Here is a 55,013-nt window from a genome sequence, read left to right on the forward strand (position 1 = left end):
CAATTTTCATATTTTGGCCTCTATTCACCACCACAATGGCTTTGAAATGAAACAAACTTTAACTGCAGACTTTAACTGCAGACTTTCAGATTTAATTTGAGGGTAATTACTTCCAAATCAGGTGAACGGTGTAGGAATTACAACGGTTTCTATATGTGCCTCCCACTTTTTAAGGTGCCAAAAGTAATGGGACAAACTAAACAATCCCAAATCTAACTTTCACTTTTTAATACTGTGTTGCAAATCCTTAGCAGGCAATTACAGCCTGAAGTCTGGAACGCATAGACATCACCAGACGCTGGGTTTCATCCCTGGTGATGCTCTGCCAGGCCTCTACTGCAAATGTCTTCAGTTCCTGCTTGTTCTTGGGGCATTTTCCCTTCAGTTTTGTCTTCATCAAGTGAAATGCATGCTCAACCAGATTCAGGTCAGGGGATTGACTTGGCCATTGCATAACATTCCACTTTTTAGCCTTAAAAAACTCTTTGGTTGCTTTCGCAGTATGCTTCGGGTCATTGTCCATCTGCACTGTGAAGCGCCGTCCAATGAGTTCTGAAGCATTTGACTGCATATGAGCATATAATATTGCCCAAAACACTTCAGAATTCATTTTGCTGCTTTTGTCAGCAGTCACATCATTAATAAATACAAGGGAACCAGTTCCATTGGCAACCATACATGCCCACGCCATGACACTACTACCACCATGCTTCACTGATGAGGTGGTATGTTTTGGATCATGAGCAGTTCCTTTCCTTCTCCATACTCTTCTCTTCCCATCACTCTGGTACAAGTTGATCTTTGTCTCATCTGTCCATAGGATGTTGTTCCAGAACTGTAATGGCTTTTTTAGATGTTGTTTGGCAAACTCTAATCTGGTCTTCCTGTTTTTGAGGCTCACCAATGGTTTACATCTTGTGGTGTACCCTCTATATTCACTCTTGTGAAAGTCTTCTCTTGATTGTTGACTTTGACACATATACACCTACCTCCTGGAGAGTGTTCTTGATTTGGCCAACTGTTGTGAAGGGGTTTTTCTTCACCAGGGAAATAATTCTTCTGTCATCCACCACAGTTATTGTCCGTAGTCTTCCGGGTCTTTTGTTGCTAAGCTCTCCGGTGCATTCTTTCTTTTTAAGAATGTTCCAAACAGTTGATTTGGCCACACCTAATGTTTTTGCTATCTCTCTGATGGGTTTGTTTTGATTTTTCAGCCTAATGATGGCTTGCTTCACTGATAGTGACAGCTCTTTGAATCTCATATTGAGAGTCGACAGCAACTGATTCCAAATGCCCCCTTTCCCCCACTGGCGCGCAACTTTACCGCGCTCACTACATGCCCAGCTGTCCCTGCCCGAGCCGGGTATCTACTAGGGACGCCACTGGGATAAAGGGTGGATTTCAGTTTTCATGCAGTTTGTTAATGAGGGATAGGACAAATCAAATATCAGTAATGGTTCCTGGTAAATAATGTATTACTTATTTAAAAATATATTATGCATAGCTTTTCCTTATTTATATATTTAAATGTGTCTATTTGAGTACAGTTATTGGCATATTACAATCATATATTTAGTAAATTGGTTTCTTCATTAGATAATACTCGCTAATTTAAATTTAATTTATCTGTCTGCTCTATTTCTTGAATGTATTCATTTATTTTACTTCAGCAGACTAATTTCTATTTCTTTCTTTCTTTTTGTGAAGTAAATCAAAAAAGTGATATGTGGTGGTAATTCTAACAAAATCACATTTAAAGTATTCCTCAATCATATTCAACATTGCCCTTGGGTCCGTAGACGACATCTGCCAGGTCTCTCCTCTTAGGGCTGTCAGCATGGCTGCAGGTGCATTTCTTGTTCTGGAGTTCCCTTTTATGAGCATGCAGTACTGCAGCTATTGTCATGATCTTGGGTCAGCTGGCTGGTGACTTTAGCTAAGCACCAGGATTTGATTGCACATCTTATTTAAACCCACACTATGCACCATATTGTCTGCTGCTTGAGCTCCAGTGTTACATCTGTTTTTGTATGATGCTTCCAGTGTACCAACCTGGCTTGTATCCTTGTTCTGCACCTCTGCCTGTGACCCCAACCTTGGCTTGTACCCTCATTTTGCACCTTCGCTTGTGGCCCTTACCTTCAGGGCCAGTGCAAGGTTTCCCAACACCCTAGGCAAAACTTCAGCCTACTGCCCCCCACCACCAATACCCAATTTCTAGCCCCTCAAGTGAAAGTGTGTATATCTGTATCCCCTACTGCCTCGCTGTACTACTATTGGTGCCCCCTTCTGCCTCTCTATGCCTCTATCTGTAGCCTTTGTTCCTCTCTCTTTTCCTCTATTTGTACCTCTTTTTGTCTCTATCTGTACCCCTTTAATCTGTAATCACTACTGCCTCTCTGTGCTTCCATTTGTACCCCCTTTCTGCCAGTTTTCCCTTTCTGCACTACCCTTTATTTTATTGCAGTCTCCGGTCAACAGGTCACATTTCCCTTAACTCTGCTCAGCTTACCTGCTCCAGTAGTGCAACATCAGCCACGACCTCCTCAGCGTTTCCTCAATCGGTCTGTGGTGCATTGGCTAGCACAATCCATTATCTCTCCACTGCTGAAGACTGAAGTCCCATTAGTCGGTTCTTCACTCCTCGAGTCCTTCCCCTCTGCGCCGCTGGGTCAGCCTGGATCTCAGACACCAGCACAACCCTCACTGGTATCTGGCGGCCAGCTTTCCTCCTACTCCCTGATGCTATTGGCGCCCAAAGAAACAACTCCGCCCACACTACTACTCCTACTAGAAAGGGTACCATTTGACTGACGGCGGAGTCTAACGTATGACTCTGCCAGGAGGCATCCATCACCACTGCTGGCATCCGGAGTACAAGCTCCAGTTGCTCCACCCTCCCTACAACCCTGCTGTGGGCTGTCTGGTCACAACAGCACTGACATGTCTGTTGTGATGCAGCACTTTTCCCCGTTCCTCCGCTCACCAGCTGTGCGATGCTGTCAGCACAGCCCTCCCCTTGTCTAGGGATCAGGCATCACTAGACAAGGGGTGGGCTGCGCTGGCATCGCACAGCTGGTGAGCCGAAGAGGCTGCATCACAATGCAACAGATTTGTCAATGTCAGCGCTGTTGTGATTGTGACCAGCCAGCCCAGAGCAGGGGAATAGAGTTAGCAGCGGCTGCGGCTAATAGTACCTGCGGCCAGGGCCGGCTTCAGGTCACCCTGTGCAAGAAATGGTGGAGCACCCCCACCCCTACCCGATCTAAATATAGTGCCACCCCCACAGTCACTGTTCAGCCCACCCCTACACACTCAGCAAATGCTCATTGTATTGTGCATCCAGCCCCCCTCCTGTCACCTTTCAGAAGAGGCCCACCTCCTCAGTCAGCAGTGTTTGTTAGCACCTGTAGCTCAAATTCATTCAATAAATACAATAATATTCAGTTTCAAACTCACCAACAACAAATTAAATTTTAGCCCCACTCCAGTTCTTGCAGCTTCGCTAGTCACTCTGCCCCTTTGAGCCCTGTCTGAGTTCTCCTCACATCAACACCACCTCAGGTCCCGGCCGCCGCCTGCCGGACTCTGAGTCACTCACTGCACTGTGACTGTTTCTGACCGCGCCCTGGCCCCTGCTGGCTGTCACTGCTTTGTCGTGGGCAGCATGGCATGTGTGCTTCTCTTCCTGTCCTCCTGTGTTGCAGCAGCCACAGCAGAGTGCATGGATAGGGACGCCGGCATGTGATGTCATATGCCAGCCAGAGACACACGGCCACCCGGCGCTGCCAGATCCAGGCGGAGTCTGTCACTCGGTGATTGTGACAGACTCACTGCCTGAGGGGTGGCAGAGGGGAATAAACTTGCCCAGAATGGGTGGCGCCCTTGCACGGTCGCTCGGGTGGAACGTGCCTAGAGCCGGCCCTGGCTGTGGCCTTCGCCAGGCTGGTCTTTTTTGCTCTCCCAGCCTCGGGTAGCCTCACAGGGCCGCCCCTCAGGTCCCGGCCCCCATAGGCAGCTGCCTAATGGAAGTGCCGGCCCTGCTTACCTTGGTTTGCCTGACCATTCTTCTGTTTGCTAATACTGTCCCTTGCCTGTACTCTCACACAGTCACCTTTGGGGGACAGTGAGTAAGCTGTAAAGTGTGGATTCCCAGCAGCAAAGCCCAGCCTGTCTTGTGGCAGTTCTTGGTGAAAACTGGGGGGGCCATTAGACTCCACACCTTGGGGTATATTTACTAAAGTGTGGGTTTTTAGAAGTGGAGATGTTGCCCATAGCAACCAATTAGATTCTACTTAACATTTATCTAGTACCTTCTAGAAGATAATAGCTAGAATCTGATTGGTCGCTATGGGCAACAACTCCAGTTCTAAAAACTCTCACTTTAGTAAATATACCCCCTTGACTCTGCCAGAGATAATCCTGATCTGACTGCATCCTACACCTTTAATGATTGACACTGACACATCTTTTCCTGTTATTTGCAGGGCGAGAGAGACGCATTCACAACCCACATTTGCAGGCAATTTTTCATAGATAGCTAAATGCTATTTTATTTTCCAGGCACATTTCATATTTGCACTCAGGCGCATATTGGTTTCAACTCTAAATCAGGCCCATTGTCCTTAAGGTGTGCAGAGGTTACATTTTTTTCCAAAGGATCTGTCCATTGCGATGACCACACCTCAAGACCCACTTCCTTATAAAAGTCTTCCAGCTCTCATCCTAAACCACCCTTCCATGGTGCTCGCTCAGTATCTCATCCCTCTGTGTCACCCCTGTCTGTCTGCCCTTCCCCTTTAGACTGTAAGTGCTCACGAGCAGGGCCCTCTTCCCACATGCGCTTTTTCTTCCCTCATCTCCTCCCCACTGCCAACGGCACCCAACCTATGAGATCAGCCACCCCGCTGCTTATTTTGGGATTATGACTGCTGATACAGCAATGTTTATAGACCGTGTCCATCTCTTGCAGTGTTTTGTGCTGTAAGTCTTTTTTTTCTTGCTTTGTTAATACCGTTTCGGTTTATGTACTTTGTAAGAACAAGAAGAATATATGACACTTTATCCTGGCATCATCATGGGTCCTGGATGTATTAGAATCCATACACAATATCTCAATTGAAGTCTAATGTTCATATTTTTATAACTTTTGTCTTTATGTGTCTACCCATTATATGATATATGTTACATGTGGCCACTTGTATTATAATTTTTAGACTTATTATTAAATTGTGATAAATGCTTATTTTTTTTCCCCTATGGGTTTATTAATTAATAGGTTTTTTTTATCAGCACCATATTACATTTTTATACATAGTTTGGGTTAGTCATACTTCTTTTTGTGTACTGCTGCATATAATAATCTTTACAGCCCAATTGGTTCAGGCGCTTAGTGTTTCCATATTTACTATTATGTAACTAATCTAATGTTGATCTAAGACTTTCCCATTAGATAGGCAATAAATAGGTATAACATATATAAAATTACAAATAGACTAGTGATGGGGATGCAGTTCCGATTTCATCATTAAAAATGTTGACAATCAGAATGGGGACACAGTTAGGTCAAACCCAGCATGTCCACATGCGAATAATTCAATTAAAAGCATTTAACAGTGTGGACTATACAACTTCAAACATGATATGTTTGAAGGTGTAAAGACAACACTATTGAAAATGATTTCATATTACACTGCACAACAATGAAAATGTTTCCGATGTGAAAACAGTTACTTCTAATTGATTTTAGCATGCAAAGAATGAGTATGACATTTAAAACTCTCAGTTAGCTCTGAGTTCCGAGATATAGCCCATTTATGACGATGTAGGGGTATTCCTAGTGAAGTGGGCAGAATGGAGAGAATCTTACCAGCAATCTCCGTTCCGCGCAGAGGGGGCGGGGCCTAATGACCCAATTAAATGAATCAGTTATTTGTCTCCTCCTCTATTCAAATATATGCAATTCACAGGATTACCCACACAAGTGTGGTGCACTGAGTGACAAGCATAGTGAACGATTCCACCAAGACATTTCAGCAATAGAACAAAGATATCAGGGCAGGTGAATCATTACTGTTGGACAGTGACAAGAGATGCCCCAGAAGAGTACAAGCGACAAGCAAAGAGAAAGCACGCCCATGAATATGCCACCATATTAGATAGTATTTTCGTATGCTGTATGTTTATTTCGTTTTGTGTTCTAATTTGTGATTGATAGAATTAAAACAACTGTTATTTATTTTCTATCAAGAAAATATAAATTATTTCAAAATAGCTTTTCACTAGGACTATATTACTAGTGTACATACAGTATAGTGCAAGTAGTGTAGCTCAAAATATAGAGCTAGTAAAAACATTCTGAAATCATTTTAGTTTTTCTTGACCTCAAATTAGTAACGTATAACTATTTTTAGAAAGGAAGCAAATTAAAAGTATTAATTTGTTGTACAGTGTTATTAGCATGTCGGCATGCCAAACTTGACTTAATGGTGTCCCCGTTGTGATTGTCGACATTTTGAATGTCAAAATCACATACCGAACCCTAATAATGTTGCCAACCCTGCAAATGGCAGCAATTACTTCTCTGGTATTTCCCTCAGCTCATATAATACTGTTTGTGAGACTCAGGACGGAGATGTGACATCACGCTAAACATCGACTGCCTCAAAATCTTTATCCTCCAGAGGCCTTCTTGACCACTGTGATGATGTAACACCAAGTTACTCGGTTTCTCATATGAGTCTAAAGGTGCCCATACATCTGCAACGGATTGTCGCGCTGTAGCAATGCGATCAGAAATGCCGATCTTCCGGGTGGAACCGCCGACCACTCACCATCGATGTTCAGCGATCTGTCTCAGGATCGCTACATTTTTACATGTTAAATGTCCCTGATTAGACAACCACGATAATTTTTTGATCGCGATCGTCAAATCGGGAAAATCCAACATGTTGGATTTCTGTGATCATGCGATGCCGGGTTGCAGCATCGCGGCAATCCGTCACTGATGTATGGGGCCCTTAAGGCAGAGATTCTCAATTCTCAGCCCTCATGGCACCCTAACAGTCCCGGTTTTAAGGATATCGATGTTGACCACAGGTGACTTAATTAGTACCTCAGTCATATTGATTTAACCACCTGTGCTCAACCATGGATATCTCTAAAACCTGAACTGTTGGGGAGCCTTGAGTACTGCGTTTGGGAACCTCTGGTATAAGGGGTAAATTTACTGATGGTTGATTTAGCAATTTTGTGTGATTTGCCATCTAGTTTGCAAATCGGAGATTTTCTAAAGTCAAAACTGACGCAAAACCATCTAAAAATCCAACTTTAGAACATCAGACAAACAATCAATTATTTCACGGACGACAGTACAAATCGGAGATTTCCGAACGGTTGGTTTGTAAAACAACACAAACAATGAACACAGTTTGGGAGAAGCGCTGCACAGATCTGTATGAATAAACTCAATTCATGTACTAGATAGAACTTTTACCAGCATTTGAAGTGAATGGTATAACAGACTCCGCTTGTTCATAACCCACTATGCACAGGATGGTTAGTTACTTTGAAACTTCACTGCAGGCTTTCTTTCTAAGTAAGGGTGTTTATTGTTTATAACACTGCATTTCACTTACTAGTGTGCCTTTATTTATTGCGCTGTCACAAAAATATTTATTTTCAAACTATGTTTATAAACTCAAATGTTAAAGCGATAAACGTGTAATTGAATGTATAGATTTACATCAGCAATACAATATTCACTTTTAATACTGGAAGCTGTGTGGCTTTTATTGTGCTGTATATGAAAAGATTATAATAATGGAATATTTAGCTCTTTTTTTGCTAAATGTAATATAAAAACAGATAAAGGGCTAAATGTAATAGCCTCCCAACTTCCAACGCTGCGGGGATTTATGTGAGCCTCCCCGTATTTCTAAAGTGACAATCATTTTAACGGCTAAACCAAGCTGTTTTACGCCAGGTTTTAGGGCTGGTACAAGTGCATGCTGACCGTGATGATGGCTACTCTCAGAGGAATGTACAGCCATGGCCAAAAGTTTTGAGAATGACACAAGTATTGGTTTTCACAAAGTTTGCTGCTTCAGTATTTTTAGACCTTTTTGTCAGATGTTACTATGGTATACTGAAGTAAAATTACAAGCATTTCGTAAGTGTCAGAGGCTTTTATTGACAATTACATTAAGTTTATGCAAAGTCAATATTTGCAGTGTTGACCCTTCTTTTTCAAGACCTCTGCAGTTCCCCCTGGCATGCTGTCAATCAACTTCTGGGCCACATACTGACTGATGGCCGCCCATTCTTGCCTAATCAATGCTTGGAATTTGTGGGTTTTTGTTTGTTCACTCGCCTCTTGAAGATTGACCACAAGCTCTCAATGGGATTAAGGTCTGGGGAGTTTCCTGGCCATGGACCCAAGATATAGATGTTTTGTTCCCCAGAGCCTCTTAGTTATCACTTTTGCCTAATGGCAAGATGCTCCATCATGCTGGAAAAAGCATTGTTAGTCACCAAACTGTTCTTGAATGGTTGGCAAAAGTTGCTCTTGGAGGATATTTTGGTACCATTCTTTATTCATGGCTGTTTTCTTAGGCAAAATTGTGAGTGAGCCCGTTCCCTTGGCTGAGAAGCAACCCCACACAAGAATGGTCTCAGGATGCTTTACTGTTGGCATGACACAGAACTGATGGTAGCACTCACCTTTCCTTCTCCGGACGAGCGTTATTCCAGATGCCCCAAATTTGAAAGGGGATTCATCAGAGAAAATAACCAGTCCTCAGCAGTCCAATCCCTGTACCTTTTGCAGAATATCAGTCTGTCCCTCATGTTTTCCTGCAGAGAAGTGGCTTCTTTGCTGCCCTTCTTGACACCAGACCATCCTCCAAAAGTCTCAAAAGCACTCACACCTGCCTGCTGCCATTCCTGAGCAAGCTCTGCACTGGTGGTGCCCCGATCCCGCAGCTGAATCACTTTTAGGAGACGGTCCTGTCGCTTGCTGGACATTCTTGGGCGCCCTGAAGCCTTCTTCACAACTATTGAGCCTCTCTCCTTATAGTTCTTGACGATCCGATAAATGGTTGATTTAGGTGCAGTCTTACTAGCAGCAATGTCCTGGTCGGTGAAGCCCTTTTTGTGCAAAGCAAGGATGACTGCACATGTTTCCTTGCAGGTAACCATGGTTAACAGAGGAAGAAGAATGATTTCAAGCTCCACCTTCCTTTTGAAGCTTTCGGTCTGTTATTCTAACTTAATCAGCATGACAGAGTGATCTAGAGCCTTGTCCTAGTCAACACTCTTACCTGTGTTAACGAGAGAATCACTGACATGATGTCAGCTGGTCCTCTTGTGGCAGGGCTAAAAATGCAGTGGAAATTTTGTTTTTGGGATTTAAGTTCCTTGTCATGGCAAAGAGGGGCCTTGCAATTAATTGCAATTCATCTGATCACTCTTCATGATATTCTGGAGTATATGCAAATTGCCATCATAAAAACTGAAGCAGCAGACTTTGTGCAAACCAATACTTGTGTCATTCTCAAAACCTTTGGTCATGGCTGTATAGGGGAAGTGCTGTCGCTAATGCTGACTATACACGCTACAATTATCGGGGCGATCCGCCCGTTATCCGCAGATCGCCCCGATAATTGTAGAGTATGTGCAGGCGACCGAGGGTTAAATATTTTGCTCGGTCGGGCATGCCGGATTGTCCAGCATGCCTGTCCGATACGATATTTATAAGTACAATGTCGGCCGCATCGTGCAGTATATGCCCTGCCGTGGCCAACAGACAGAAACAGGGAAAGGTTTCCTCCCCCGGCGGCGGAGCGCAGATATCGGGCTAATACACTGAGATATCTCACAGTGTATGCCACGGGCTGGCAGGCTGCCAGATAAAATGTCTGTTGGTCTGACAGACATTTTATCTGGAGATGTATGGCCAGCTTTAGACGTGAGCAGCTCTGATTACAGGCATGCAATGCAGCTGAATTGCATGTAACTCAATCAGAAAGGCAGCCACCATTTTCAGAAAACATTTATACTAATCACTACCACTATGTATGCTCCAGATATACCATTATATATATTACAGTTTCCTTAAGTGGAATAATCCCCATTGAATCCACTCATATGTGACTACTGTACTGAGAATCTCCTATCAATAAAGAATTCAAAGATTTACATTTGTCCTACACACTAAGATAATGAGAGATATGGTAAGAACTTACAGTGCCTCCAGAAAGTATTCACAGCGCTTCACTTTTTCCACATTTCGTTAAGTTACAGCCTTATTTTATTTTTGTCCTCAAAATTCTACACACAATACCCCATAATGACCACGTGTAAAGTTTTTTTGAGATTTTTGCAAATTTAATAAAAAAATAAAATAAGAAACTACATGTACATAAGTATACACAGCCTTTGCTCAATACTTTGTTGATGCACCTTTGGCAGCAATTACAGCCTCAAGTCTTTTTGAAAATTATGCCACAAGCTTAGCACACCTATCTCTGGGCAGTTTCGCCCATTCCTCTTTGCAGCACCACTCAAGCTCCATCAGGTTGGATGGGAAGGGTCGGTGCACAACCATTTTGAGATCTCTCCAGAGAGCCCCCAAGTCTGACACTCTTCTGGCGGAAGCAAAAGCCAAAAGAAAAACAAACAGTATTAGCAGTAAGCCATTCGAAATCCATTGAGCTCAGTGGTTCAAATGGAGTGCCCTAAGAACAGCAGCCAAATCCCAAGGAGCCACAGGAGGAACAAAGGGAGGCTGAATGCGAAGGACTCCCTGAAGGAAAGTGCGGATATCAGGAAGAGGAGCAATCCTACGCAGGAACCACACTGAAAGGGCAGATACATGCACCTTCAATGAGGCAAGGCGGAGACCAAGATCCAAATCCGCCTGCAGGAAAGCCAAAAAACTCTGGATATCCGAAACACCTGGGGGTCGTAAGCTCTGGGACAACACCATTAAAAGCAGGTATGCCACACCCTGTGATAAATCCTGGCAGAGGCAGGTTTTCTTGCTCTGAGCATTGTGTTAACCACAGAGCCGGAAAAATCCTTGGACCTTAGGAGGGATGTCTCAAGAGCCACGCCGTCAAAGACAGACGACCCAGATCCGGGTAAAGGCAAGGACCCTGAAACAACAGGTCCGGACGTTGAGGCAACAGCAAAGGAGTGCCGATGGAGAGACTCTGAAGATCTGAGTACCAGTGACGTCTGGGCCACGCTGGAGCCACCAGCAGGACCGTGCCTCCTTCTTGTTTGAACTTCCGAATGACTTGAGGAAGAGGGGAGATTGGAGGGAACAGGTACGCAAACTGAAAGGTCCACTTGACTGACAAAGCTTCTGCCAAAAGAACCCTGGCGTCTCTTGTCCTGGACCCATACAGTGGCAGTTTGTGATTGTGTAGAGAGGCCATGAGGTCTACGTCCAGAAGGCCCCACCTGTCCACTAGGAGCTGAAACACGTCTTGGTGAAGAGACCATTCCCCGGGATGCACGTCGTGACAGCTGAGGAAGTCCACTTCCCAATTGAGAACTCCTGGAATGAACAATGAATGCGTGACACCTCTGTCATTGCCGCCTGACACAGAGTTCATTCTTGATGGTTGATGTAACCCACGGTCGAGGCGTTGACTAACTGAACTTGCACAGGCTTTCCGTGAAGTAGGGGTCCGGCCTGTTGTAGGGCCCTGAAGACTGCCCGAAGTTCCAATATGTTGATTGGCAGAGCAGACTCTTCTGCTGTCCACCATCCCTGAAAGGATTGTGCACCTGTCACTGCGCCCCAACCCCAGAGACTGGGGTCCGTCGTCAGAAGGACCCAGTCTGGAATCCAAAAGGGGCGCCCCCTGGGGAGATGGTCCGTATGCAGCCACCAAGCCAGAGACAGACGAACCTCCGGGGAGAGCACCATCGTTTGTGTCCTTATCTGATGGGGTAATCCGTCCCACCTGGAAAGGATCAAATTTCTGCAGAGGCTGAGAACGAAACTGGGCATATTCCACCATGTCGAACGTCGATACCATGGATCCCAGTAACTGCATTGCCGAGTGGATGAACACTCGGCGACTGTGGAGGCATCTGCGTACTCGCGTCTGCAAAGTAGAGATCTTTTCCACAGTCAGAAAGATCCGCTGCTGTTGTGAATCCAACAGAGCACCCAGATGGAGCATCCTCTGTTCTGTTACAGAGTCAAGGATGACTTCTTCCAATTGATCAACCACCCGTGTATCTGCAGCACTGATATGGTCAGCTGCAGGTGGTGGTCAAGTACCTCTGGAGACTCTGCCAACAGTAAGAGGTAGTCCAGGTATGGTAACAGGCGGACCCCCTGCAGCCGCAGATGGGCTGCCATTACCGCCATAATTTTGGTAAACACCCGAGGTGCAGTAGAGAGGCCAAACGGCAGAGCCTGAAACTGGAAATGTTGTTGTGACACCACAAACCTGAGAAAACGCTGGTGAGCCGAAGCAATTGAAATATGCAGGTATTCATCCTGAATATCCAGTGACACCATAATATCCCCAGGTTCCATAGCCAGTATAATTGAGCGTAGGGTTTCCATCCTGAACCGAGGTACCCTGAGGAATTTGTTCAGGGACATGAGATGGAGGATAGGCCGGTGGGATCCATTCGGTTTTTGAACCAGAAAAAGGCTGGAATAATAACCCGGTCCCCTCTGTGATAACGGAACCGGTACAACGGACCCCTGCCTGAAGCAGGGACTGTACTGCCTATTGAATTGCCAAGGCCTTGTCCCTGTTTGACAGGAGACCTGTGCAGAAGAACTGATTGGGAGGCCTTCTGCAGAAGGAAAGAGCGTATTCGTGAGAGACCACTTCTCACCCAGGTGTCTGTGGTAGTCTGACACCAGTATTGGGCGAACTGAAGAAGTCGGCCTCCTACCCGGAGATCACCCAAGGGGAGGCCCGCCCACTCAGGCTGAGGGCTTGTCGTCGGGCTTGGCAGCCGGACGTCTCGCACTCCAAGCTTGCTTCTTAGGCTTGGCAGTTTTCTTGATGTTAGACGGCCTCGGTAAGGACTGAGTTTTAACCTTACCTGGGGCCCGATAGGTCCGAAAGGATGAGGTCCGAGACCCCAAGGGAGCAGGAGCAGAAGGTGAACAAGCAGACTTAGCCACTGCCAAGGTATCCACAATTTTATCCAAATCAGGGCAAAACAAAACTTTACCGTTATAAGGTAAACACTCCAAGCCCTTCTTGAAGTCCACATCTGCCCTCCAAGAGCGAAGTCACAGGGAGCGGTGAGCCACAATAGATGCAGTGGAAATCCTAGCATTCAATAAGCTGACATCCAAGGCAGCCTCGTTAATATAGGTAGCTGAATCTTGGAGGGTGCCCACTAGATTCAACTGCTCTCTGGCAGCATCCGAGGATAAGAACCTTTCAAGAGTGTTCGTCCAACATTCCATAGCTTGAGCCACCCAGCAGATAGCCATGGCTGGTCAGCACACAGCCCCTGAAACAGAGTAAATGGATTTCAGGCAAACCTCCACCTTCCTATCAGTAGTATCCTTTAAGGACAACATGAATGGCATAGGGAGGGTCGCGCTTGGTTAAAAGCGCGACCCTCCCTATGCCATGAGAGTCCACCGCTGGTGAAGTTTCCCATTTGGTAAACTAGTCCTCAGCAAAAGGGCAAGCATAAGTCAGACGTTTCTGCGGCTGGTACCGCTTTCCAGGTCTTTTCCATGCCACCTCCAGGTGGTCCACCAGCTGGTCAGACAACGAGAATATGGCAGCAGACACCTTCACGTCCCTTGAAAAAGGCATGTTTGGACTTAAATGCTGGAGGTTCGTCCTCCTATATGACCAAGGCTACACGGACACCTTGTATCTGACCCGGAATATAAATTTTTGACCTGGGCTCTGCCTCACGTCTAGAGTCAGAGTCATCCGGGAGCACCCCATCATTAGATGACATATCGTCATCATACAAAGTAGATTGAGACGACAGTAAAAATCTTTTAGCCGGTCTGCTCTGGGGTGCCTCCCCCTGTTGCACCTCAGCCATATTCTGCAACGTAGTGGGAATCGTATTAACCCACGGTGAAGATCCCACCTACATTGGCGTAGCCAGCTGATGCAGGTTCTGAGAGGGAATTAGCTGCTGCTGTGTGAATCCTAGTGGGGAAAACACAGGAGGGACTGCTAAATGTCCCAATGTCAGTTAGTGCTTGTGCAAAGCACACCCAAGGGGGCTCCTGCGGAATGGCTGAGACAGTAGAGGGACCTGGAGGAGCATAGCACTTACAACATAATCCCTCAAGGACCATGCCTCCCACCCCAAATCCCGCTGTACACTTTTTACATAACAGCGGGACGGGAGCCAAATTTGGCATCTCTCTCTCACTACCAGACATGGTGGATAGGATACTTGTAAACTGTATGTGACCCACCACACAGGATAACAAAACTGTGAGGCTGTACCCTGACAACACTTGTATTAGGGCTCAGTGAGAAAAGAGACACAGGGAAAGTAAAATGGCTGACAGAAGAAAGTTAAACTCAGACAGACAGCGCTAGCATGAAGTCACATGCAATGCAGAATATACAACACCTGCACTTAATGGCACTACTAATCAACTACACAGACAGCGTCTGGTAGGATATAGTGCTACATACACTGACCACTTTATGGAGGAGAGGTATGTAGGGGGACACGGGCTTCGCACCGCCTGTGTGATCTGCGACGCAGCCAAGGAGAAAATGGCCGCCGGAGACCTCCAAGGATTCGGAGGAGAGCTGCCACAGCCCAGCCAGACCGTGGTGGAAAGGTGCGCTGTGCAGCGGGGAGGAGCCTGCTGCTGAACAGGGAAGGTTGCCTCACGTGGCCAGCGTTTAACCCCTGGGATGCTGGAGTATTTCTGTTATCACTCTAGCCCGCTGTCCGTGGTGGTCTAGTGGAAGCGCAGGACTCAGTGCCTGGCTCCACATGCTGTCATCCCCAGGCAGTCCCCAGCCCTGGGGGAAAAGGACTGCGTCTTGTCATGTCACCACCGCGGTGACCCACCGCTTACCTTAGTCCTTGTAGCTCCCGGCCGCAGTCCAGGGATCCTCTGGGGTCCCTGCTAGCCACGACCCCGAAGGCCTGCCGAGATCCCCGGATCTGTACCGATGTCTCGGTGACGAAGCGGCAGCGCAGACATCCCTTAGACTGTCCACAGGTTGAAGTTAAAGTAATTCAAAAACAAACTCTTCAGGGGCTGTTAAACAGCCCCCCCGCATAGCCGTGACCAGATTACGGCCGGGCACCCAATGAAACTGAGGTGCCTCTGGCCGGGGTATAGAGGGAGTCCCAAGTGCATCCTGAGAGAAAAATTTACTGCGTACAGTGCTCGGATTACTCTGCATCACGTATACTCCAAGGTCACCCTGTGGACCCCTATGGACCCTGAAGTAGAAAATAGTGCTTTCAAAAGCACATTGCACTTTCTGAATGATACCAAAACAACAAGGCAGACAGCATGTACAGCACTCACTATATCAAGAGCCAATCCGACCATCAGGCCCTGGTGCTGTGTGCACAGTTATCAGCCCTATCTGACAGATAAAACAATGTCTGGCCCATAGTGTGTACGCAGCTTAAGAGGTAGAAGCAGCTAACGTTTCGGTTATGTGAACATACTTACAATGGCTGCATTGGGTAAATTCAGTTTTGTCGGAAACATCTAGACTAGTGGTACTGCAGGAACGCGCCCTGGTCACTAAAAACAAATCAAATTACACCAGATTTAACTATGATACATTCTGATTATCGGTAATACCCCAGTATGGACCTTATTCAGAGTCGGTCGCAAGCGCCGATGTGCTCGTAACCGACTCGATGGTTTGACCTGCGGCCGCGCTGCTCGTGCACAAGCCCCGGAGCGCCAGAGAAACTCTGTCGCTCCGGAGCTCGCTACCAAAGGGGCAGCTGTCGATGTTGATCGACAACTTGCCCCGTTTGGTAGGCGGGCCGGGGGGGGGGGGGGGGGTTTCCAACGCCTATCGTTTTATGGGCGGCCGCACTGACATCATCAGTGATGTCAGTTGGGAGCTTCCTGCTCCATCAGAGCAGAAAGCTCCCTGGGGCTTACGAGTGCCCAGACCCAACCCTAGGACATGGTCGTAAGCCCCGATGGTCGTGATGGCGATCACCATCGTGACCATCAACCTGGTCGGGCGTTAAGCTGTGGGTGGTAACCCACAGCTTAACGATCAACAAGGAGGCGGCCGTTCAGGATGCAAGCGGCCGCCCTGATTCAGTGCGACCACTTGCAACTAACGACCACCTCTGAATGAGGTCCTATATTTCTAAAATTATAATAGGGTACTTGCAGTGGTATCATCCAGCACATGGATACGAAAAGTGAACAGAAGAGGCAACACTCAAGCCCTTATGCAGTGTATGAGAAATTAATAATTAAAACAAATTTATGACTTTATCATACACTTCATAATACCTTATGTGCTTATCACATATTTTTAGATTTTTGCTAATGACCAGTGACCATATTCTTTATGTGGGTGACACGGTTTGCAGATAAGTTTTTTTATTCAACGTCCATTAAAAAAAAAAAAAAAAAAAAGACAGAAAGCCTTCACTGTAGCATGTGTATGCAATCTGAAGAGTACTTACTATAATATACAAATACAATGATGATCAGCATGACAACGTTTATGGCAATTCTTCACCATTTAATAGAACATACATCTGTTGTATCAATATTACAATTTGTGTAAAACAATAGTATAAATAGCCTAATGTAGAGAATATAATCCTGAATATAATCCTAAATATAATGCTAATTGAGTAAATAGAAATTATATAAAAAAAAAATATATATATATATGCATATATATATACACACATCATTATGCATGAAGTGCAAGCTGCAAACCAAAAAAGAAAGTCAACGTAAAGATACATTTACATTGTACCACCCCTTCGTTATAATGGTGCGCACTAATCTTTATCAGAGTCTTTAGTACCTGGAGGCCAGAGGTTTTTCAGAACAGTAACTAGAAACAATGCAGTAATATACACTGTGCACAAGGTGTTCCATAGAGTTTGGGGTTTAAAGGAGCAGAGATGTTTAATAAGAGGCGTTCTGTCAGTTGTAATGGGCGCCTTCTACATCCCCACTTGGAGTGCTGGTCTTTCCAGAGGAGAGTCTGTCCTTCTTTCCCTCTGCCAAAGCTTTAAAGTGCTGTAGAGAGATGAAGCTCCAGTTATTATTATGTCAGACAGAAACACAACTATTCTGTTTAAAGATTTAATCAATTAGAATGTCCCAATCATTATATAGATTATAACGGACTCAGAACACTACCCGTTGCCAGATTCAGACTCTCTCATTATTAATGCAATTTTTTCTCTTTTAATGTATTATTTATTTTTTAAGAAATGCATTCCTAGCTTGGATTTCATGCAGCCATGATATCGCTAACAGAACACTGGGGCTGATGATGAATATTACATATTTATAAATACACTAGTATATTTGCAGTCATGAATGCGCCTATTCTGAGAAAAACACACTGGGCCGGATTCTGAGTTGGACGCAGAGTCGGAGTTGTGATTGAGAAGGCATGGGAGACGCACGGTCTATGAAATATTTTGAAAATGTATTGGGCATTCCTGGGCGGTGACAGGGACGTGGCTTAGAGAATGAGCCCCATTATATTGTAAGGAATGGCACAGTATTAATTACCGCAACTGTCAGGGTGGTGCTACAATGGATCATGCAGCAGAAAAGCGATGTGGTATCACTACACATCAACATAGCATATTCACCATACTTTGTAGCTCATTTTAATGTAATCTCATGCTAGTATATCTGCCCATAATCTGATTAGCTGTTGCAGAAAATTGCATATGGGACACCATGATCCACTCAAGTCCAGGTCAATTGTCATCATTAACCACAGCAAATATTTTCTTATCCTGCAAGTAATCGAAGCACCATACAGAAGTAATATTTAGAGTTATGGTAGACTTACCTTTGTTAACTGTATTTCTTCAAAGTCCATAGGATCCACCAGGCACCAAACAGTTAAGCTTTAGCTCCCAGGATGCCCCAGCCCTCCACATATACCCCGCCCCCAGCCACAGGCAGACAGTTTTGTAAACAAGCCCAAGGCAGGAGCAGGAAAGAAGAGAAGGAAGAACATTACTCTCAAGAAACACTCCCAGAAGATGAAGGAATCAGTGATCAAGAGAGAAAATGCCCAATGAGGCCAGGTGCGTCAGGGTGGACACCCTGTGGATCCTATGTACTTCGAAGAAATAGAGATAACAAAGGTAAGTCTACCATAATTCTTAATTTCTTCCTTAGGGTCCATAGGGGATCCACATGAATACCATGTGGATGTCCCATAGCAGTTTCCCTAAGGGTGGGGAGCTACTGAGCAGAAAGGTGAATCCGAACCCCAAAGGAAGTATTCTGAGAGGAAAAGGTATCTATGGCGTAGAACCTGAGAAAGGTGTGGACGGAAGACCACATGGCCGCCTTGCACAATTGTTCAGCAGAAGCGCCAAGTCGAACCGCTCACGAGGCTCCCACAGACAGTAGAATGAGCTGTAACCCTGCTTGGAACAGGAAGATTAGCTTGCATATAGGCCTGAGAGATTGTCATGCTACAGATAGCATCAGGAAACACTACAACTCCACACATACAGCAATAAACACAGTTAACATTGAAGGCTGTGTGTAAACTGCAGCAATCAGTAACTTCTGATGTAATATACAACAAGGGAAAAGAAAAGACAGTAGGAAAGGGAAGGAAAAGGAGTGGAAGGTGGATCCATTTCGCTTATATGCACTTTATACCAATGTCAACAGTGCGAAAAGAAACGAGATGAGTGAGTGTATCAAAGAGTGTGTTATGAAGCGTTTGGGTTGTTCATGTGGTAAAGAGTGTCTACTCCACACAATTTACAGAGTAGAAGCTGACTAGAGCACCTCTGGCAAGGGAGCCACGACTGCCGAGGGAGAGCTCCATGTGGATCTTAAGATCATAACATTTATAGTGTCAGATTCTGCAAACCATAGCCAATTATACCTTGTTCCTACAAATTCCTGGTTTTCCACCCATAGCTGAAGCAGAGGTCCTACATGACCATCTAGAGATCAATTTTATGAGACCACAGAGAGATTGTGGGGAGAAATGGGGATTGCCATTACAAAGGAGAACTGCTCTAGTCTTTTTATTAAATGTCTTAGTAGCGATTTATTACATGTGTAGAGTGGCATATCCATTCAGAAGCCAGAACTCAGGAGTAAAGAGAATCAGGAAAACTGTTATTTCTACAAAAAGTTCCCACATATTTTGACAAAATGTTGCCAATTTGGGGCAGTGCCACTAAATGTGGAGAGTTGTGCCAATGTCTTGATACGATTGCCAGCAGAAATCTGTGAGACCAGACATCTGAAGAAGAAATTAGCAATTGTACAATCTAGTATGTATCCCTGTAGTCAATCACGTCCACTTCTCCAAATAGATAATCCACTTTGTGTTGCATCTATTTGCATCTGTTTGGCTGGTAAAGCCTTGGCTGGGTGCAGCTTTTCAAAGTGCAGTGTTTTTAAGTGCATAACTAGCGTTAGACCTGCGCTATTTTTATTAGTTAATTCTTCTGCTGATCTTGAATGAATTGACACCGCCTCTCTCCCTATCTACAGGTAACTGAAGTTGACTGTGACTGCAAAGTATTTCACCTCCTGTGCCTCCTTTATTAATTATAATCATAGGTAACTGAAGTTGACTGTGACTGCAAAGTATTTCACCTCCTGTGCCTCCTTTATTAATTATAATCATAGGTAACTAGCTTATTCTTTACTGAATCCTTATGCTATAGTTTCTAATGCCTTATGATTTGAAATAGTTAAATTGTATTAAGGATTCTCTCAGTCTATTGACTAAAGTGAATGCTTGATTTATTTGTAGCCTTAGATGTATGGTATGTGGTCATTGTTGACTTAAGCCATTTTTATTGCTAGCTTTCTCTGGCTGGCCAATTGGGGGTTTTCATTAATTAGTGTCCACACTTGCCTGCATCCCTGTATAAGTGTCAGTAGTTTGGCTGGTAAAGCCTTGGCTGGGTGCAGCTTTTCAAAGTGCAGTGTTTTTAAGTGCAAAACTAGCGTTAGACCTGCACTAAACCGAGGAGAAACAGAAGGAGAAAAAGGTCCATAAAGCAACAAACCTCAACAATCTAAAGTCTCAGACTACAACTGGACTCCCTGTACAATCATGGCAAGAACACTTCTTTTGCTATTAATAATGCTGGCCTTCTGATTCTCGCTTACAATTCAATGCTTATCGTACTTTTTCCCATGTCAGTTTACATCTATCTACTTTGAAACACTGTCCTTTATCTCAGCTCTCCTGCCTAGCCTCACATCCTCTATCTGCTTACAATCTGCATTATTTTTCATATTCCGCACACATTAGAACCCCACTTTTAATCCTCCCTATAACAATCTTGTTAATCTGCATACATATTAATACACTGTTTTTTGATACATCACTGTTTTTTTTTCACTTGCATTCCTACAAATCTCTTGCACTCATATCTCATTTACATTTCCTAATTTCATTCCTCTTGATTACTTATAAACACCATGACAAGGTTTTCGTCAACTCCCTCCTTCACTCAGTCTCTACCTCATCCTCTATTCTGCCCCCTGCTTCCACCTTTATCCTTTCCCCCTTATCTCTTCCACCTCCTCCTCCCCTTCTCCCCCCTCCTCTGTCTGCCTACTCTTCACTCCTCACCCATTACTCCACTTTCTTCCTGTTCTACCCCCCCTCTGTCCTACTACCCCACCACCAAACCCTCCTCCTACACTCCTCTCCCTGTCACTTCACCCCACTGCCATCCACATCTCCCTCCCTGCCCACCTCCTATAGGTTTCCTTTCTAGCTCAGGTGCCCGCACCATCACTAAACTCGCTTCATATCGGTCCCCCAAATTAAGCTTACCTCCACGTTACAGCAACCCGGATAATCTTATTCACATCTCCCCCACAAATGCCTCTGGAATGCCAGGTCAGTCTGTAATAAACTGGTCCCCACCCATGACCTTTTTATCTCCAACTCTCTGAATCTCCTAGCCATCACTGAAACTTGGATCTCACCCTCTGACACCACTTCTCCTGCTGCTCTATCCTCTGGGGGGCCTCGCCTTCTCCCACACCCCCCGGCCTGGGGGTCGCCACGGTGGTGGTGTTGGGGTCCTTCTATCCACCAGTTACTCCTACCAGCTAATACCCTCTGAACCATCCCTTACATTCCCCACATTTGAGGTTCATGCTATACGCCTCTTCCAACCAGTAAACCTCAGAGTAGCTGTCATTTACCGTCCCCCTGGCTCTCCCTCCAAATTCCTTGACAACTTCGCTTCCTGGCTCCCTCACTTTCTCTCCTCAGATCTTCCCTCCATTATCCTAGGTGATTTTAATATTCCTATTGACATTCCCACAGAATCCTCTGCAGCTAAACTCCTTACCCTCACCTCTTCATTTGGTCTCGCCCAATGGACCTCCTCACCCTCCCATGTGAGTGGGCACTCACTTGACTTGGTCTTTACGCACCGTTGTGATATTTCTGATTACTCCAATTGCCCATTCCCCCTCTCTGACCATCACCTTCTCTCTTTTAACCTATCCCTCTCTCCTTCCCCTCCTCTAACTCCTAAGGCTACCATTACTAAGCGTAATATTGAGGCTATTGACACTGTTGCTTTTTCCTCCCTGCTGGACTCTCTTTTCTCCCCTATCATTTCTCTCTCCTGTCCTGAACAAGCTACTTCCCTGTACAATTCCTCCCTTACTTCTGCTCTTGATTCTGTTGCTCCAGCAATAACCACTCACCCTCGCAGATCCACACCACAACCCTGGCATTCCAAATGCACCAGATACCTACAAAAGGGTTCAAGAATTGCAGAGCGTCAGTGGAGAAAGTCACGCTCTAAGGCTGACTTCCTCCATTTCAAATTTATTCTCTCTTCCTACAATGCTGCCCTGTCTCTCTCCAAACAAACATATTTCAAGAACCTCATCTCCTCCCAGTCCTCAAACCCCCGGCGTCTCTTTGCCACTTTCAACTCCCTACTCTGCCCTTCCCCTCCTTGCTCTCTGCCCTCGACTTTGCCACCTACTTTACATCTAAAATTGACTCCATACATGAGGACATCATATCCCATCAGATCCTCAGCACTCCTCCCCCTACTTGCCCTTACCACCCCTCCCCTTCTGTCTCACCAACTCTGACATCCTTCTCCCCTGCTTCTGGAGAGGAAGTCATGGCCCTCATCCGGTCCTACCCTCCTTCCACCTCCCCTCTTGACCCTATCCCTTCCCGTCTCCTCTCCCACCTGTCTCCTTCTGCCTGTTCCCATCTGGCTCACCTCCTTAATCTCTCCCTATCATCTGGCACTGTCCCTTCTGCATTCAAACATGCTCTTGTCTCCCCCATTCTTAAAAAACCTACCCTTGATCCTAACATACTTTCCAACTATCGACCCATCTCTCTTCTCCCTTTTGCTTCCAAACTCCTTGAGCGTATTAAATCAATGTTAAAAACGAGCGCTTGAACATGTACTGTGTATAGAAATAAATAAATAAACCACGATTTACTTAAATTAATAAATAAATTTCTCCTATACACACTCGTTGTTTATAGCTCTTTTTTGTGACAGAGTGGTATGGAGTAGAATGTCTCAAAGGTAATCCGGTGAATACGGGAACATGGGTGTTTGTAGAATAGCACACTGCCCCTACTCTTACCCTATAGTTGCCGTCCCTCCGGTATTCCTTTAGCTGTGCGGCGCGCGGTGTCTCCTCCGTCACTTTCGGCTTTGGCGTGCTGTGCCTCCTTGCACGGCGGTCAGCAGCGTCTTGCTTCTGGTGAAGTGGGGAGATTAAACGAGCAGCCTGCAAACTATGCCGTCTCCAACGCGTTTCGTACCTCACGTACTTTGTCAAGGATGACGTTCGCATCCCTGGGGGGCCCTTTTATTCCTCCTCCATGGTTTCCTTTTCTTTTTTCTTTCATAAAACTTTATTGATTAAACCGACACTTTGTGTCTTTTCTAAGTTAAATGGTCTCAGTAATCGTGGTTGCTATTGGTGTCAATAAAATGTAACTAAAATGTTCCAGAGGAATGATATATTAAAAATAGATACTTTATTCTAAAAAATATATATACTTCCCTATAAAAAAACATTCAATTCAATATCTATATTTAAGCCCTGCGGTTTTAGGGTTTTTAATACGAAAATCCACTTGCTTTCATGTTTTTTTAACTCTTTCACTATGTCACCTCCCCTCCAATTGATCTCAACTTTTTCTATTCCAAAGAATTTTAGTCCTGATGGATCTTTACCATGTACATCTGTGAAATGTTGAGAGACACTATGTGTGCTAAGTCCTTTTCTAATATTATTTATATGTTCTGCTATGCAGGTTTTTATTTTTCTCTTAGTTTGACCTATATAGTTTAATCCACATGGGCATATCAGAAGGTAGATTGCTCCTTCGGTGTTGCAGCTTATATGACTTGCAATGCGGAATTCCTGTCCATTCACAGTAAATGTCTCAATGACTGAAGTGGAGCGATCTTTTTTTAAATTTTTACAGCCTTTGCAGTCTAAACACCTGTGGAATCCCTTATTCAATATGGTGTTGCTTTCCTTTTCCAATGGAATAAAGCTTGATGTCAATTTTTGTTTCAGATTCTCTGCTCTCCGATATATAATCCTCGGTTTTTTGGGGAGGATGGTTTTAAGGTCTTCATCTAACTCCAACAAATGCCAATGCCTACATAACATCTTCTCAATGTGTTTGTTGTTGCCATTGTATTGTGTTAGAAATGCGAGTTCAAAATTGTTTGTGGTCTCATTCTTGTTTTTATATTCAATTAATTCTTCTCTTTCTATGGATTCAATTTTCTGTAAACTCTTCTTAAGTACTTCTGGTTCGTACCCTTTTTCCAAAAATTGCCCTGTTAGCTCCTCACTTTGTTTTTTGAAAACTTGTGCATCAGTGCAGTTCCGTTTTAATCTTCTGTACTGTCCACCAGGAATGTTATTGATCCATCTTTGGTGGTGATTACTATTTGCTGCCAGAATTGTATTACAGTCTACTTTCTTACGATGAGTGCATGTTTTAATCACTCCATCTTCCACATATATGACCAAGTCGAGGTATACTACCATGGTATTGCTGATCTCTATGGTGAATTCTAAATTCATGTTGTTGTTGTTAATATATCTGATAAATGCATTCAATTGGTCGTCCGGTCCATCCCATATGAACAGAAGATCGTCTATGTACCGGTGCCAGCATTTTATGAATCCTGCAAATGGGTTGTTGTTCCAAATGGTTTCATCTTCCCATTTTGCGACTACCAGATTCGCATAACTTGGTGTAAAATGGGTTCCCATCGCAGTCCCGTTCACCTGTAGGAAAAAGTCTCCCTTATACCAAAAATAATTATGCTTTAGTATGTAGTCAATACTAGCCATAATAAAGTTCACTTGGCTATTTGGGATTTCTGTGGTGGTAGACAGATAAAATCGTACATTTTCACAGCCGACATCATGTTGGATACAGGTGTACAAAGATTTTATGTCACTGGTACAGAGTTTGTATGTACTCTTCCATTCAAAGTCTTTTAAAATTTGTATTACTTGTACAGTGTCTCGTACATAGCTTCTTTGTTTTGATACCAGTGGTTGAAGATACTGGTCAATGTAGTACGACAAGTTAGATGTAATTGAAGATATTCCCGAAACTATGGGTCTGCCCGGCGGATTCTGAATGTCTTTGTGTATTTTTGGTAACTGATAGAAGACAGGGATTCTTGGATTTCTGATGTAAATGTAGTCGTATTCTTTCTTTGATAGAATAGCTTTCTCTAGTCCTTCATCTAAATGCTCCATCAATTCTATTTGAAAGTCTCCTGTGGGGTCTTTATTCAATTTCAAGTTCCTTAGATTGGAAAAGTATTACAATCAAGAAACTAAACAATGGTGGGAGATAACCACTCTAGGAAAATATCTGGAATATGATTTAATACCGAGGGGTCTGAGAATCCAAAAGAACCCCACTTTTCTCCCAACAAATAAAAATTTCTATAATAATTGGAATACTATTTTAGACCATTGCTCAAAAGAACTGATTAAACTAATTATAGAGGATAGAAAGGAATCTTTAAAGGAACTAAATGCATCAATTAAAGAAATTGAGAAGGCATTTGAACCACTAAAAAATATGGAAGATTATAAAAACTTGATGTCCATGACTAACAGCAAAATAGACACCTTAGAAGATAGTATTATCAGCCAGAAACAAAAGAAATTTCATAGAGACATAGAAGAAAACGAGAAATTAAAAGAAAAGAGTAATGAAAGACGAGGTATGGCCCCAAAAGTAAATAACGAGAAACCTATCAGATCTCAGTATAAGGAAAATATGCAAAAAAGACACGTAAAAAACAGAAACAGGAATTTAAACTGGAAATCTATCACCAAGAAACCACTACTACCTAATCCTCCACCATATTCCTTAGAACCCAGAAGGTATCTAAAATATAATGAAAAATATTTCAGAAATCCCACTAAGGAGGATTCTAATAAACTAATAAGAAGCTCATTTGACTCAGGAATAAGAACAGCAAAACAAAACGAAAGAGATTTAACACTCAAACTGATGGGTAGTTTGGAAGGAGCATCAGGTTCAGAAAAAAGAAAAGAAACATACAGTGAAGTTGTAGGAAGAAAACCAGGACAAACCAATAATAAGAGATTCTTTGAGGAAGATAGTGAAGAAGACAGTGATTTTTTAGAATTCATGTGGGGGACGGAGAAACCACCGGAACCATTACGCCCAAGAACACCGGTTATCAAGAAGAAAAAAACTTCATCAGGAACAAACAAAGGGGAAACCGAGGAGGTAGGAGAAAAAGGAAATTAAAGGATGTGAATAAGCTTATTGATAGAAGGGAAGGAGTCTTCAATTTGAGTGGAAAACAATTAACGGACGATCATTATAGCCTTTTGAAGAAAGGATTAAAGTTCGCACCGCACTCCACAATCAACAAGTTTGATTTGTATATAGATCTGCACAAATTTGTACGTAAATTGTGTCTTAAAAAATTCTTTAAAGATACAGATATCTTAAACAAAAAGGAAACAGAAGAAAGCATGTACATGCACACATCATTGAAGCCTCCATCCACCTTCTATCCACATCAAAGTAAGAGTGCGCATATTCAGACTTTTCAAAAAGCTTTAGAGCAAGAAATCAATCTAATTCCAGATAAACAAAAATTAAGATATAACCTAACAATAAATGAAAAGAGAGCACTAAAAGATTTACAGAATGACAATACCGTTGTGGTTAAACCAGCGGATAAGGGTGGAGGAGTGGTTATTATGGACAAAGCAAAGTATGAAAGTGAGGTAGAAAAATTACTGAAGGATCAAAACACCTACAGGAAATTGAATAAAGACCCCACAGGAGACTTTCAAATAGAATTGATGGAGCATTTAGATGAAGGACTAGAGAAAGCTATTCTATCAAAGAAAGAATACGACTACATTTACATCAGAAATCCAAGAATCCCTGTCTTCTATCAGTTACCAAAAATACACAAAGACATTCAGAATCCGCCGGGCAGACCCATAGTTTCGGGAATATCTTCAATTACATCTAACTTGTCGTACTACATTGACCAGTATCTGCAACCACTGGTATCAAAACAAAGAAGCTATGTACGAGACACTGTACAAGTAATACAAATTTTAAAAGACTTTGAATGGAAGAGTACATACAAACTCTGTACCAGTGACATAAAATCTTTGTACACCTGTATCCAACATGATGTCGGCTGTGAAAATGTACGATTTTATCTGTCTACCACCACAGAAATCCCAAATAGCCAAGTGAACTTAATTATGGCTAGTATTGACTACATACTAAAGCATAATTATTTTTTGGTATAAGGGAGACTTTTTCCTACAGGTGAACGGGACTGCGATGGGAACCCGTTTTGCACCAAGTTATGCGAATCTGGTAGTCGCAAAATGGGAAGATGAAACCATTTGGAACAACAACCCATTTGCAGGATTCATAAAATGCTGGCACCGGTACATAGACGATCTTCTGTTCATATGGGATGGACCGGACGACCAATTGAATGCATTTATCAGATATATTAACAACAACAACATGAATTTAGAATTCACCACAGAGATCAGCAATACCATGGTAGTATACCTCGACTTGGTCATATATGTGGAAGATGGAGTGATTAAAACATGCACTCATCGTAAGAAGGTAGACTGTAATACAATTCTGGCAGCAAATAGTAATCACCACCAAAGATGGATCAATAACATTCCTGGTGGACAGTACAGAAGATTAAAACGGAACTGCACTGATGCACAAGTTTTCAAAAAACAAAGTGAGGAGCTAACAGGGCAATTTTTGGAAAAAGGGTACGAACCAGAAGTACTTAAGAAGAGTTTACAGAAAATTGAATCCATAGAAAGAGAAGAATTAATTGAATATAAAAACAAGAATGAGACCACAAACAATTTTGAACTCGCATTTCTAACACAATACAATGGCAACAACAAACACATTGAGAAGATGTTATGTAGGCATTGGCATTTGTTGGAGTTAGATGAAGACCTTAAAACCATCCTCCCCAAAAAACCGAGGATTATATATCGGAGAGCAGAGAATCTGAAACAAAAATTGACATCAAGCTTTATTCCATTGGAAAAGGAAAGCAACACCATATTGAATAAGGGATTCCACAGGTGTTTAGACTGCAAAGGCTGTAAAAATTTAAAAAAAGAAGATCGCTCCACTTCAGTCATTGAGACATTTACTGTGAATGGACAGGAATTCCGCATTGCAAGTCATATAAGCTGCAACACCGAAGGAGCAATCTACCTTCTGATATGCCCATGTGGGTTAAACTATATAGGTCAAACTAAGAGAAAAATAAAAACCTGCATAGCAGAACATATAAATAATATTAGAAAAGGACTTAGCACACATAGTGTCTCTCAACATTTCACAGATGTACATGGTAAAGATCCATCAGGACTAAAATTCTTTGGAATAGAAAAAGTTGAGATCAATTGGAGGGGAGGTGACATAGTGAAAGAGTTAAAAAAACATGAAAGCAAGTGGATTTTCGTATTAAAAACCCTAAAACCGCAGGGCTTAAATAGATATTGAATTGAATGTTTTTTTATAGGGAAGTATATATATTTTTTAGAATAAAGTATCTATTTTTAATATATCATTCCTCTGGAACATTTTAGTTACATTTTATTGACACCAATAGCAACCACGATTACTGAGACCATTTAACTTAGAAAAGACACAAAGTGTCGGTTTAATCAATAAAGTTTTATAAAAGAAAAAAGAAAAGGAAACCATGGAGGAGGAATAAAAGGTCCCCCCAGGGAAGCGAACGTCATCCTTGACAAAGTACGTGAGGTACGAAACGCGTTGGAGACGGCATAGTTTGCAGGCTGCTCGTTTAATCTCCCCACTTCACCAGAAGCAAGACGCTGCTGACCGCCGTGCAAGGAGGCACAGCACGCCAAAGCCAAAAGTGACGGAGCGCCGCACAGCTAAAGGAATACCGGAGGGACGGCAACTATAGGGTAAGAGTAGGGGCAGTGTGCTATTCTACAAACACCCATGTTCCCGTATTCACCGGATTACCTTTGAGACATTCTACTCCATACCACTCTGTCACAAAAAAGAGCTATAAACAACGAGTGTGTATAGGAGAAATGTATTTATTAATTTAAGTAAATCGTGGTTTATTTATTTATTTCTATACACAGTACATGTTCAAGCGCTCGTTTTTAACATTGATTTATGACACTAGAATTTAACTGAGCAGCTTTTTCCGCGCAACACGACAATTATTCTAATCCTTGAGCGTATTGTCTACAACCGCCTTACCACCTTTCTTTCCTCCCACTCCCTCCTTGACTCATTTCAATCTGGCTTCCGATCTCTCCACTCTACTGAAACTGCCCTCACGAAAGTCAGCAACGACCTCCTTGCTGCCAAATCCAAGGGCCACTACTCTCTGCTCATTCTCCTTGACCTCTCTGCTGCATTTGACACTGTAGACCACCCTCTCCTCCTGCAAATCCTTTACTCTCTCGGTCTACGTGACACTGCCCTCTCCTGGCTTTCCTACCTCTCTAATCGTTCCTTCGCTGTGTCCTCTCATGACTCCTCTTCCACTAAAGGTAGGAGTTCCCCAAGGACCTCTCCTTTTCTCCCTATATACATCCTCTTTAGGTGAACTCATTAACTCCTTTGACCTCCAATATCATCTCTATGCAGATGATACTCAAATTTGCCTTTCCACTCCTGAGCTCCTTACCCGTATCTCCAACTGTCTCTCTGCTGTCTCTTCATGGATGTCCCAGCGCTTTCTTAAACTTAACATGTCTAAGACTGAGCTGATCATCTTCCCACCCTCTTCCACTACATCACTTTCCATAATTTCATTATCTATTGATGGCACAACTATCTCCTCTAGCCCCAAAGTGCGCTGTCTTGGAGTTATCCTAGACTCCGCCCTCTCCTTTAAACCGCACATTCAGCACCTCTCGCAGTCCTGCCATTTTCACCTAAAAAATATCTTCAGGATTAGACCCTTCCTCACCCACTAAAACCCTCATCCACTCACTGGTCATATCCAGATTGGACTACTGTAACCTTCTCCTAGCTGCTGCTCGGCTCATCTTCCTCTCCAGACGTTCTACATCTGCTTCCCCTCTCCTTCAAGCCCTGCACTGGCTCCCCTTCCCCTTCAGATGCCAATTCAAGGTTCTTACATTCGCCTACAAAGCCCTCACCAAATCCTCTCCTGCATACATTTCTGACCTTCTCTCCCTTCACACTCCCGCCCACCCACTTCGCTCAACTAATGCATGCCGCCTCTCTTGCCAACTGATTACTTCCTCCCACTCCCGCATCCGAGATTTTGCCCGTGCTGCTCCCTACCTTTGGAATGCTCTCCCTCTCCCCATCAGACTCTCCACCTCTCTACAAATCTTCAAACGGGCTCTCAAGACCCACTACTTCATCATGGCCTTCCAGCACTCATCCTAACCCACATCATGCTCTTTCCTTCCTATCTTCCCCTTCTGTGTCACGCCTGTCTGTCTGCCCCTCCCTTTAGAATGTAAGCTCTCATGAGCAGGGACCTCTTCCCTCATGTGGTTCTCTTTACATTTTCTTCTACTCTCTACTCCCCATAGGGCACCTAACACGTGACTGCCAACTCCCGGCAGCTTATTGCGAGTGCTTTAATCACTATTTCAGCAATGTATATAAGTTGTGTCCTTGTCCTGCACTGTAATGTACTGTAAGTTACTTGTTTCTTGTTCACCTATTAGTTTTATGTACTATGTAAGGCGCTGCGGAACACTTGTGGCTCCATATAAATAAAGGATAATAATAATAATAATCTATCAGACAACCACAGAACTAGTAGTGGCGTGAGCAAATTGGAAGATCTCATGCCACTGCTTCTCTTAATGGTTCAGGCCCATTTCCCTGTTCCAAGCTAGAGATGATTATCTCAGTTTTGCAAATGTTGAGATTGAGGTATCGTTAGGACATCCAGCTGGAGAGATAAGATAAGCAGTTGGATATGCGGCTAAGAATCAGTGTCCAGGGGAGGAAAGGTAGTTTTGGGTGTTGAGTGCATAGAGGTGGTCATGGAAAACCAGAGAGTGTATGTGTTCACTAAGAGAGGTGTAAATAGAAAACAGCAAAGGGTGACAACAGAGCTTTGCTGGAACCCAACCAATAGTGGAATAGGAGGGCAACGTGAGACAGGTATAGACAAGTGAGGAGCGATCCGAGAGGTAGTAGGCAAAGCAAGAGAGGACAATGCTGTGAGGACCAAGAAAATGAATAGATTCAAAAAGAAGAAAGTGATCGAAAGTGTTGCAGACCTCAAGGATAATGAGGTGACCCTTCGACATGAAGTAGATCATTGGTCACTGTTTCAGTGGAGTGAAAATGAAGCCAAAATGCAGAGGGTCAAGAGAGATGGTCAGGCATTCGTGGAGAGGCCTTTCTAGAAGTTTGGAAGCAAAAGGGGAGCAAGAAAATAGTGTGATAGATGGAGAGAGGTTTAGGAACAAGAGATGGTTTCTTATGAAAAGGAGATGAGAGTATGTTTAAAGGTAAAAGCAAAGATGGAGAGGGATGGTTTGATATGAACTAGGGACCGGCAAGCATTTCAGGAAAGGGACTGAAGAAGTTGGGAGGAAACAGGGTTGAGAGGGCAGGTTGAGTGAGAAGAGGAAGAGAGAATATGTTACAGGAGAACTGCAAGATGTGTAAAGGAGATGATAGGTGGGAGGATGAAGATAGAACAACAATTTCAGAATGAATGGTGTCAATTTTGCCTTTGAAGTAAGTGGCAAGTGGTGAAAGAAGATTGAGTGGGTTGTGGGGGTGCAGAGAAGTAGGTGACTGTGGCTAAGAAGCAGCAGGGTTTTAAACAGGGTAGAGATTCGGTATCTGAAGTAGGTTGGGCAAGAGAGAGGATAGCATAATAGAAAAACAGGACAAATGTGAAGAGGATTTAGGGGCTGATTCATCAAGGATCGCAATTGCAAAGCTGCACGCAATTACATCCTTGCTATTATGCAAATACAACAGGTGTATGAAACCCCCTGCTGCATTTGCGATCCAAGCCCTGCGACGGTGGTAGATGGTCGCGATGGTGGATGGCGCTGGGCCGCCAGCCAGCTGAGTAAGCCTCAGCTTACTCAGGCTGGCCGGCTTGCGAGCCCAGGACACTGCTTCAGTCGATGCAGTCCCTGGGCTTGCCACTCCCAAAAAACGGGGCGGACACAGTTTCCGGGAATACCGGCCGCCCTCGCACCGCACCTTAAATGCCACTGCCTGTCAATCAGGCAGAGGCATAGAAGGATAGAAGGGTCTGCGTGCGACTATGCAGAACCCATTTTGCACACCCATGCACACTCGCAGAATGGGCCCTGCTGAATCAGGCCCTTAGTCCACATCAGAATGGAATTTCCCTCTTTGGTGTTTGGCAGAGCAGGAGTACTTTCATAGGTTGTGAATCAGTAAGCAGGGTTAGAGTTTGGAATGCAGAGACAATGTAAGATGGCTTGGACTTTATGGTCATGGGTTGCAGAGAGTATTGACTTAAAGAGAGTCATTAGCATTAGGGGACAGTACAGGAAAGAAATAGGTGTAGTTCAGGAGAAGCAGAGAAGAGGATTAGGACAGGACCATTGAAGCATCTAGGTGTGCAGCAGGTAAGGTAAAAGGAAAGGAGATTGTGGTCTGAGAAAAAGAAAGCTTATTGGAGAAGTTAGAACTATTCCAAAGGAGGGAGAAAACAAGGTTGAGGGAGTGCCGGCACAATGGGTGGGTGATGATGTCCATTTTAAGAGGTAATAAGAGCATTTGTGAATGAGGAGTTTGGAGACAGCAAATGGTTTGCGTACAACTCAGATTTGAAGATCTGCGCATGCACAGCATGTGTACAGCTCATGTGTTGATCTGCGAGCTTGCTCACGGTGCCCTTACGCATCAGCCTAACTGACAGGCTGCAGCCGTTTTGCGGCGGAGTTGGGGTGGGGTCAGGCAGCGTCCCAGAACACTTTGGAATGTCGCCCCCATTTTCTGGACGTCCTTGTACACCGCTCACTGGCTTCAAACTGCGTGAAAACACCAGCCATCCTGAGTAACCTGAAGGTCTCAGAAGAACAATGTTCACGCAGAGCGATCCGATGCTGTGTCTTCGGGTGCAGCAGCAGATCACAGAAGCCGGCAGACGACTCCTGTGGCATTAGCATATAATTGCACAGCCACTGCGTACAAAGTCGCAGCGGCTTTTTAATAGCGTGCAACTCTGAATCAGGCCCTTAAACTGTAAATGAAATAGAATATTGCCTAGTTCACTAAGAGAACCAAAGTCCTTAGGTAAGGTATTGGTTTACTCAGTTTTTGTGTAAGGAGTGGGGTAATTACAGCAAGTCAAATAGCACTTTAACGCATTTCGAGGGATGACTACCTGCTTCATCTGAAATGCGAGCTGTGTTGGAATGTGGCGAAGATCAAAGGATATCTAGCAAGAGGTAGCTTCCACATTTATGTCCTTGTTTTCAGGAAACCTAGGATATAGAGTCCGTGTGCATGCTGCAAATGGCATTCAAACTGGTGTTCCCTACTGCAAACTATATACTGTAGGAATTAGAAGTCCCAATATATATTATATTCAATAAAATGATCACTTTTTTATGCATGGTACAATTTGTGGTGTCGTTTTTGAGAGGGCTGGAGGACCTAGATGGATTCTTGTGGAACCAACAACTATGTTTAGGAAAAGTCGTGTGGCCTTTTGGCTTTCATTTGCCTGCAGATTTCAGAACTTCCTCTCTCAGACTGGAGTGGAAGAAGGCCAGGTCCATGAATGAAGCTTTGGTCAACACTAAAGCTCAGTACACACTAGGTCAACAAATCGGCCGTTCGGCTGATCCCCCGACCTATCTGACGATTGGTAAGTATATACACACTTACCAATTTGTCTGCCGATGTGCTGGGCGTGACAGCTCAAATGGGTGGGCATTTAAATCGCCCGCCCAGTTGAACCGTCAATCACCGCCGGGTCCCTTTCACATATATCGCCCATCTGCTGTGCTGCACAGCAGATCAGATATGTTTCTGAACGACATCGTTCACAGACATCTGCTGTACACACCCAGCGATGCACTGTAGATATATCGCCCGTTCAATGGAACGGGCGATATATCTATCAGTGTGTACCCAGCTCAAGGAAAAAGACCCCACAGCCTTGTAGTGAATGATACTTTGCCCCTAAGGAACTACAGGACCCTGGACATCAAATTATGATTAAAAATAAGAGTTCTGGTAGACTTACCTTCGCCAACTCTTTTTCTTCGAGATCCATAGGGTCCACAGGAGTTACCTTGGGTTATTAGGTTGGAGTGATCCAGGCACCAAATAGTCAAGCTGTGCATCCCAGAATGCCCTGGTCCTCCTCCCTATATACCCCGGCCACAGGCAAGTCAGTTTTGTAACAAGCCCAAGGCAGGAGAAGGAAGGACAATGTACACCAGAGATACTCAAAAAAGAAGAGGGAATCAGTGAACCCCAGAAAAAAAAATTACCCCATTGAGGCCAGGTGCGTCAGGGTGGGAGCCCTGTGGACCTCGAAGAAAAAAAAAAAAAAAAGTTAACAAAAAGGTAAGTCTACCATAACTCTTATTTTCTTCTTCACAATCCATAGGGTCCACAGGAATTACCTTGGGAATGTCCTAAATCAGTTCCCTTAAGGGTGGGGACGCTCCTGATCAGAAAGGAGAATCCACGCCCAAAGGAAGCATCCTGAGAGGCAAAAGTATCAAAAGCATAAAACTTGACAAATGTGTGGACAGAAGACCAAGTGGCTGCCTTGCACAATTGGTCAGTAGAGGCGCCTTGTCTAAATGCCCATGATGGTCCCATAGACCAAATAGAATGTGCTGTCACCCTGTTTAGAACATGGAGATCAGTCTGCTTATATGCCTGAGAGATAGTCATACGAAGCCATCCAGCCAGAGTCTGTCTGTTAGCTGGCCAGCCTCGCTTGTGAAAGCCATAGAAAACATAAAGAGTATCTAATTTTCTAAAGGAGTTGGTACGATCCACGTAGAAATGGAGGGCACAAACCACGGTGCCACCAGAGGGACAAAAAGGTGGTTGAAGGTGGAGAACCCCATGCAAAAAAGATGGCACAAACCACATCCAGGGAGGCTTCGCCTGCAGAAAGGTCTGAAGACTGGTAGTATCCAGTTTTCATTTGAATGAAGAGATATTGTGCTTCCATAGGAAGATAACTTGACCATGTACGAAGGACTGCTCTATCCTGGTGAAAAATCAAAAATGGGGAGCAACATGAGAGCGCCGCCAAATCAGAGCGACTGCGAGCTGAAGAGACAGCGAGGAGAAAAATTGTCTATGACAAATGCCATGGTGCCACCGGAGGGACAAAGGTTAGTTGAAGATGGAGAACCCCATGCAAAAAGGTTTTAATATCCGGCAGGGGAGCAATCCTATGCTGGAACCAAACTGGCAGCGTCGACACCTGAACTCTCAGGGTGGCCAGGCGGACCCAGAGGTCTAACCCCACCTGGAGAAAAATAAGAACCCGGGAAACCCTAAAAACCGTAGGGTCACATTTTCTGTGGGAACACCATTGAAAAAAAGAATGCCAAACTCTGTAATAAATGTGGGCAGAGGAAGGCTTTAGTGCCCTAAGCATATTCTGTATTACATAGCTATTGAAACCTCTGGCCCTTCAGATGGAAGACTCAAGAGCCACGTCGTCAAAGACAGACGAGGTATGTCCGGATCCGGCCGTAGAGGAAGTGGAAACAGAGTGTCTATTGATAGACTCCGTAAGTCGGTGAACCAATGGCGCCTGGGCCAAGCAGGAGCCATTAGTATTACTGTACCACCTTCCTGCTTGAATTTTCTGGAGTACCCTTAGGAGGAGGGAGATCGGAGGAAAGAGGTACGCTAGTTTGAAGTCCCACTTCACTGCCAGAGCGTCCACAAAGTTGGCTAAGGGATCTCTGGTCCTGGCCCCGTACCTGGGGGGACCTTGTGGTTGTGACTTGAAGCCATGAGGTCTACTTCTGATAGTCCCCATTTGTCCCCCAAGAGCTGAAAGACATCCAGGTGGAGAGCCTATTATCCGGCGTGTATATCCTGGCGACTTAGGAAGTCTGCTTCCCAGTTGAGGACTCCTGGAATGAATACTGTCGAGATTGCTGGAAGATTACATTTTGCCGAGACCAGAATTTTTTTCACTTTCCTTATGGCTGCCTGACTTTGCGTGCCTCCCTGATGGTTGAGGTAGGCTACTGCGGTCGCGTTGTCGGACTTGATATGGACCGGCCTGCCTTGAAGTAGGTCTTGTGCTAGATTGAGCACCTTGTATACTGCACGAAATTCCAGGATGTTTATGGACAGGTGACTTTCCTGGGTTGTCCATCTTCCCTGAAAAAGTATGATGACCTGTCACTGCGCCCCATCCGCGGAGGCTAGCATCCGTTGTGAGGAGCACCCAATCTGGTATCCAGAAGGGGCGACCCTTGTTCAGATGAGAGGTTTTCAGCCACCATGAGAGGGAAAGCCGAACCTCCGGCGAGAGACGTATAGTCTGTGACCGTATTAACGGATACTGCCCATTCCACCATGAGAGAATCAGTTGTTGCAGTGGCCTGGAGTGGAACTGAGCATATTCCACCATGTTAAAAGGTGGATATATTGGCCCCCAGAACCTGCATCACTGAGTGGATAGATACCCTCTGATTGCAGAGAAATCTGCGCACTCGCAATTGGAAGGCCACGTGGCAGTCCATACCTCCAACGCTGGAGGTATGGACTGCCACGTGGTTCCCCGCGAGTAGGGAACCACCTTACCTGCAACCCCGCGTCTTCCGGATGCAGTCCTGGGCCCAGCGTCATCGCTAGTCAAAACTCTGCTGGCACCTGCCGAAATCACCAGTTCCCTAACTGGTGTTGCGGTGCCGACGGGGGTAGACGGAGCAGCAGCACGGGCATCCATTAGGACGCCTAGCGTGGCTTGCTCTGAGAAAAAAATAAAATAAAGCTTGGGACTGCCTGAGCAGTCCTCCTGTCTAAAAAGGTGCATCTGAATTCTGAACACCAAACGGAACAACTGACTGACTTGCCTGGGGGCAGGGTATAGGGAGGAGGACCAGGGCATTCTAGGATGCACAGCTTGACAGTTTGGTGCCTAGATCACTCCAACCTAATACCCCACGGTAATTCCTGTGGACCCTATGGATCCTGAAGAAGAAAGAGACCTAAACGGTGTCGAACCCATAATGTTACTGCACTTCGGGCTTTAAAAAGAAATAAATTATTGGGGGAAAACTTCAGTCTGCATAGAGGCCTTTGTTAAACAATCCAAAAGGAAAGGAATTGTATTTAAAAAGGGGGAATTAAGGCATTTACAGATTAGGCGATAAACAGAATAGTAACATTTTAAATACTAAAGTGCTTCGATATGACTGCATAAAGAATTCAGCAACACATAAGAGGAAAGTGCCGATTATTTAGCCACCAGACCAAGCAGCAGGACTGCAATCTTTGGGGGTCAATCCCATTCCGTGCGAAGGGTGCGCTGTGCCGTTGCAACGGTGTTAAAACGCCGGCAATGGACCGGCACATCGCACCCTTCGCAGTACGACTGGACCCTGAATTCGCTAAACTTTGTTCGCTTCCCTATGGGGCTGCGAGTAAAATTTGTCGAATCCAGGCTGCCGTAAATTGCTGCCTCTGCCGCGATGACTCGCACCGGCGAGATCATCGCGGGTAATAGGATTGACCCCTTTATCTGGTCTTTCTATTCCATTTCCAGACTCACTGATAACATTGGCTAATGTTCTATCCTGCAGATTAAACAGTGCTTTGATCTGGTAGGATGGAGTCAAACACAGTAAATTTAGTCAATACCAAAATGTATTCACAAATGACCAAATTGGCCAACTGAATATGCATGCGTGTGGCTAGCTTTATCTGTCATATCATTACTGTATTTCAGAAATTACTAGCACATGTAAGTACTGACCTGAGAGTTTTTAAACTCTGAGAAGAGGGAGAAAAGAACGTGTAAGGACTGTACCCGGCTCTTGTGAACAGGAATATCCAGAATACCTTAAAAGCGAAGAAAATGTATTTATTTAAGTCATTTAATGAAAGTGTCAAACAGCCATTGTTATTTCTAGAAAGTTTATCTCATCATATGGCGAAACATGTAGGGGACGATTCAATTGTTTTATTAGCCACACTAATTAATGGGCGTCCAATGCAGCAATTCAATTGTTCTTGGGCGCACATTAATTATTGTGCTGGTCACATCCAATTAGACCGGGTTTAGCCGCGTAAAACGGCTAAACCCATCTAAAGTCCTAGTTGGATGCCCAAACCACGGGTACATTTCAGCTTGTCACCGCAGGAGGCTGCAAGCAGAAATGCCGGCGGCTATAGCATACACAGCAAAAACTTAATTGCTCCATTTGCCATCACTGACCACCGGAATTGAATTCTCCCCTTAATCTTCTAAACTGCATTAAAAGGTAAATGTTTCTACAGTGTATAATAGCCTCTGAAAACTGCTTTCTATGTACGCACACAGATAAACAAGTGTTGCATATCAAATTTATCAGCACAGTCTGCTGGTGCATCAATTAGAGGCGAAAAATCTGAAAAGTTTAGCCTGTCCGACTTTCCACCTCCTTCGTCTGTTTCAGAGGCAAAAACTTTCCGTACGCGTCCCTGCTTTTCACCCTATTCAATTTCAAAACAGGTGAAAACGGAAACCAGCGAATGCAGAACAGGCGGAAAGTACTGTCAGATTGGGGAAATCAGTCTGTACCCCCAAAAAAGATGCACTAACATAGGGAATCAATGTAGTGTAGATGTGTACCAATAGCCCTAATTAAAGTGTTTGGGGTACTTAAGTAGTTTAAAGTGCTTCTTATTAGCATCTTTGTGAAAGTGGTGAAGAATGGTATAAAGCAGTATTTTTGGGTGAAAATAAGTAGTCCAGTCAAATTTGAAAATGGGTGCAAGCATATATGTGTCTAAAGTGTACTTTCAAAAAATATCAAAAACGCACATGCCACATGTACCTGTAATTTCCACAACATCTGACCCATCCTTGCAGAAGTCCATTTCGCTAGTTTTTACTTTTTCACCCCCAAAACAAAAGTAAATTTTTTGGGGTGTTCTGAGGTATTTTTTTAATTTTATTTTGTTGCTGATTTGTCCTTTGGGAGACTGTCCAAGGGTTCTGAGTCATTTCCCCAAGCTTGCACCCCAAAATAACGATTTTGCACTTTTTTTTCACCTGCTATTCATAGGAGATACTTTTCCGCCTATTACAATGCATTGACTTTCCGCTTTGGCGAAATCGTTGTGGAATTGAATATGGAGATACTTTGAAAACAGGCGGAAAGGCCGAATTCGTGGAAACTTATCTCCAAACAGCACTTTTTGCCTCTAATTGAATCCGGACCTTATACACATTTTGCCAAAAATGATGCCCAGCGGTAGCAGAGTCTCACGTGACCAGGAGCGCAGAGGGGCTGTTTGCACTACTGCAGCAAAGACGAGTGAGGACACATCTCTGTATTGGCACTATCATGATTCCTTCATGGGAGCACATACCAAGATGTTAGCCGACCACTGTCCAGAGTAGGGGCAAAAAGAGGAATTGTTTTTGTAAGCACCATAAAATAAATTCCTTTGAGTCCATCTGGGGGACACTGCAAACTGTGGACTTCCTACTTTCGAGGAGTGGTGCCAGTACAGCCACTCAACCAAGCTTCAAGAGCCATCCTGCTTCTCTGACCCATTGAGGTAAGGTCCCCCTCATTACCAGTACTTCCAGGACCCACAGCTTCATTATTCAGCTGCCACAGCTACAGCGGTGGCCGAGGGGCATAACATTGCACTTAGGCTTTGGATCTCTCTGGGGCCATTCCCAGACACCACAGCCTTTTGCTGGCTCCTGATTAGTTTAGTTTAATTTTCAGGCTGTTTTTATGGCGGCCACCATCTTGGCCTCTTCCACCGGTTTCCCTAAGCTGTTCAGGTACCAAGATCCAGAATATAAAGTTACATTAACTGGCCAAGTTGGTATAAACATGGCTGACACGCAGATATGTCCTCTTTCATGATCGGCTCCCTGCCCAGCTATGAAGCTAAAGTGAACATTATGACAAACTAACAACGATTTCAAATCAGTAAGAGAAAAACATAAATGACATTTAACCATAGAATTTCACACTGGATTTAAAAGCATGAAACATGAAAAAGGTCTAACAATGTCTTAACCACTAATCTCAGTGTGCATGTTAACTTACCACATACTATATCAATATAGGTGGGTAGGTCACAGTCCAGCTCAGCTGTTGGCAGACCAATCTGGTGACAGGAAATTATAAAGACAATTTAGCAGAGATGTTAATGCCAACATAAAAAACTTTTCCCCTCTGGTAGGGAAGATGTGGGCCTGCGAAGAGGCGGTGTGACCAAGATGATACGATCCTCAGAAAAATTTAGGGAAGTTCCGGGAGAGTACACAAGTACTGTACACATGTCAAATAAGTGTCAGAACTGCAGTCTAACATTAGTAAACTCACCTTTCCAAGGAGTTCCTCAAATTCTGGTGGCCACTCCTGCATCAGGGTTTCAACCTCAGGCATGGATCTAGAGAGAAATTATTTGCCCTCACATGAAACAGATATACAGAAGATTGAGGATATGGTGTACATTGCTTTATACACATTTGTCCCCACTCGTCTTTGCTTCAGTTGCACCTCCTGGCGCATCTGGTCCTCTGAGACTCTGCTAGCGCTAGGCGTCTTTTTTCCCAAAATGCGTCCAGGTCACAATGTGATGTGACTAGGACGCACCAGGAGACTGCTGATTAATTTGATATGTGACACTTGTATATCTGTGTGCGACAGTCTCCCAATCAGCATGTGAAGTGCTATGATGTAACGGCCGCAGCTTTTACCACACAGAGTTCCTTTTTCAGTCTCAGTCGCACACAGATATACAAGTGTCACATATCAAATTAATCAACATAGTCTCATGGTGCTTCCTAGTCATATCACACTGTGACTTAGACACATTTTCAGCAAAAAAAAGATACCCAACGCTAGCAGAGTAGCATGGGACTTGGCGGCTCATTCACACCAGGCATATCAGCCTTCATAGCGTATTGCGGCTAAATGAGCAGTCTGAGTTATTTAAAAGTGGGACAATTTATTGGCTCACAAAAATGAGGTCACAAGTGGGTGGTTACTTGGGTGCTGGCTGGAGACGACATTGCTTTAATCATGGCTGACGAGTTACTACTGTGTAGCCCGGCGTTGTTCTAGTTAGTGTTTTTTTGTCGTTTCACACAGCAAATGAGAGCTTGATACAGCTGCTTCAACTGTGTTACATTATCCTCCTCAGCCCTGACAGCTAGCAGTGAGCGCACCCCCTCTTCACTTCAGTGAGCCATGCTGTCTACCTTGCCGCCTGCTGAGGATGTCATCTGCCAGCGACCCAGACAGCCAACCAGCTCCTTTCAGCGTGACCTGGGTCTAATAGCCTGGGTAACAACATTCACACTATAAAACCTGGGTCGACCCCGGCAATTTCCCAGGTCTACCCTTATGTATGAAAGGGGTATAACATTTTTCCAAAAGTTAAGACTTTTCATATCCTATGCAGCCCTCTAAAAAGCCATATCCATGTAGCGCTGCAATCACAAACTTATATTTGAATCTCCATGGAATAAACTACTTCTAGTTTCTAGAGGGCGACTGCTGGGAGCAAATATGCTGCCCTTTATGACTCTTCAGGCGACTTCATGCAGTGTCAGTGATTACATTACTGCCTGTACAGGCATTTATATTGCCTATAAAAACTCAGGCTCTCTTGAAAATCCTCATACATATTCTACAACATTTGCTTTAGTTTAGTGCAGTGGTTCTCAAACTCAGGGCCCGATTCAGACCCGCTCGCAAGCCTGAGCACTCGCAAGCGGGTCGATGTTGCCCAAGTGCGCAGGGAGGGAGCCGGCTCCGTCGTGCGCATGCGCGAGACCCGAATAACGACGGCCAAGCCTTCCTTATGGGTCTCGCACCAAAGGGGGCGTGCTGTCGATGGTGATTGACAGCACGCTCCCTTTGGTGGGCGTGGCTGCCCAGACAGAGGCGTTCCCATGGGAACGCCTACCGTCTAGGGCCGGCCCCACTGACATCACTAGTGATGTCAGTGGGAGTGCTTTTGGCTCTGATAGAGCCAAAAGCACTCCAGGGCTTGAGGCAGCGAGACACTACCGCAGAGTCCCATCGCAAGCCCGATGGTCGCGATGGTCTTGATCATCGCGACCATCATTTTGGCCGCTCGCTATAGCTGTGGGTGGTCACCCACAGCTATGCGAGCGGCCAGGAGGCCGCTCCAAAAAGGAGCAGGGATGGCCCTGATTCAGAGCAAGCGCTCTGTCAGAGCGTCCGGCTCTGAATCAGGGCCTCAGTCTTCAGGACCCCACACAATTCACATTTTCCAGGTCACCCAGCAGGAGCACAGATAGAGTCATAACTCACCTACACATTTTAAAAGATTCACATGGTGGAGCTAATTATTTCAATTGTGATTCTGTGAGGAGACCTGGAAAACATGCACTGTTTGAAGTCCTGAAGACAGAATTTGAGAATCTGTGGTTTAGTGAATCAACACTTTCCTGTAGTACCCAAACCTGATTGAATTAAGCAGTGAAGGTGGATTAATCTGGTCCAATGAATTACATAAGTTAATAACTAATACGGCTTTTATACCTAAATTCCGGGTCTGACCCGAAGGTTGGAACAGGGTTCAAATCTGGATCAGACCCGGAATTTCCCCGGCGCTGACCCAGGATATTCCTGAGTTGGCGGCATTCACACCGGAGCCGGCTCTGAACAGACCCGGCTTTTCCGGCATTGAAGTGGACGCTTGGAGATGACGTCATCTCCAAGCGCCACTCAAGCCGGCCAATTGGCAGGCATGTGGCACGATCCAGGTCATCTTGACTCGGATCACGCAGTTTACACTGCAGGGTTTCACAGGTTATTCCCGTGTAAAACCTTACAAGTTACCTGGGTTGGATTGCTGGGTCACTCCACCCGGGAATCCAACCCTGTCCCCTTTTACACCAAGGAGCTACCCGGGTTAACCCTGCAATAACCTGGGTTTTAGCTCTGGTGTAAAAGGGGTATAATTGACCTAACTGCACTTTAACTAGGTACACACTAAACGATTGTGTACCCTGCGAGGTCACGATTCCAGCGCGGACAGGCCAACATATCTGGCAGTCTGTACACACTGGGCGATTCAGTGCCCGACCTCTCGATAGCCCCCCACAGACACACACAGCGCTACATGGGATTGTCAGCAGCAATGCATGATCTTACTGCATGTACAAAATTATCAGACGATGAGCTGACGACCCCGCGGGAGAGCGCACTACACAATGTAGTGCATACACACTACACTTTTTTAAAACAATGTCATGCCGATGTGTCGGAATTGGCCAAATCATTAGAAAGATCATGTAGTATGTGTGGGGGCTTTAGTCATCAGCTCAACCAATCAGCCTCTTGACCCAGTGATGCCCCGCCATTTGCCAAGCTAGGTCTCAGACTCTGGTGATATGGCAGCAGCTGCTGGCTGCTTCATTATGGCCTGCCTGAACATAATAGGCAGAGACGTTATAAAGCCCACATTTTTCAACTGTTCTAGTTGTGGGATGTAAAACGGCAATAATATTAAATGCAAAACCAGGAGTGTTTTGCATTTCATACTATTAATATTTTTAATATTGCAGATAGAAAACTCTGTATTGCTGATGTGATTAGGTTGGATAAGTAAACTTGAACTTTCGCTAATACAAAAGGAACTCGTTTTTTGTGATTGCAATGCTGCATAGATATGGTTTGTGTGAGGGGCACCACAGGATAGAAAAAGCCTTACATTTTAGGAGAATGTGGACATGATTTCAATAATGTGTAGTGAAGAATTTTAAGAAAAATTTCCAGTTTCGAGTTAAACAGAAAGGTTTGATGCATGCATGGGAGTGATGAGAATTACATTAGGCATCTAAAGGTGCCAGGGCTAGAAAACAAACTTCATAAGTTGTAACTAAATATTCAGATTTTAAAAGTTTTTATTTTCTTTTTTTTTTAGATTGAGTAAATTTTTATTGGTTTATAGATATACATCAACAAATAACCAAACAAAATAAATAATAAAAAAAAAATAATAATATATATATATATATATAATAATATACATTATATATATATAATAACATACATTATATATATATATATATATATATATATATATACACACATATATATATATATATATATATATACACACACACACACACACACACACACACACACACACACACGCATACATACATACATACATATGCACACATATACCCATAATCAAATAACAGTATCTGGAATATAAAACCTAGATCTACAAACTGCATCCCAGGCCCATTGCTTATAAAAAATATAATATTAATCTGTATACCAAAACAATAAACATAGAGAAAAAATAAAAGAAATTATATATAGATATATATATATATATATACACACACACACATATATATACACACATATACATACATATACACACACATAAACACATATATATATATATATATAAAAAAAATATATATATATATATATATATATATATATACACCACACTATACAAATATTGGAGTATTGTTAAAAATAACACCTGAAAAATAGGCAAAATTAACTAGATCCCAATAAATTCTGCTCTCAACTTATCACACGGCACATTACCTCCAACAAAGTAACAATCTACCTCACTATCCTAACAATAATATACCGGTCAATCATTAGGCAGTGCACGGGCATAACAGGATTTAAGCCAACTGCTCCAGATACGTTCATACTTCTTCTCAGCTTTGCGACAAATAAACACATGTTTTTCATGTTCAACAGTGGTACGGACCAAGGACAGCCAAGCATTATAATCTGGTCCTGTAGGAGCCATCCACGACCGAGCCACACATACCTTAGCTAGTGTACACATATTGACAATGTATTGCTTAAGATATCTGTCCACTACCCCATCGTCCATAGAGCCTAAACAGCACATCAATGGTGTAGCTAAAGTGGGAGCAATACCTGTATTGGACAAAACTCTCAGAACCTTATTCCAAAAAATGCTAACCACCGGACAATCCCATAGAAGGTGCCAGAAAGTACCGCTACTAATTTTACACTTAGGGCATATGTCAGATGCTCTCCCCCCAAATTTTAGCAAACGAACAGGAGTTAAATAGGTACGGTGTAGAATAAACAGTTGAATCTGTTGAAATCTTATAGAAGTCGTGGAAATACGAGGAGCTTCTAGAGCATTATCCCAGTCCGTATCACTTATAAGGCCAATATCTCTCTCCCACTTTGATCTAAGATGTGGTAAACTATCCTTATGATAAGAAGACAATATATAGGAGTATAAGTAAGAAAGCGTCTTCCGGGGACCTAAAGATAAAAGGAATGACTTCAATGGGGATATTTGAATTAGAGGAGGGCCATCTGAAAATTGAGCTGAGAGAGCATGCCGTAATTGTAAATATCTATAGAAATATGATTGAGGGAGATGATGAGCTTCTTGGAGTTGTGCAAAAGATTTAAGAATTGAAGTGTCATATAAATGACCCAGTGTAGTTACACCATTAGAACCCCATGTCACCTCAAGCTGTAAAGAGGCCAGTTCAGGTAATATACGATAACTGCATAGAGAAGTGTCTGGATCTAATCCCGTAAACTGTAGAATACTAGATACCAATTTCCATATCTTAATAGCTTGCATCAACAGGGGAGGGCCTTTCTGTATAATTCTACCCGTATAATTCTAGGCCTGTAATGGTGTAAAGTTAGGGAAAATCTGAGAAACCAACAAAACGTGCAGGGCATTAGGGGAGTCATCTTGAAGCCATAACCGTATATGTGCCATCTGCGCCGCATAATAATAAAATTTGAAATTTGGAAGAGCCAAACCTCCCCCAGACCTAGATCGGGTCAGAGCTGCCAATTGAATACGTGGTCGACGATTCACCCAGACCAATGAAGAAAGAAGACTATTCAAACGCCTAAACAATGTATCTGTAATAAAAACAGGAGAATGCTGCAAAACGTACACAAATTTTGGCTGTACTACCATCTTGATTAAGTTAATTCTACCAGTAACGGTAAGAGGGAGCCGGCGCCAGGACTGAAGTTTGCCCTTTAAGTAGACAAAAAGGGGCTCAACATTCAATACTATATAGTCCTTTGGGGAATTAGTTATCCAGATACCTAAATATTTACATTTATTTACCCAACAGAGAGGGAGAGTGATAATGGGAACAGTCGGATACAACCCCCTAAGAGGAAGGATAGATGATTTGTCCCAGTTTATCTTAAGACCAGAAAAAATTCCAAATTGTTCTATGACTTGAAGAACCACAGGCATAGCTGTTACATAGTCAGACAAAAAGAGTAATAAATCATCTGTATATAAGGAAACTTTGTCCATTCTATTACCCAATTGTAGACCTATAATATCAGGGTGAGAACGTATAATACAGGCTAACGGCTCAATAGCCAATGCAAACAGGGTTGGGGACAAGGGGCAACCCTGTCTTGTGCCCCGAGACAGGGGGAAGGATGGGGAGATAAACCCATTCACTGACACCCTGGCAGTAGGGTTCGCATACATTAGCTTTACCCATTTCAAAAACACCGGCCCAAACCCAAAACATAACATGACCTCCCACAGAAAGGGCCACTCCACAGAGTCAAATGCTTTTGCAGCATCTAATGACACAATAACAGAGGACGATTCCTCGCCATGGGAGGCCTGTAAGTGAGTGTGCAGCCTTCTAATGTTCTCCGACGTCGACTTGCCTGGCATAAATCCTGATTGGTCTGGGTGAATAATCGAAGTAATAACAGTGTTTAGCCGAATAGAAAGGATCTTAGCCAAAATTTTGGCATCTGTGGGATTTAGAGAAATTGGCCTATAGGAATCAGGGTATCTAGGGTCCTTCCCGGGTTTAGGGAGCACAACAATTATGGCTTCAGACATAGATGGAGAGAACAAATTTTCTTCATAGAGCCCATTAAACAGATCTAAAAGTCTTGGAACAAAGATACAAGCATGTTTTTTATATATCTCTATGGGAATCCCATCAGATCCGGGTGCCTTGTTACCGGGAAAGGAACTAATCGCAGCATCTACCTCCTCCATGGTCAACGGGGCATCTAAATATGCCCGAGCCTCGGATGACAATTTTGGAAGCCTAGCAGAAGCAACATATAATGACAAAGCATTCACGTCCTCAGTCAACTGTGTTTGATATAAGATTTTATAAAATAAACTAAAAACCTCTGCAATATCTTGTGTAGATGTGACCATAGAGCCCTCAGGCCCAATTAGTTCCGAGACAACAGCAGAAGGACGATCAGCATGAACCAAGTGTGCCAGAAAACTACCAGTTCTGTCAGCCTGCATATAATATAAATGAGAACGGAATAACAGTCTACAGTTCATTCTGTCAAATGATCAGTCCACTCTGTCTGTGCAGTCAACCATTTTAAACGTGAAGATTCCAACTTGTCCCCCAAGTAATCCAACTCAAGATTTCTACAGGCCATCTCCAAAACACGTTCTTTTTCCCTATAAAATGTTTTTAATTCTGCTACCCTTTTGATCAGAGACCCACGTAAATAGGCCTTGAAGGCGTCCCAAACATTAGCTACAGAGGCAGATCCCACATTGTCAGTGAAAATCCCACATAACTTCCAGCTCCGAACCTGTACCCATTTGAAGAAGCCAAGAGGGGTGTAGTTTCCATAAACGGAGACCTCTAGGACTACACATATTCAATTCTACCAGAAGTGGGGAGTGATCTGAGATTCCTCTGGCTTTATATTCAATGTTAGTTATATTAGGTACAATAGATGGGGACACCAGGGCCAAATCCAATCTAGAGAAAGAGTGATGCGTGGAAGAAAAACAGGAGAACTGTTGTACTCCAGGCTGTTTAACTCGCCACGCATCAACCCATCCCAAGTCAGTTACAAACTTAGCAAAGCCCTCACCACCTTTAGAAAGAGAACTTGAAGACTCACGCCACTTATCCATAGACTGGTCCATTATATTATTGAAGTCTCCCAAACAGAGCACTGGCGTATCTGGAGAACGGGCCACAAATTCAGCAGCTTTTTTTAAAACATCATACGAAAAAGGAGGGGGGGATGTACACTGCTAACAATAAAATGGGCTTAGAATACAGTACACAATCCAGAAACACATCTGCCATAAGGGTCAGTTTGGACCGCAGTAAAAGAAAAAGGGACAGATTTATTAATAAGAATGGAGACACCCCTGGACGATGAAGTATGTGAGGAGTGATAAGCCCATCCCACCCATGGTCTTTTTAGAGCTAGTACCTTACTCCCGACCAAATGCGTCTCCATTAGACAAGAAATATCAGGGCCATATTGCTTAATCATTTTAAAGACCAAAGAGCACTTTAAACGATCATTAACCCCCCGGACATTCCATGTTAAAAGTTTCATCATTGTAATACATTAAACTATAAAGCATAATTGAAGTTACCTTAAAAATAGTGTGATAAAGAAAAAAGAAAAAAAAACATTTGTAAGAAAAAAACTGGACTACCCATCCAAAGCCACCCCCCACCCTGTATACCCACCCGAACTTAGCCATACTTAAACCCAAAACTAAACTAAACTACACTAAAACCCACAGGATACAACTACTCGATCCTTATAGGTGTAAAAGGCACTGGAATAAAAATAACCACCAATGCAACGGAACTCTCCGGCCATATTTTGACCGAAATATCAACATAAACAACAAATAGAAATATACCCAGTAAGGGGAGCGGGACATAAAACAATATCCAACCAATATCACAACATAAATATTATTCTAGAAATATAAATATTGGAATATCAGAAAAAGGCCTATTTAATGTCGTAATGACACTAGCAATTTCTGGCCATAAACAAATATAATCAGCAAATGCAATCAGTACAGTCATTCCGGTGCCATTTGCCTGTTCCCAGGAGATCTCCGGTCCAGCCACGCCGCAGCCTCCCGTGGTGTAGAGAAAAATTTTGACTCTCCATCCGCAACTTAGATGGAAAAATCATAGCGTACTGAAGATTTAAATCCCGGAGACGACGCTTTATTGGAAGGAATTTAGCTCTGTCTTTTTGGACATCCATTGCGAAATCAGGAAACATAGAAATTTTTACACCGTTGCGTTCCAGTGGCCCTTTAACTCGAGCCAATCGAAGCACAGTATCACGATCCTGGTAATGAAGAAATTTGGCTATAAATGTGCGCGGTGGAGCGCCAGGCGGCAGGGGACGGGTAGGGATCCGATGCGCTCTCTCCACAGCAAATTGGTTAGTAAATGAGTCTCTGCCATATGTATCCTCCAACTACTTCTCAAGGAATGTTTCAGGTGAAAACCCCTCCTCTCTTTCCGGGAGACCAACGAACCGCACGTTATTGCGGCACAGTCTGCCCTCCATATCGGAAATTTTATGCTGCATTGCGGACATTTGGGATGTCGGGGAGGCCACTTGAGTCTGTAGTGGGGTCTGGGAATCTTCCAGATTAGATAGACGTGTTTCTGCCTCCCCGACTCTTTCGCGGACCTGCTGGAGACCTTGATGAAGAGAAGATATATCGGATTGAACTTTCTCAATCTTATCTGCCAATTTAGTCTCGCAGGAGGTAACTGCTTCCAGCACTTGTTGCAGCGTAACTTCTGGTGATGAATCTGACCCAGATGCAGCAGGGGGAGGTGGGGTCACAGACTTGGATGTACCCTGGGGATCGCAACACACTGGGGGTAAGGAGTGGAGGAACGGGCAAAGCGTTCCAGTTTTGCAGCAGCAGCATGACCTGTTTTCCCCATAGTATTAATATAATGTAGGAGAATAATGTAGGAGACAAGTTATAATATATAAATGCACAGGTAGTGACACAGCAGCAGCAACAGGCAGAGATTCCTCCAAACTTAGAAATCACTCACAGAGAAAGAAGTGTTGCTGAGTCCCACAGTTGCAGAGCTGACAGTTCTCCACACAGAGCAGGGAGAAATAGTGATGTCTGGCAGAACTCCTGCAGTATCAGACTCAGAGATAACCTCCCTGACTCTGACTCTAAACACAAGCCAGGCAGGAGAAGCAGACCAGAAGCTCCCAGCAAAGCCCCCTTGTCAGGCACAGACAGGCTGCGTAATACAGAAGCCAACAGGAGAGGAGAGGCCTGGGTGCAGCTCTGGAATCACAAGATCTAAAGACAGGCAGGCCCAGGGAATGAAATGGAGGTCTTCAAGAGCCACTCTCCTCACTCCACACAGCTCCAACCAAGTCAGCAGGTTCCTGGCAAGGTATGTGAGAGACAGCAGGGTAGTAATGTTGATATAGGGGTCTCAGGAGGGTTAAGCAGGATTATCAGCCGGAGAGCTCAGAGTCCCTGTGTCCTACACTATTCCTGCCGTGGCCACGCCCCCAAAAGTTTTTATTTTCATTGTACAATTTAAACTTGCAAAGAATGACATATTATATAGATAAGATTTTGAGTGAGAATTAAAATAATCACTTATTGTTTAATGTATGCACAGGTACAGTAAGCTGCAATACGATTGCTTTAATACAGTAAAAATTATCAAACCAGGACATTTCTGAACAAGCTTTTGGATCAGAGCGAATTGTGAAGTTCTAAACGTGAAAACCAAAATATCTTACTAAGTAATCACAAAACAAATACAAATCGTGGAGTTTGGTCACATTAAGGGAACAAGCCCTACCTGGTATAGTGAACAGTGGCAGGAGGTTTTGAACGGTGCAATTCACTGATACTATCTATCCAAGTATCAATGGCTTTATGGTTCTTCTCTGCATTCTCCAAGCTCTTCACTTTTATTTGTTGCTGCTATGGAGAGAAATACATGACGTATCCAGACACCATTCAGAATTGCACTTCCCTTCCACACCCCTGACTGTAATGTCCCTCGGTGTAGCTGTAGCTCTCACTATAGTTCTTTACTTTTTACATGTTATAAATGCAAAGAAAAAAGTATATTTGCGCTGATAAGATGCCATTAATTTATAAAAGTAGAGTAGAATAATCAGGGGGTCTGATGTTCAATAAAATATTATATATATATATATATATATATATATATATATATATATATATATAGCGTTCCCGCTAGGCTGTTTTAGCGGGGCGTGGCGCCCTGCCCTCTTTCTGGAAGGCAAAAAGTGCCCTGCCCTCCAGAAGGAGGGCAAAAAGCGCCCTGCCCTAACAGTCTGCGGGAACCGCCGTGTCCCGCGGGTGAAGAAATGTGCGGTGACCGCCGGAAAGAGACAGGACCACACCCAGGCTTATCAGTTAATAAGCACCTGGAAAAAGAAAAAAGTTTGTCTTACATTTGAAAAACAGGGTGCCCTAGGTATGTGACCACACCATCTACATAAAAAATATCATACAAACTCGGTACTCATATGCTTTTCAAACTGCAACTCCTTTGAACATAGGGAATGTTGGTTCCAAAATATTGCAATAATTTGTTAAGCTGGCCACCGCTTCACGGTCATTGCAGTTTGAAAAGCATGCGAGCACCGGGTTTGTATGATATTTTTTATGTAGATGGTGTGGTCACATACCAAGGGCACCCCAGATGGTTGAGTGCCGTGGATTGAGCCTGTCATATATATATATATATATATATATATATATATATATATATATATACACACACACACACACACACACACACACACAGGTACATATATATATACATACGTACGTACATACACACATGAAGAAACTGGCGGCACTGAGTCTGTTAAAATGTATTTCTTTAATCCAACGGCGTTATATGACTAGTTTATGGATGTAGCTAATATTATGTTCTATAACAACTTGGCTGAATGAGGATAATTAAAACATAGGGTAAAGGAGTTATAGTAAGCGGGCCTTTTATGGAAGAATATATGCTTGTAATTATAAGAGAAAGAGCTCAAGCAGCGCTGTGTATTAGTGTTGTGACTTATGTATTTGATGTGTGTCTGTAATTGTATATTAAAGAAGATGTATTGTTGTTTGTTTTTAAATTGCAACGGCAACAAAGGGGAGATCGTAGCTGTGGTCACGGCGATGCGCCTCAGCTACCATGGGGTGTTGTGCCGGTGAGTGTCGGGAGGCCGCGCGGCTCAGGTGAGTAACATCCCGGTCTTGATTATAGAGCCTGTTGGGTATATTTAGATGCAATGTGTTCATTGCCTACAGTATGTATCCTTGATAACGGGCACCCGCCCGAAACGCTGTTGGATTAAAGAAATACATTTTAACAGACGCTGAGAGCCGCCAGTTTCTTCTTGTCTATGTATTGGAATAGCCCTGCTCCTAGGAGGGCACCAGCGCAAGTAGCTTCATTATCAACGAGAGTGAGTGCCGGGACATTGTTGGACATTATATATTATAAAAATAAAAAGCACTAATCCACGGCACTCACCATTCCTAGATTTGGGGTGCAACATGGTATGTGACCACATTGTTTAAATAGAAAGCACAGGGGCTATGCACTCACCATAATAACTAATAATAATAAACATAATAAACAGTGGGGTTTTGGTTCATGAATTGATCAATGCATTTAAGCTTGCAGCCCCCGTCACGGGATCCCACTTTACTGCAAGTCCCTACTCTATTGCTCAGAATTATAGCATGGAGATAGCCATCACATTAGTGTTAAACTCAGGGTATGATATCAAGATTTAAAGCTCACAGCAACTTTGCTTTTAAATGTGAGACAGGTACCAACAGATACTGCATATAAAGATACATAAAACTAATTGATAAACAATAGTGATCACAATGACTCCATGGAGATCTCCAAGTCTAACCTATAAATGACACTGCTATTAAAAAGGACTCAGGCCATATATTCATAAAATATCGCTCCTGGTTTTAAGCCACAAATCAGATGCAAATTGAAAAATGAAAACTTGTATAGTCACCACTCTCCACCAATGTTAGTAGTCAGCACTCAGTATGCTGTGCGGGATTAGGCAGTCCTGAATATCTCCCGTGCTGTAAAGAGTGGTGCAGCGGCGGCGCTTGCACGCCGCCCGTATATGTCCACCTATGGGGGTCAGCCTGGGCCACAAATGCAGACGATAGAATTGGACGTCAGTAGCCTCTATATTCCAGATGATATGGAGGATTCCCCAAGTGGACAGCAACAACAATGGAAAGTGTATGGCAACCAGTCCCAGCAATGGCGAAGGGGTGGATGCACTAAGATAACGATTGTCCAGACGTGCATTCACATAGGGCTTTGGATCCTCTAACCGGTTTCACTCCTGTATAGAGGAAGCTTTTTTCAAAGAAACACTTGGGGAACATGTGTTACATGTTCAAATATAAATGTTTGCAATATGACTAGTCATATCCTAGTCTGAATAAATATATATTGCATATAGAATATATCATTAAATATATATATTTTATTTTTTTTATTCAACATCAGACCCCCTGATTATTCTATTCTACTTTATAAATTAATGGTGTTGTATCAGCGCAAATAGACTTTTTTCTTTGCATGTCTTTGTTACACCATAGTATGTGATGGTGTAGGTGTGTATTCACAAGCACACATGTCATTTTGCTGCTATTACCAAAAATATTTGGTAATTTGACTGCAAGATTATAGAGATATATATGTATATATATCTTTTTATTCATTATCGCCTAATCTCGTTTTTGTAATTTTTACATGTTATTTATGTTTAATTTTTGGCAACAGTTCACTGTTTTAGGGGAAAAAAAAATCTTCCTCCCATCCCCTTTGCTGTGTCAGACTATGCTCAACAAATCACCATCAGACTAGCCACATTCAGTCATTTACCGAAACACTGTGCTGCTTGGAATTTTCCGATAGCCAGAGTGCCATAACTGTAGGGTCAGACTGCTTTGTTGATGGTTCATCAAGGGTTAGAAGGCCAAGATTATCTGACTTGCCATCAGGTCGAGGAACCTACAGGGGGAGATAGATGTCAGCTTTTCACATGAATGGCATTTTCTTTACAATCCTTGACTAGAAAAATGGAAATCTACAATAGCCAATGCTACTAAAACCTTCATACTGTATGTTCCCGAGATTTCTATGTATGAAGTCACCAAGGTATTTAGGAGTAATACTGTATTCATAGCTGTTTTAACACCAACTGATCAAAAACAAATTAAAAATCCATCTAACACACTCTCAATTTTCAGTTTGTCGAGATCTCTTGACATTCAATCCAAAACTCATTTGTACAAGATAGGGAAATAAATAACAAGTCAATAGAGACACTTCTTACTGTACTTGGAACCAGAAACAAGTTCTTATTGCCGTGCAGTAGGAGCGCAATATAGGACTCAAAATTCCAGCCCATAGAACGCATTTGGATCACATATCCTGTGGATCGGTTAAGGTTAGTTTGTGATATGAATATAAATCGAGACATAGTTTTAATTAGCGGTGACAGTCGCGGACGTGAGCTATATGTCCCACTGACAATATCACTGGACTCTGATTTTTCTTTGCAGCAGAGCACATCGCAACTCATCAGCATGACCCTGCCTGAACAAGTATCTGGTGAAGCACTGAACGGACAGGATTGCAACCTACAGGTGTCCGTGACTTTGATATACGATTCATATTCCGTTAATTTGGTATGCAGATACACCTTATAAATTGATGTGACCCAAGAGATTATTTTATATGTTGGGAATTTTCAATGTTGACGTAGTTGCATACCCTTTTAAACAAGGTATTATGATAGTTTGTTTCCTCTTTCCCTATCCTGCATATGCGGTTTGGACTGAAGACCAGGGAGACAAAGTGCTGAAGAAAAAGCATTGCATCTTGGGGCTGGGCTGATATTGCCTGGTATCACTTACTTTCTGTAAGCATTTTATCAATATAGGGATCATGTGGTTTCCTGGGGACAGTTGAATACTAAATTGGATCTGGACCTCACTATTTATCTGCCCTATGTTGATTATATTCTCTAATCTGAGTTTTTTTAGTGACTTTCTAAAAAGAAGCAACCATCACAAAAAGTTTCACAAGATTATATGAACCGGAGTGCAAGGTAATATCACTCTTATACCCCTTTCACACTACTAGCAATAACCCGGGTTACTGTGCAGTGTGGA

At 43.5% G+C, this 55,013-nt stretch overlaps 1 protein-coding gene across 1 annotated transcript; it reads right to left on the reverse strand.

Moving 5' to 3' along the window:
* Positions 1–16,598: 16,598 nt before the first annotated feature.
* IFT46 (intraflagellar transport 46) lies at positions 16,599–53,889 on the reverse strand. The gene is made up of 6 exons (XM_088444501.1): positions 53,719–53,889; positions 50,611–50,735; positions 40,319–40,385; positions 40,040–40,100; positions 37,741–37,826; positions 16,599–17,236 (listed from the first exon to the last, which is right to left on the reverse strand). Exons 1-6 carry the CDS (start codon positions 53,761–53,763, stop codon positions 17,141–17,143), a joined length of 480 nt encoding a protein of 159 aa, XP_088300627.1. The 5' UTR covers positions 53,764–53,889; the 3' UTR covers positions 16,599–17,140.
* Positions 53,890–55,013: the final 1,124 nt, after the last annotated feature.

Source organism: Taudactylus pleione, unplaced genomic scaffold, assembly GCF_031769625.1.
Source record: "Taudactylus pleione unplaced genomic scaffold, aTauple2 ptg000366l, whole genome shotgun sequence".
NCBI lineage: Eukaryota > Metazoa > Chordata > Amphibia > Anura > Myobatrachidae > Taudactylus > Taudactylus pleione.

Excerpts from the sequence above, each read along its gene's own strand:
- IFT46 (XM_088444501.1), bottom strand. The coding sequence starts at position 53,763 with ATGGCACTCTGGCTATCGGAAAATTCCAAGCAGCACAGTGTTTCG. Across the intron at positions 50,736-53,718 it reads CCAAGCAGCACAGTGTTTCG|CAGCAACAAATAAAAGTGAA; the intron begins GTAAATGACTGA and ends TTCTCTCCATAG. Across the intron at positions 40,386-50,610 it reads GCCACTGTTCACTATACCAG|ATCCATGCCTGAGGTTGAAA; the intron begins GTAGGGCTTGTT and ends ATTTCTCTCTAG.